The following is a 67,333-nucleotide window of genomic DNA, read 5'->3' as shown; positions in this document are numbered from 1 at the left end:
CCGAGAAGGGGCCACCGGCCTTGACCCCTCGACCCGCCCCGAGCCCCGGGTCCCCACATCGGCTCAGGCACCCCGCGCAGAGCGGCCTCCGCGGACTGGGGTGTCCGGGCCCGGGGCGGGGGCCCCGCGGGGCTGCCCGTGAGGTGGGCGCGTGGCCGGGCGGCCTCGGGGCGGCTCCTCTGCCCTCCAGCCCCGCCTGCAGCGGGTGCGCGGCCTCCGACCCGCGCCCCGGCCGAGCGCAGCGGCCGCCGCGGGGTCACAGCACCCGGCTGGGGGGGACCGCGGGGCAGACCCCCCTCCACGGCCCCGGCCGGCCCCGGGCCCCTGCGCGCTCTTCGTGTCAACCTTTTATAGCGAGAGTTGAATGTGCTGAATCATGAAGTCTTACTGGAAGGGAAAAGTTATTTTTGGCCATTTATTTAGTAAAAAGCACTCTGGAGAACGCAGCCAGAAATGTACTTTATTATGATAGCTTAATGTAAGAAAAGGACTAAATAACCAAGATTTCCCCTTTGTCATCTTCACTTGGGAATCATTTTTAATGCGAGCCAGCGTGAAACCATTTAAGCAATACACAATATTTTAGGATATGAAATTACCCATGTTTTTAGGAGCAGCTCACATGTGTGACGCCGTGTGCTGGCACCCGGGCGGGCCGCACGCAGAAGTCACCAGACACCACCCCGGGGCCGAGAAACCCGGGCTCCCCGTGCTGGACTCCGCGGCTCTGGTCACGGCAGGGTTCCGCCACGTGTGGCCTCGGAAGCTGGGGCGAAGGGCCGCCTGTGGCACCCCAGGGCCCCTTCAGGGGCCTTCGCTCAGTCCGATGGGATGTGCAGGGACAGGTCCAGTGTGACCCCTTTAGGGACGGGTTAGGTGACATGAGCCCCAGCTTCCGGCCGCTCACCCCACCCACCCCCTGCACCGCCTCTGTGCAGCCTCCAAAGGCTGCAGCTGCTGGTGCCCCCCACCCTGGTCCCGCTTCTCCCTGAGCCAGCCCGGGGGGCTCCTACTCTGGCTTAGCTCTCGGGGAAGGCCCGTGCGCGAGCCTGCGGGTGCGGAGGGGGGAGACACCTGGCCGTGCGGGTAGTGATTCCTGAGCCTGGGCCCTGGGAGCAGAATGGTCCCTTGGGTGCTTGAGGTGAACCGCATGAGACCGGAGGGTTTTAAGGAAACACTGACGGCCGCGGGAAAGACAGAGTCCAGCCCGGCCCGCGGACAGGGGCCCGTGTCCACATGGCGCTCGCCACAACGGCCTCTGCTTCCGCGGCAGGACTCCACTGCCCGCGCGCTTGCTGGGGGCCTCGGCTCCTGCCCTGCCTCCCAGGAGCCTTCAGAGGGGGGCCGTGAGCTTGGAAGGGGGAGACCCCCATGCTTGTGCGGGACTGGCTTGCACACGCCTGGCGTGAGCCCCCTGCTCTCGGGCACGGGGAGGCCAGCGCCCCGCCTCTGCCATCGCCCACACACTCCATTACTGACCCTCGAAGGGAGACTCACAAACCTCCACGTCCACCTGCTTCGGAGTGCGCCTGGCCTCTCTGTCTGTAACAAGCGGTGCACCTTGTGGCCACAACCGTCTTCAGTAGGAGGCAGGCGGGAGCTGGCCTGCCTCACACACGCATGTGCAAGGGTGGGCCGGGGCACGGGGCCCTGCAGGGAGCTCAGCACAGGGAAACCCTGCCAGCTGACCCCGGAGCCAGGGCGCAGCCCTAGCACTTTTCTAAGGTGTGTGGTTCGGTGATTGTTTCCTTCACAAGTGTGGGGTCCTGGTGTCGGGGTGCCACAGGCGGGTTCCCCCTGCTGGAAGTTCCTGGAGTCGGGTTCCCCCCCCCACCCCCGCTCTCCTCGGTGTATTTCTACTTAGTGGAATGGAGTGTGGGGCGGGGCATGCAGCAGGCACTGGTTGCGTGACTACGTGAGACTCAGACGTGTATCGTGGAAAGTCTCACACACAGACGGTTGGTGGCAGTTGTGACAAGACTCCAGCCACCCCCCTTGGCCGTTCTGGATTCTGCCCCTCTGACCCCACTGCTCCCGCTGCGCCCTGGGCTTGCCTGGTGGCGGGGTGTGTGCAGCCCCGAGCTGCGGGTCCAAGTGCACCTCCCCACTTCCAGCCCCGAGCTCACGGGGGCGTCTGCCTGGTCCCGGCCTTGACCCGCCCCCTCCTGGCACAGGCACTGGGCTCCCCGGCTGCACCACAGGGCTTCTGGGCATCCAGCCTGGGCCCTTCACGCCATCATGGGGCGGCCATCCCAGCTGCTCCCGGTTCCCTCCAGCCCCAGTCAGGACAGCCCGGGCCTCGCAGCTGGGGGCGCTGAGGTGGTCCAGCTCAGATTGGGTGAGGACCCCACGCCGCAGATGCGGACACGACTGGCCAACAGTGGACTCGAGGCCACGGGGCCCAGGCCGGGACCCAGCACCCTACCGGGACTGGAGATGGGTGTGGCTTTAATACGCTTGGAGCCTGGGGCAGCGCTCCTCACTCCCACTGTGAGTCAGTCAGTGGTTGCCAAGGCAACGCGGCCACATTGCCCCCAGGGTCTTGAGGGTCAGCTGAGGGGCAGCTTGGGCTCTGCCAGCTGTGGATGAGCTGGGAGGTCCACTCGGCCTCCTCCACACGCCTCCCCCCTTCTGGGCCCAGCACCAGGCGAGGGCTTCTCAGCGGCGGCAGCAGGAGCTGGGAGGCCAAGTCCAGCCACCAGCGCACTCCGACTCCGCTGCCTCCCCGTTGACTCGGCCCCACCCCGGGGTGGATGCAGGAGGGGCGGGCTGGGATGGCAACTGCCCGGCAGCGCCACCGTCCAGGAGAGCAAGGGATCTAGCCCGCAGGGGGGTCTGGACGTGGTCCCGGCGGTGAGACAAGGTTGGGAGTTCCCGTGGGACAGGAGCCCTCCCACCACTTTAGGTGTGTGCCGATGAGATGCTCCTGAGAGCCCGAGACTCAGTTCAATCACATGGGCCAGTCAATCATTCCGTCCTGCCTCACAGCGCAGCCCAAAAAGTAACTGGACACTGGGCCCAGGGTGGGATTCCCTGGCCGGTGACACTCAGCCTGGAGCCTGCCTTGCATGGACCTCATGCACCTGGTTTTATCTAATTTGATGTAATACATGCAGAAGTGATGGGAATCTCTCCTGGGCTCCATGAGTCCTCCTGGGGGGTCTCACCTGAGGACGGCTGGGGCGCTCCCCCAAAGGAGCACTGGTGTGCGGGGCTTTGGGCAGCAGGGGGGAGCAGAGACCACGCCCTTAGCCCCAGTTCTGGTGAACTTGCTAAATGCGGGTCCTGCCCGTCCACTCTGCCCCTGAAAGTTGGCCCCGGGGCATGTGCAGCCGCTGAGAAGCAGCCTCACTTCCTGAAGCAAACTTCAGAAGACAGATGGAGAAAATTTAGGCCGTAACTGCTTGTGCCAACCAAGTCCCACAGAAAACCGGCCCGTCCCCCTCACACCATCAATGGCCCCGCTAGGAACTACTGTCCCAACCTGCAGAGGCTGTGGGGGAAGCACCCCAACTAGGGGGCCTGGCAGGGAGTCGCTGCTGTCACCACCACGGGCAAGAGCAGGGCCGAGGCGCCCCCAGGGGCAGAGCGGCCCTGAGGGAGAGTGATAAGGCCTGTAAACAAACCCCCCATGGAAATTTTAGAAAAGAAAAATATAAACACTGAAATAAAACCTCAATGACTGGGCTCTGCGGGAGAATGAAGGATCAGTGACCTTGCTTAGAAAAGGATAAAAGTTTTTCTGTCTGAACAATGGGAAAAGTAGAACCTTAAAAAATGAACAGAGCCAGGCCTCCCTGGTGGCACGAGGGGTCAAGCACCACACTGTGAAGCTGTCTGCAGCCTCTGCAGCACTAGTTCTATTCCCAGCCGGCCAGGGAGCTGCCCACGGGGCGCAGCAGACCTCTCCTGTCTCCCCGCTGCTCCACTCAGCAGTGGATTTCAGTCGATCTGCCTGTTCTGTTCCCTGCTCTGTCTCTGGGGAGTCCTCTCACCCCCTGCTTCTCTAGCCTGTGCCCCAGCTCTTGTATGCATAAATCAATCAATCTTCAAAAATAAATAAAAGAAAATTATCAAAAATATTTTTTTTTAAAAAATGTATAGAGCCTCAGAATATGAGGAATCACAACGAAAGTTCTGATACTCAGTTCTTTTAGCTCCAGGAGGAAGATAATGAGAACAGAGTTGAGAAGGATCTCAGAAAACAATGAGTGAAAACGGGCCCCGTTTGGCATAAGGTATGAACTCCAGATTCCACAGACTGCGTGAACTGCAATAGGACAAACACCAAGAAACCCACGCCGCAGCGCACCAGCCAGCCCTGTGAAAAGTAGAGACAGAGAAAAACATGTAGCGCATGCAAAACAGTTTTATCTCAATAAACACAATTTTTTTTAAAGAAGAAAAAAATGAAGCCAGTGAGGGGCAGCGAAGAATCACCTCACCTGTGGGGAAAAGTAATTTTGATGACGGTGAATTTCTCTCCAAAAATCAGAGACGTCAGAAATGCTGAACTTACCTCAAGTGCTGAAAGAAAAGAGCTGTTAACCCAGAACACGATTCAGCAAAAATGTCTTTCAGGAACAAAAGGAAAACCAAGATATTCTTAGAGGAAAGACAACGAAGAGAATGTGTTCCCTGCACACTTACCCCAAAAGAAAGTCTGAAGGAAGTTCCCCAAGAAGAAGAATGAAAGAAGGATCTTGGCAGACGCTAAGTGACACACACAGGAGCACAACAGTGAACTCAAAATGGGATTCTGAAAAGCGTTCCAGGAACCCCCAGGAAGAACAAAAGAGAACAGCAGAGAGAATAAACTGAAAGCAAAAAGTAAAATGGCAGAAAACGAAGGGATTGTATAAGCCACATCAACTGTAAATGGCCTGAATACGCCAGGAAAGCAGATTCGCAGCGCGGGCCTTAAACGCATCACGCGACAACACGTCGTCTGCAAGAAGCTAACTCGCCTCTAACTAGATGAGCAGGTGAAAGCAAAAGGATGGAGAAGACACAGCGTGTAAACATTGATCACATGTTCATGAGCATGTTAACCGATGTTAGTATCTGCTATGCTGGTATCAGATAAAGCAGCCTCCAACGAGAGGACGGCCCGGGAGGGGGAGAGCTTCCGCAGTGACGCAAGAGGACAGAGACATGTGCATTGTGTTTTCACAAAACAAAAAAACCCTGCCAAATCTGTGCGGCAAAGACAGATGGAGCTGAATCCGCCGTCAGAGTTGCTCCACACTCGACAGACCATGAGGAAACGAGCGCAGGCTTCGCGGAACCCAAGCCCCCCGCGGCCCCGGGGCTGTCACTGGCGCCGCAGCTCCCTCAGCTCCGCGGGGACGCAGCCTGCCCGGGCCTCTGGGAACTGTGTCCGCACGGACCCTGCAGTCGGGCCCAGAGGACACAGTCGACCCGCTGCAGGGAATCGAGATCGGAGAGTGTGTCGTCTCCCCGCGGGGACGCTGCAGCAGCCGAGCGACTTGACCGGCGGCCCCGCCCGCAGCCTCCCGAGGCCCCCCCAGGCCCCTCCGCCTGTGGCCGCAGCAAAACCGGGAGCAGTTTCAGTCGCTCGGGTACTTGCAGAGCCCCGAACTTTTCCCCTCTGGGGTTGGCTGCTGGAGCCTCTCCAGGCCTCAGAGCCGCGCCGGCCTCCGGGAGGTGGACGCGATGGGGCAGAAACCGCTGACCCCGGAATCACTGAAGATCCGAAATCACTGGAACCGCGAAGGCTGAATCCCAAACACACCGAGTGCGGGGCCGATACTCTCACCAGTCTCCCCCCACGGACACTTCGTTCGGCTTCCCTGGGGTTCCGGCCTCACCAGCAGCCCCTCCAGGGGGCGCCGCCGCTGACAATCGTTGGCCTCAGCCTCTGGTTCCACCCCGGGGGGATACCTGTCCCCATTAAGCCGTCGCTCCGCAGACCCTGTCCAGGTCACTCAAAGGCGAGGGGCCGCGGGGCTGGAGGCGCCCACACCCAAGCAAAACCGGAGGAGCCGTCGCCACAGCCATCAGGAACAGCCGCGAGTCCTTCCCGAGCCAGGCACCTCCTAGGCCAGGGCCGTGCTGCCCCGCTGTGCCCACCCTGCCCCTGCCAGGCAGGCCTTTCCCAGCTGTTTCAGGGGCCACTTCCCGCTCGGGGCGGCCAGCCCAGCCCGCATGTGCTCAGAGCAACTGGAAATGTTCGTGTGCCTCAGTTTACCTTTTCGCACCAGCTCCACCCAGCTCCAGCCCGTGTTCTACCTCTGGGTTTGCCACACTGGGCGCTCCTGCTTGTGTGCTCACATGCGAGGCTGGAGGGTCTGGTTCTGTCCTTGTGTCGATTCTTGGGGCGGGGGCTCATCCATGTTGTAGGATGTGTGGGTGCTTCCGCATTTTGAGGGACGAGGCCTATCCCAGGGTGTGCACTGAGACCCGCGACCCTCGCCCCAGTCCTGAGCAGTCCTCAGCTCAGGAGCCTCAGCTCGGGCCGCTTGGCCTCCCACAGGCACCATCCCTGCATCCCCCCCACCCCCCCACCCCCGGCCAGTGGACCTCGGCCTCGGGAAGACGCGTCTCATTCAGAACGCACGCCTGGCGGGACAGGAGGCCCCAGCACACACGTGCCCTGTCCTGGGGGTGCGAGGGTGACACCTCACTCCTAGAAGCCAGGAGCCTGCTGGTTTGTCCCCAGCCCGAGGACCCTGAGCTGAGAGCACCTTCACCAGGCAGAGGGGAGAGGACGGCCTTTCCTGTCCAAAGGTGGCAGCCACTGGTCTGCAGCCCAGGGCGTCAGTCTGCCCAGCAGCCCCACTGCTGGCTGCCCTCCGTGGTGGAGAGGCGGCTGTCCAGGCCACTCGCTGGGCATGCTGGGCACTGCCAGCACCTGGCTCCGGCTTTCTTGCTCAGGCTGGATTCCCGGGCCGGGCTGGCCTCCAGACACCTGCGGTGGCAGCCACAGCCTTCAGGCAGGGCAGGCGTGTCCTCCGCTCAGGCGAGGGATTCCCTCTGGCTGCCCTCCAACCAGGTGGGGGTTCCCCGCGAGGTGAGGTGTCCAGTCCGCACTCAGCTTCCCCACCCCCAGGGCCTCTCCGCCAGGCCCTGCACTGACCCCCAGGCAAGGGCATCACAGAAGACAGAGGAGAGTGAAAATAGCACCAGCTGGCCTGGTGGCAGGGTCAGCGTAGGCATCTGAGCTCTGCTGGGGGTCTGCTGGGGGCCAGTGCCCGCCATCCCTCCACAGTGACACTGGCAGAGACACCGGAGGCCGCCCAGAGTGGGAGGTCAGGGGCCGCTGTCCCAAGGTCGAGTCTGAACCCAGCTCACCAGGGCAGGGACCTGCCATAGAGGCTCAAGCCCTTCATACTCTCCCCTCTTGTCCCTCGGTCTCCCCCTCTCTCTCTTGATCCCCCGGGTCTCCAAGCCACCAGATGGCTGGAACCTGGCAAAAGGGGCAAAAACTAGAGTCATCAGCAATGTGAGACTTGAGTCTTGTTCTAAGTGTGGCTTCATACAAAGTGGGCCGTCCCCCCGCAATGCCCAAAGTTTCAATGATGCGTGAGTGTGCTGGGGGCTGGGCAGGGCGCAGGATTTGTAGGCACCGGAGAAAGGAAGGGCTCCCTGCCAACATCTCCATACAGACCCACAAAAAACAGAGTTTCCCGGGTCTTACAACTCCTCTCGCTTCATCTCTGCAGAGCAGTCAGCCTGTCAGTCACTCTCACTTTAGTATGAATTTACTTGCCCTGCACCATGCAGCTCACAGCGTGGCAGCCATAGCAGCCTGCACCTGCTTCGAGCCTACCCTGCCCTTTTGGTCCTAGAGATCCCAATTCCTCCACCTGCGAGAGGAGACTCAGAGTCAACACTGGTCTCGTGGGGATCCAGACAGCAGGATTAAGGGGAGATCTCGGGGGCATTTAGAAGGAAAAGGCAGGTTAACCTGGGGATGTAATGGGCAGCAGGTCTCTTATCAGGCACACTGAGGGCCAGAAAACAGTGGGCCTGACCTTCAGAGTCTTGAGAAGAGTATTTTCAATCCAGATCCTATACTCAGCAAGCCGTCAACTGTTCAGGGATGAATTTCCAGATGCGCAAGTTTGGGGCAAGTTTACTTTTGCTTTTCTCCTTGACGTTCTTTCTGAGAAAAGTGTGCTTGAAGACGTACGGCAATGAACTGACAGCAGCAACAGCAACAAAAGGAATTCAAGAGAAAGAAGCAAAAGGGATCCAAAAAGCAGCTGCAGCAACCCAAGGGTGCCCTCGGAAAAGGAATTCTAGTCCGAGCGCAGCCAGTGCACACTCGCCCTCAGAAGAGCGCAGGGAAGAGCTGCACCATCTTCAGTGCTTGGCCCACCAATAGGGGAAAACGAAGGCACTTGCAATCCCAGGGCAACCAATGTAGAAGCGTGTCAAGAGTCCAGATGAAAAGTTGTGACATTTTACCGTGCGCTTCTGGGTCAGCGCCTGCCAGCACCCGCGTTACTGGGAGATCCATCCCATTTCCTGCTCGGGTCCAGGAGGAGCAGCACTTGCAAGCCCGCAGCATGTGCTCACCACCCCAGCATCGGGGCATGCCGGCCACGGCGGGGGAGACCGGGTCACAGACGAAGCCCAGAGGGTGAACGTGGCGAACCCTTCCCTGGCGGTCGCCCTCCCGCGGCTCCTCCCTCGTCCCCGCGTGGCCTGCCTCGTGGCCTCGCTGTTCCCGTCACTGTCGGATGCGTCGAAGGCTTCACTTGTCGATCTTGTTTATGGTTCGTCTCCCCTAAACCAGACAGCCTGGCGGTGGGGCGGTGTCTGCTGCCCACACGTGCCCGGCTTTTGGCGGAGGCTCGCCACGCGCAAACTCCCTCCGTGCAGGGCAGTCCTCGCCGCGGGAGGGCACGGCGGGCGGGGGACACCGGGCAGGGGCACCGCGGCTGCTCCCCGACGTGATGCTGGGGCCAAGGCTGATCCCAGGGAAAGGCAGACGGAGGCGCTGGCTCCCAGCTGCCGGAGGAAGCCCGGGGGGCCTGGAGTGTCACAAGGAGACGAGACGAGGGCGCGGAGGGAGTGGCATGGTGTGAACTTCTCCTTCATCTCCAGAGTCAGGCAGAAGTGGCCTAAAATTGACAAATGCAGAAGCAGGAGCGGAAGCATTGTATTTAGCAGCGCGGCGCTGACAGCGAGGTCTGGACACGTACACCTGTAAACGCTGCTCTCCGGGGGGTGCAAACGGCTGGGAAACTTTTCTTTTTCATTTACTATCAGCCCACCGGGCCTCCGTACTTCTGCTTTGTGTGCATTACTTTTATAACTTTAAAGCATGTGAGGAAAAAGCCACCCACGCGAGCCAATGTCCTTGTTTCCTGTGACAACGTCTCCACTTCTCTGTGATTCAGCCCCAGGCCCCGGCCGCGCTGGGGGCAACAGAACCGCGGGCGGAGCACGGCGGCAGCGCTCGGGAAGCGCGGTAAAAGGCATCCACATCCGTGACGTCACCTACTGCCCCTGCTCTGACGATTCATGCCATAAACTTCCAGAATTTCACTGCTGAAATTTTCTCAGCTGGGAAAAACAGCTACAATAGCTCTGAAGGGTGCGGGGCTGAGCCCTCATGGAGAGAAAAGGACAAAAGATACAAAGTCTCTCTCCAAAGAAGAAATTTACAACAGTCAAATAAAAGGGCGAGCTGGCATTTTTACCTCTCCGCCGGGCCAGGCTGGGGCGCGCAGGGCGGCGCCGGCAGGAGCCTGGCAGGAGCCTGGCACGCGGCCGAGCCCGAGAGGCCCCTCTCCGCGGGGGCGCCGGCGGGGGTGCGCGGGGGTGCGGGCCCCAACGCCCTGACAGGCGGCCTCAGAGGAGAGCAGCCAGGGACTCGCGCGCACCGGCGTCCCCGAGCCGTCCATGCATGGGTGTGGACGCCCGTCCTGAAGGGTGGGGACAGGCGGCGCCGCAGCTGGGTGACGCCCTAACATGAAGTTCATTCAACGCACAGCCCCAGACCGTCTCACCCCAAAGCGGCGCGATCCACGCCTGGCAGCGCCCGGCAGAGCTGCGGCCCGGGGTGCACAGGGGTGGAGGTGGGGCTTGCCACGTCTGTGCGTCCCGAGAGACGGCTCCTCCCGTCCACAGAACTCTGGGGCTTCACCACGGAGTGCTAGTGTAGTCGGGCGATCGTGCAACAGACCTCCACAGCTTTGTCATCTTGCAGAACTGAAATTTTGGCCCCAGTAAACAAGTCCCCATTTCTGACCCCCCCACCCCTTCATTTCTAGAAATCCGACTGCTCTGCCGCCTCTTGCTGGTGGAGTCATCTAGCGTCTGCCCTTCTGTGGGTGGCTGATTTCGCGAAGCAGTTTCTCCAGGGTTCACCTGTGTTGTCGCGTGCGCCAGATGCCCTTCCTTTTCCAGGCTGAGTACTATTCCATGGACTGTACATGCCACATCGTGTTTTCCCTTCATCCGTCTGTGGACACGGGCTTGTGCGTGTGTGACTGTCTGAACAGGGCCGCTGTGGACACCGGGCACACACGTTTGTCAGTGTCCTGGCTTCTGGTTCTGGGTATTTGCTCAGAAGCAGAACTGCTGGATCCTATGGTCTATTTTTAATTTTTGACACACCGCTGTGCTGATTCACATGGCGGCTGCACCACGTCCACCCCCTCCGGCACTGCAGAGGGCCCCCCTCCTCCCCACCACCCGCAGCACCCATCACATCTGCTGCTTTGATCTCCGTCATTGCGCAGATGAGGTGTGGGTCTTGTTCCCGAAAGTCACCCTGACGAGCTTTGTCTCTTTCCTGGCAGGCTCAGTGCACTGCCCGGAGCGGGTCATGGCATGGCTGGAGGCACGGCTGCTAATTGATTGCTTGTGTTTGCACCCTCTGTTTCACTGTCTTCAGTCTTCATTTTCATTATTTGGATACTTGTTTAAATTTCACCTTAGGGCCTCCCTGGTGGCGCAAGGGGTTAAGAAGCAACCTATGAGGCTATCTGCAGCCTCTGCAGCATGAGTTTGATCCCCGGCCGGCCAGGGAGCAACCCACATGGCGCAGCAGACCTCTCCTGGCTCCCTGCTGCTCCCCTCAGCAGTGTGTTTCAGTTAATCAGCCTGTTCTGCTCCCCACTTTGTCTCTGGGTGATCCTCTCTCTCTCTCTCTCTCTCTCTCTCTCTCACACACACACACACACACACACACACACACACCCCCTCTGGCCTACTCCCCAGCTCTTGTATGCATAATTAAATGAAATAAATCTTTTTTAAAATTCCATTTTAATCCATCGATTGTGGCTTAATTATATCTCTTTACACTATTTGCAGATACTTAGGCATTAAAATGCACATAACAGTCATCCTTAACTTTTCAGTCTAGTTACTACTGCACTAGGATGTGTAAAACAGAATACTCACACTCATGTGTGTCCACACACACCCCACCCTTTATGCTAAAGTTGTCAGAGACGTTATATCCACATACACAAAATCCTAGGAAACAGCGTTGCCTCTTTTTGCCTAAACAGTATACTTTAAAGAAATTAAGATTTTTATGTCTTCTATATTTAAACCCAGCATTTCCCAGTTTTATACATTGTATAATTTCCCTAAAATCTGGATCCTTCAAAGGCCCTCCTTTAACATTTCTCATAAATGGTTAGATGTTTCCACATTCTCTTTACTCAGAAAATATCTTCACTTTTGAAGGACACTGTCCCTGATTACAAACCTTTAGGTTGATGGGTTTTCTTTTGTAAAAACCTGCACTGTCAGCACTTTAAAGTCAGCACCCCACTGCCTGCTGGGTCCCCCAGCTCCTGAGGCGACATCTGCAGTCGTTCAAATCACAATTTCCATGGACACTGAGTGTAGTTTTTCTCTGGTGCTTTACATTTCTCTTTTCATTGATTTTCAGTAATTTAGTTGCAGTGTTTACATGTGTTTTTATTTCTACTTATCCTTTATGAGGTTCACCAAGCTTTTTGAAACTCAAATTTATTTGCTTCAGCCAGTTTAGGACATTTTTTGGTTACTGTATTTTTTTTAAAGATTTATTTTTATTTTATTTATTTATTTATTTATGTATTTGTACATGCACTGGGCACAGTCAGAAGCACGGGAGGGTGAGAGGATTCACCAGAGCCAGAGCGGGGAGCAGAGCAGGCAGAAGGACCGAAGTACACTGCTGAGGGGAGCAGCGGGCGGCAGGAGAGGTCTGCGCGCCATGTGGGACCCTCCTCCGGTGGCCGGGGAGCAGCCGGGGATAGAACCGGCGCTGCCGAGGCTGCGGGCAGCTTCGCAGCCCAGCGCTCAACCGCTGCGCCACCGGGGAGGCCGGTTACTGTATTTTTTCTGCTTCATTCTCTGTTTCTTCTCCTCCCAGGACTGCAGTTGTGTATGTGCTGGGCCTTCTGATGCTGTCCCACGGCTTCCAAGGCTGCGTTCACGCTTCTCAGTCTTCAAGACTGGATCGCTGACAGTCACCTGCTGGAAGTTCTCTGCCGTCCACCTGTTACTTCCATCCTGCTAGGAAATCCATCCACTCTTTTTCATTTTGAGATGCTGTTTTTTTTTGTTTTTTTTTTTCAGTTCTAGAATTTGCGCTCCTATTTTTATAATTTCTATTTCTCGGCTGAGATTTCTTTTCTTTTCATTCACTGTTATCATTTTTTCATCTTCTTTGCTGAGCGTAGGCATAATTTGTCCTCTAAAATCCTTGCTTCTGACTCTAGCATCTCAGGGTCACCTCAGCACTGTCCTCAGTTGACTGACTTCTCGAAACTGTGCCACGCTTTCTAGACTTCTCCTGCGGGGTCCTGGGATGTCATGGATGAGGGTCTTAGGTTGTGGGGATTCTGGGCTGGTTCTAATTGCCCAGAGAATGTTGACATTTTTGTCAGGAGGCAATTAACGTGACTAGACTTAAACTGCAAACTGTCTTCGCAGTATCAGCTCAAGTCACAATTCAGATGGAATCTTAGCTGACCTGCCTTGAGTCTGCCTGAGGTTCGGGAGTCAGCAGAGTTTATAGCCTTTATTTTCGAGAGGGCAGGTCCCGGAGGCGTTTACTCAGCCATTTCTCACACACGGGTGTTTTGTTTCCCTGTCACAGAGCTGAGGCACCTGCGGGCAGGTGCCTGAGTGACAGAAAGGCCTTCAGCGGAGGGCGAGGTGTAAAGGAGTAACCCTCTCGAGGCAGGGCCTGAGGCAGTTGTGGGAAAACCTGCCTGTCTTTGTTTCCTCGGGCTGCCACACCCAGAACTGTGTCTTCTCACAGTGCTGGAGGCTGGAGCCCAGAATCCGGGTGTCAGCACATGAGGTCTCTTCTGAGACCCCGCCTGTGGCTTTCAGATGGCCGCCCGCGCTCTGCCCGTGTCCTAAGCCCCCTCCCTGTAAGGACAGCAGTGCTGCTGCACCGGGGCCCAGTGCGATGGCCCCACTCATCCTTACTGACCGTCACAGACGCCGCCTCCACGTGCAGTGACGTCCGAGGCTCTGGCGGTTTGGGCTTCCACACGCGGGGGGACGGGGGTCACCCCCCAGTGAGGTTCCTCAAGGCCAGGACGGCTGTGAAGGGCAAAGGGCTGCCCTGCGGGCCTGTCGGGCTGGAAGGCAGAGAGGACGGAGTCACGCGGGAAGGTCACCGCCGGCCCCTGGCAGGGCTCGCGCACGCTGCGCCTCCCTCTGCTCCGGCCCTGGGTGCTCAGCACCCTGACCTCAGGAGCACCGGGCCACACGGCGGGGGAGTGAGGACGCCAGCACACGCCACGCTGGTCTGTGCTCCCCAAGCTAATGCCACCCCCGGGGCATCCCCACATTCTGCAGGGCAATTGGAGGCCTGGAGAGATGCGGCCCTGGAGCAAGTGCTTGGAATGTCGGTGCCCACCTCCCTCCCACTCCTGTCTCACCAGGTGCCCATGCTGAGTCCCTGGCCTCCCAAACCCACAGACCCCAGGCCCTCCCGTCCGAGGACGACAAGCACCAGCTGGGGTAGTTCCCACGTTGGTGCAGGGATCCAGATGGTTCTGTGGACCCTGCCTAGAGCCTCCACGCGTAGTGGCTCCATTCTCTGCAGCGGCCTCACGGCCGGCGGCTCTTGTGAGCAGCCCCGTCTCCACGGCCTGCAGCGACACCCGAAGGGAGAAGCCCAATGGCCCCACGACCCCCGCGGAGTGGCGTGGCAGTGAGAGGCCTGAGCCCACCTAGCACGCGTGTCCTGTGTTGCCCCCGACCCAGCGGACGGGGCTGGGAGGGATCCCAGGTGGCCGCTCAGGGCCCCCAGCCTCCCGTACGCGGTCTCCCCTCGAGGGGGCCCCGGCAATGAGCCCGCAGAGACGGCCTGGATGGAAGGGGGCAGGCACGTCCGGGGCCCGCTGGAGGGTGGAGTCCCCGGGAGTGAGCAGAGCTGACAGTTGGGGAACCGTGGCTGCGGCGGCACTTTCAAGCGCAACGATACAGAAGGGCGGCCGGCAAGGCCGGGTCCCGGGCAGCCCCGGTGCCGCCAGCGGCCTGGGCAGGAGCGTGAGGCGCGTGGCGGGGCCCGGCCTCGTGGCGCGCGGGGAAGGGCCTGCGGGCAGGCTGCTGGCCGCTGCGATCCTCACCGCTCGCACTTTGCCATCAACGAACATTTCTGACCGAGCCCCGGGCCTCCGACCAGCACCCCCACCCGGGGCAGCGTCCCGGCAGCAGGCACCGCCGCTGGCCTCGGCGACCTCGCTGGGGACCGGCCGGCGCCCGGGCAGGTGTGTGACCGGCACCCACCCCAGGGTGATGCTCGCGACGCCGACTCCCAGCAACCGCCCTTGAGAGACACGGGTGCTGGCCCGGGGGAGGGCGGGGGCGGCGGGCTGTGTCCGGCGTCCTAGGAGCCTGCCCTCCCCGCTGAGCAGCTGCCAGGCCGGTGGGCACGCCCGGCAGGGAGGAGGCCCTCGCGCAGCGCCATCAGGTAACTGTAACCGAGGTGGCGCCCCGAGTAGGGTCACGACACGAAGATGTGCAATTACAGGGACAAAAATGCCCCAAGGAAATCCGCGGGACTTATTAATACCAGACCCACAGTGACAACTGTCAGACGATCGGTCAACAAGGGGCGTCGAGTCTGCGTGATCCTGGCTAACCCGTTCTGATCTTTATGAAGTGTCCTTCTGGGGGGTCCGGATCTTCAAATACGAGGGGAAGCCCCTTCCCTTTTATTAGCAGCTAAGCCCTTTATACTCGGACCATATTGCGGCAGGTTAGAGGCCTGAGCTTTATTGTCTCATGTTATTGAAAGCCCGGCTCTGGCAGGCGTCTACCTCGGGTCACGCTCCGTCTGCGGATACGTTCTCATTTTTCCACGCGCAGAGACCGTCTGGAGAGAGGCAGAAAGAGATTATGACTGTAATATACTTAAATCCAATTTATTTGCCTGGCCAGAAACTTCCACCCTCCACAATTGCTTCCCACCTAAGATGTAGTCTTTAATTCCTTCCTGACGGGGAGGCGCGGGCGGCCGAGTGGAGAGGGTGTGGGTCCCGGGCGAGCAGGCCGCGGGGACAGCAGCCCCAGGGCCCCCCTGCCGGGAGCGCCGGCTCAGGCTTGCCCTGGCCCGGAGGAACCCAGCCCTGCCGTGGCCCTTTCGGGAAGACGGGCCGCCCTCGGGTAGAGGGGCACGGAAGCTCCCTGGCCCTGCGGCTGCGGCGGGGCCCTTGCTTCCGCGTGACCCCCCAGGGGAAACTGCTGTCCCGTCCTGGGTGCTGGCTCCTGCCAAGGGGTGGCCCCCATCAGGGCGCCGGGAGTCACGGCCAAGGCCTGCCCAGCTGTGTTAGCCTTCCCAGGACCGGCCTCCCAGCAGCAGGGCGCTACGCGGGGGCACTTGTTCAGCAGTGCTTCCTCGACGGGACAGAACGGCCCGCCAGGGCAGAAGGGGTGTGTGGGCCAGGCCTGGCTGCCTGGAGGGTGCCCTGCTGCTGCTGCCCAAGCCCATCCCCTCTGCTGAGCCAGGTGCCCACCTTGGCTTGGCTCTTGCAGCTCATACACTCGGACCAGGCTGCCACCGATCATGCGCCAGGCCCGGCCTGCCGCCAGCCAGAGAGGCGGAGCCCCCTGGGGCCCGCTCTTCGCTCCCTCACCCCAGGCTAAGCGCGCAGCCCAGGGGGAAGCGATGAGCTACAGACGGGTCTCTGCGCTCAGGGCCAGAGCCTGGGGCTCCCTGCTGGCCAGCAGGACCCGGGAGGAGCCTGGGGGATGCCGCAGAGAGCGGCCAACTCATCCCAGCCTGCCGGAGAGCCCCAATTTCCCGGTGAAGACCACGCTTTCCGGGAGGCCCTCAGCTGCACACAGGCCAGGGAGCCGCCACCCCAGCCTGTATGGCTCCGGCCCCTGGGGCCCAGCAGCCACTTGCCCGGCTGCTCCTGGCCTGCGTCAGGATGAGGGTGCCTTCACCACGGGGATCGCAGGGCCTCCCGGGCGCTTGCGTGGGCCCCAGGGAGACCCTCAGAGAGCACAGCGGGGATGCCTGCTGGCCCCAGAGCCCCTGGGCGCCCTCAGCGCAGTAGGGACAGCTGGCTCTCCCAGGGAGTCGGCTCCCAAGTCAGCAGTAGGAGGGCTGGAGGCTCCCATCTCTTGGCATCTTGGACAGTGAGAGGCTTCGGAAGGGCCCCCACCCCTGCCTCTCCTTCTCACGGGCGAGCAGGGCCCTGGGGCCACGCAGTCTGCACGGGGGTGGGGGTGGGGGGGTGGCTGGGATACTTGGCAGCCGCAGCATCCTCAGGCCGGGTCCGCGGCCCAGTGTCCGGGCGCCGGCGCAGCCCCATGGCCACCGTCACCTCATTTACCCCCTGCCCCGTGACGCCCGCGGGCCCTCGGGTCTCCCCAGATGCTGTGTGCGGAGCAGCGGGACAGGAAGTGGGTCGTGTGGCTCGCGGGCACATCACATCCTCCCCGCAGCAGGGTCAGCATCCCCCACCCCACCAGGCCCCGGCTCTGCGTGCCCCTGCGGGGAAGCATCACACTGAGAGGAAGCGGTGCAGTGGGGCCGAGGCCCACGGCAGGGGTGGCGAGGCCACAGGCGTGGGAGACTGCCGCCCGGCTGGCACCTGTACCCGTCGAGCCAGGTGGGTCCCTCAGCCATGCTGACCCCACTGGCGGTGCTGGGCGCGGGGGCAGAACAGCCCGCAGCTTCCAGTCCGCGGCGTTTTATTTAGAGCAGGGGGCTTGTGGGTGGATGCAGACGAGGTGGGCGAGGCCACCACACACGGCCACGCATGCCCAGCGGGTGGGGCAGGTGGCGGCAGCCCATGGCCCTGGGCACAGCCCTCTGCGGTGGGCCTGGGAGGCGCCACCTGACCCAGCAGACGCGCTTCCGGGTCTCCAAGGCGGGCGCTGCAGCCTGTGAGGCAAGGCAGGGCCGGCTAGCGCTGGGCAGCGCTTTCCCAGGAGCCCAGCTGCGCCCGCCAGGCCCGGGCCTCCTCTGCGCCTGGCAGGGGCCGCCCCTCGGCCAGTGACTCCGCAGGCACCTGCTCGGGGTGCAGCCCCCGCCGTCCACACGCGGGAAGCCAGGCACTCGGTGCTGCCCCCCAAGACTCGCTTTAATTAGGTGGGACATGCAAGGACCCCCGCAGAGGCGCCAGCCCGGGAACAGTCTCAAGGTGACTGCAGGGAATCTCCGTAACCCGAGTGTGTTCTCCCCGAGGACTTCGACTACCATTTGATTTAATTTTTAATTTTTACGTTTTAATCAAAAATAGATCAAACAGCGGTGGTCTCACGGGGAAGCCTCCCTCCGATGGGAGCCCGGGCAGGCTCCGATTAAATAAGCAAAGCTGCCCCTGCAAGTCGCCACGCGCCGCCAGCCCCGGACACCAGGGCCACTTCCACTGGCCCCGGGCGCCTCGAGGGGCCGCAGCACCCCCAGAGCCTAGTCTCGGGCCCCTGTGCTTTTCCACGGCGGGGGGGGGGGCAGTGACTGCCCTGCCAGGTGCGTGCATCTGCGTGTGCACCTGTGTCCATGGCTGTGTCCCTGCGCGTGCCCCTGCGCCTGCCCGGTGTCCTGCCCCCCCCAGGCGCGCAGCCTCCCCTGCGGCCGGCGGGCGCGGCCGTTTCTCACTGGGATGGCAAGAGCTGAGGGGCTGTGCTGTGACGGGGCTGGACTGTTTGTGTCATTGTGAGGTGCATCCTAGACCAGGCGCCATTTCAAGGCTTTCCGGGGCGCGGGTCAGGGCACCGAGCCCGTCCGTGCTGCCGTCACCTCCGTCCACGCCGGGACGCTGCTCCCCGAGTGAGCCCGGGACGGCAGCACGAAAGGCGCGTTTGTGACGGAGAAAACAACAGAAATGACTCTTAGGCCCTGAGAAGAAACTGGTGGTGCCGGGGGGGGGCGGGGGGGGCAGCAGAGGGCCGGGGTGGGCAGACAGGGCTGGGCGGAGGTCGGTGGAAAGGCCCGTGAAGATGGTCCCGCGGGCTCGCGCGGCTGCCGCTCACAATGTCGGCTTCGGTCGCCTCCGAGTGGCGGGCGGCAGAGACCGTGTTTCATTTTCACTCGCCCACTTTGCTTTAGTCCGTGTGGCTCTAGGGCCAAGCCAACGTGGACGGGAGGGTGCTGGGAAGGGGCGGCCATTCCATGGCGCTGGCTGCCTCCCGAAGCTGCCCGGATCGGGCTTTCTGGAAAGAGGGTTCTGATTTGTCAGTCTCGAAACCGCACAAACGTTGGAAAATGACTACGGCACGTGTTGGCATTTTTGCCCCCGCCCTGAGGACGGACGAGGGCACACGGGGACCGAGAGGAGCCGGGCTGAGGGCAGAGCCGCCGCCCCGCACCAGGACCTTCTCCTCCTCTTCTGACGGGAAAACAAAGCCCGCGGCCTAGAGCCATGATCCCATTTTGGGCTCTCGGCCCGCCCAGCAGCGCACAGCCCCCCGCCGACCACCTGGCCCAGCCGGCGCCCACGCCCAGGACGCCCGACGACTTGGAGGCTGCCCGTGGGGAGCGGAGGCCCCGCCGGGAGGCCTGGCCAGCACCACGGGGCTCTGCCCCACAGGCAAGCTCCCGAGCGGCGGGCAGCAGCTGGGCCCGCAGCGAGACCCGGCGACAGAACACCTGCCCCCCGCGTGGACGGGGGAGAGAGCACAGACTCGTGGGGTGAGGAATTTTCATTTCTTGGGAAAATGAAGGTGCGCACCCCATCTCGGAGAAAGCAAGCACTAGCCGCTGCACACCCTCGACGCCCCCCGCGCTGACGGACCTGAACGCCGGCTCCCAGGACGCCGAGCACGGCGGCGGTCAGGGGACCCAGCCCGGGGGGCCCTGAGCAAAGCTCCGTGGGCGACGGGTCGGGCTTGCCCACGAGGTGCCCGGGCGTGGCAGCAGCGCTCAGAGCCGGCCACAGGCAGATGCACAGCGACCACACAGAGTGAGAATTTCCATTTTAACAGAAAAGGGTCCGTACAGGCCCGGGACAGACTGAACACGGCACTTAGCAAAATTCAGCGTAAGATGATAGAGCATTTTCAATATAAAAATATTCTTTTGATTGAAAAGAGGATGCAGGCAGCCCTGGCTCACCCCGGAGCAGCTGCGCGGGGTCTGGAGTGGACCGAGGGACAGGCGGGCGCGGCCCGGGCGTCCTCCTCAGGGCACGCGCTGACCGCCCCGAGCGAGCCGCTGCGCAGGTGGCGAGGGCAGCGGCGGCGTCCCAAAGCGCCAGGCTCCCGCTGGGTCTGGCCGAGGACGGGACGACCTGCGCGCTGGTTGCCGCCACCGGACAGCTGGGCAGCGGCCGCCGTCAGGAGCCACTGTCGTCGCCGGGAGGGTTCCAGACCACAGCTGCGGCTTCGTTTCCCAGCACGCGGCTTCTAGAGAGCCTCGGTGTGGCTGAAGTGTCCCTAGAGGAGAAAGCAGCAGAGAATGGGAATGGACCCTCCCGGTGGGGAGCACACCGGGCCGCCCCGCACGTCGGGCCTGGGCAGCACCTGCGGGCGAGGCTCGCTCCCGCGTGAGCACGGGGCCGGCAGGGGCGCGCGCGTCACACCTGCCCGCGTCACCTCCTGACGCGCCCCGGGTGGCCCCGTCTTGTAATTCACGGATCCTGTCTTTCCCCGCGTCCAGCCTGGGGTTTCCTCTCTCCTTACCTCCAGTGACCCGTCCCTTCTGGACGTTTCCTTTTTCAATCCTCCAAGTCTTTTTTCACCCTGTCTGCTTCCTCCGTGCGTCCCATCCCAACACATTAAATGCTTGTCTGCACAGTGAGCTTCTGGCTCTTTCACGATTTCAGATAATGGAGGGTTGCACGCTCCTGTCTGCTGTCCTTACACACACACGCGCACACGCGCACACACACCGTCGGGGCGCCGAGGGGCCGGGGACGTCCCTGCTCCCGAGCCTCGCGGGCAGGCGCTGCCCTAGTCCGGGGCAGGCCGGGGTGGCGCCCGCCCTGATGAAGTCTTCTCAAATTGGACGAGCTGCCGCCAGAGGCCCGCGGCGCAGCGCCCCTCCCCGGGATCTCCTGCTTCTAAAAATACTGTTTGCTTTTTATTTAACACTGAACCTTCTGATGTTCTAGAATACAAAAATAGCGTCTCCTGATTTTAAAAGCTTAGGGGAGGAACTGGCCATATTATTAGAGAAAGAAGATATATATGCAGCCGGGCTGTTCAAATACCAGGAGGCGCGACTCCGCACGCCGCATTTCAATCTCTCTTTACATAAGACTTCCAGAAACAGTGGGTGCAAATATTAAATCACCCCAGCCTGGGTGAAATTTTATTGAGAGTAACTACAAATAAAGGGAAACTGCCTTTTAAAGTCAGTCTCTGAAATTTAGATGGAAGGCGCATCGCGTCGAGGAAGAAGCGAGGCGTTTACGTGTCAATACAGGTTTTCTGCTCTCGGATCCATTTCCCGCGACAGGAGGCGGAGGCGAGCCGGGCCGCCAGGGGGGCCCTGGCCCAGCAGGCGCGTGTGAACAGAGCACGAGCCAAGACGACCCCGTCAGCTGCTTAGGCCAAATCCTTTCCCTTGGGGCCATTTCACGCCAGAACCAGCCTCTGGGCACCCAGAGACCCCAGCACCGCCGCGCCCCGCGGCCGGGCGCAGGACAGCAGGCGCGGTCGCTCCACTCGCCACGCGGCCAGCCCCACTGCAGCACCCAGGCAGCACCCAAGCAGCACCCAGGCAGCACCCAAGCAGCACCCAGGGAGCACCCAGGCACGCGGGTGGAGGCCCTGGCAGTCAGGGTGCAGCGTGCAGACCCTACCACAGAGGCACAGAACCCGGGGCGCTCCAGCTTTCCCCGAGGGAGTCTGACCCTAAGCTTTGTTCTCGCACCACAGGCGTTCATCGGAGGCTCTCCCTGCGACTGCCACCCCGCTCAGGTCTGGGATGAAAACAAGTCACCGCCTACCACCGCGGCGCCCACCACACAGTGGACTCAACCTTCTGTTTATCAAAACCAGCAACACCTTTCTCTAAAACCCCCAGGGGCAATCTCACCCCTGGTTTCTACGCGGAAAGTGAACACAATTCTATTTTTTATTGCGATATTAGGATTCCAAATTTAAAACTGAAAACCCACAAGAATTAGAGGTTATCAAAAAGGCGTCTCCCCTGGTTCTCAGGACAATCTCCATGCGAGAGCTGTGAGCTGTGCTGCGCACGACTACCCACCCGCGGCGTCACCCTGTGGCCGGCGCAGAAGGCCCCGGCCCTGACGACGCCCACCCCTGGACTGGGGCCGGTGGCGCAGCCGCGGCTCGCGGGACGTTCAGGGTAGCATGCAGGCAAGCTGGGACAGCAAGGTGGCTCCCAAGTGGACGGTCAGCAAAGGTCAGGTGCTTCGCCAAGGTGCCCTCGTGACGCCAGCCACCCTTGCGGGGGCGCCCCCACCCTGCACCCAGCCTCAGGTCCCAAGACTTTCTGCTTCCAAGTGGAGCCAGGAGCAAGGCGTCTGCACCCCGGCAGACACGAGCAAGCGGGACCCCCCCCAGGCCTACTCCTCCCCGCCCGGACCCTTGGAGACACAACGGCGTGTCCCGGCCTCGCGCCACGGACTACGTTTCACGTGAGGAGAAGAAGCCGAGGTACTTACAGACTCCCCCGCAGCGCACCTCGGGCAGGGCTGGGCCGAGCTCCGTCCGCCGGGCTGAGGGGCCTGAGAACGAACCACAGGGCAGATGCTCAGGGCGAGGCCGCGACACCGCCCGTATGACCCCTGCGCGCGGTCCCGGCTGGTCGGGGCAGGCACCTACCGCAGCGCTGAGTCGGCCCTGGCCGCCCTCCGGCCTCGGGGCAGGGGGGCCGCGCTCCTCAGGGCTCCAGGATGCCAGGACGCCCGCCTTCCCCGGGGGGCCGGCCCGCTCAGGTGTGGCTGGCTCCACCCGCCGGCAGGCCCGCTTCTGGAAGAGACAGAGCCTCACCTGAGACCGTGTGACGCGCCCGCAGGCTGATCGCGTTTCCTCCCGAAAACTTCAGCTGCCAACACAGACCCCGTGGGGCCGGGAGCTCGTGGGGCGTCGAGGAGGCGACGCCACGCTTGTCGTGCAGGGGTAACCGCCATCGGCTGCACTCAGCCTCACCACTGCTGGCGCTGACTTACTTGTTTTGAAAGCTGCACACATGGCCCGTAGCAGATAACCTCTGGGAGAGTTCGCACCGTGGTCTGCCTCCCCACACACTCAGGAGGGGAAACCACAGAGCCATCCTCCATGCCGACGAGGGCCCGCTCGCGAGCCCCGGCTTCCGCGGCCCCAGCCCCCGGCGAAGCCGCCTTCCCTCACGGTCAGCACCGTGTCCTGGGTGCTGACCACGCTGGCTTTTTCACGGAATGGATTTATTTACTGAAGGAAGCTTCTACCATGGGTGTAGCGGGCTAGTCTACTGTTCTCGAAGATTAAAATGGAAACTGCTGAACGCTAAGGCCCTGAAGCCTCCCAGAATGATCCGAGGGCCCGCTGCTGACCTCGGGGTGGCTGAGGACGAAGGTGGCTATGTCCTGACCACCCCCTGCAGTTCTCGCCCAGCGATGCCAAACTGCAGGAAGGAAGAGACTATAATAAAGGTGGGATCAGGCAGAGAGACTGAGGTGGGAATGTGCCGTACTGGGACCAAGCAGAAATGATTCAACCAAAACAGGGAGACGGAGGAGGAAGGATTGGAAAACTGAGATGAATACACAGGTCGTTCTTGCCTAAGCCATGCGCGAGTATTAATGGATACCAGAAAGAACTGATGAATCAGAGAGTAAAGAGTTTAAAAAGCAAGTTATTTAAGGACATTTTGAAAAGCTTAAATACAAATGCAATCGCTAGAAAATAAAATCTTTCTAAATTCAGAATAAAATATCTCAATCAAAGGGGGAAAATATGGGTCTCGTAGAGAAAGGAACAACCAATACAAAACATACATAATTACGAAATATCATGACAGGCTTGCCAGCAAACCAACCCGTCATGTCGGTAAGTATTAACGGACTTAACTCACCTACTAAGAGAAAAAGGGTTTTCATTTCACTCACAGCACGAGACCCAACTACATGCTGTTGACAAGAGAAACGCCCACAAGTAACACTGAAAGGCTGAAAACAAAACAAAAAATGGACAAAGGCCTCAAAAACAGGACTAACAGAGAACAGGAGCGGACCAAGCAGAATTCAAGTCCCACAGCATCAAACGCGACAGCGGGCCTTTCGCGACTCCGGAGGCACAGCCCCGACGGGACCCGGCTCCTGACCGTCTCGGCACCGGGAGCACAGCCCCCACCCAGGGAGCGCCGCCCGCAGCACACACCGAGAGAGACCATCGTGGGAGACTTCATGAATGCACAGAGCAAATGCAGAGAACCCAAACACAGGGAGGGAGAGCTGATCGCTGCCCGCCCAGTGGACGTGACGGGGTGGACCCCACACCCGTGCACAGTCACATCTGCTCGTACATCAGGTCACAAAGGCGACGTCGGCAACTTCCGCGAGGCCGAAGCCAAGAGCAGAAAGGCAGCTCCATGGCTGACTCCGGTGAAAGGGGAAAACCAAACTGAAATCACAGGATTTTTAAAAACAATGACGGAAAAAGCTCTGCGTAGCACGATCTACAGAGTATTTAGAGCAGCAATCAGAAAAATTCACCGCCCTAACGCTTTTATCAGTAAAAATTAAATGAAAGTTAATGACTTCATAGTTCTTGGTTCATAAAGAAAAAAAGAACATAGCCACCCAAGAGGAAACACAAGGAAGGAGCACATAATGGTGGGAAAAGTCACTAGAATGGTAACAGGTCCCTGCACTGAAACACAGAAGTTCTCGTGCCTAAACCGACTTCCTGTTTTGGGGATGAGTAACACAGACAGACAGACCAACCTCTGATCAGGAGCAACGGGGAGAAGAGCGAAACGGAAGGAAGCTGAGAGACGCTGGAGACCCCCGTGCACTCGTGCAGACGCGGCTGCAAGGGCAGCTCCTTACGGAATCCAAACCACCAAGGCCGAGAGGCACGAACCACTGACCAGAAAAGTCGTAAAAATGGCCCAGAACGTGTGAAAAAGTCTCACGCTCACGCATGTCTAAGCAGCGCGGATGGGAGACCCAGACACCGACCCGTCACGCTCCAGCCGGCGGAGGTGGCGAAGGCGCACCCCTTCCCTGCAGCAAATTCCACGGGGGGCGGGGGCTGGGCATCACCTAACAAAGCCACACACGCAGCTTAACCCCGAAGTCGCAGCTCTGGGAACCCCCAGCGGGTCACCAGGCTGAGGTGGAAGGAGCCGCACACGGGCCTCGGGCCTCGGCACAGCCCCGGACCACCCAGCATGGAGCACAGCTCAGTGTGGAGCACGGCTCAGCGTGGAGCACCGCCCAGTGTGGAGCACGGCTCAGCGTGGAGCGCCGCCCAGTGTGGAGCACGGCGCAGCGTGGAGCGCCGCCCAGCTTGGAGCACAGTGCAGCGTGGAGCGCCGCCCAGCGTGGAGCGCCGCCCAGCGTGGAGCACGGCGCAGCGTGGAGCACCGCCCAGCGTGGAGCACGGCGCATGGCCCCGGGAGGAGGGGGCGCTGTGGGCTGGGGAGCCGTGACTTCCAGGAAACACAGATGAGATTTAAGGGGAAAAGCGCAAAGGAACAGGACGTGCCGCTCCGCACGCAGGGCCGAGGCCAGGCAAGCACACACACGGTCTCTGAGCTGTGTGCAGACGGGATGCGAGCAGGTTGGCCCAAGGCTGCCTAAGGGGTCGACGCCAGGGGGCCACCTCCCGGCCCTCTCCGTGGCTCAGCACCGTTTGGTAACGGTCACGCGCCCAAATGCGCGCACAACTTAGTCGGGACGTGGGAGGAGGGCGCCCTGCAGGACGCGATGGCAACGCATGAGCCGGGGCCACCCCGGGGAGCCACAGGCAGGTAGCACCGCGCGATCCACAGACCCGGCCCAGGCCGGAGGCCTCGCGTCCCAGGTGGGTCCTGCACGGGCTCCCGGGACTGCGCGGGCACGCGGGGAATGAGCGCAGGGTTCCCGCTTGCACGGAGTGGGAGATGGAGGCACCTGGGGGGCCCCATGCCCACGGGGCATGGCGCGCCGTCCTGAGGGGGTCTGGGCCGAGGGGATCGCCCCGCACCACGCTTGGGGGAGGAGCCAAGAGAACAGAAGCGGGCGGGCATGCCGGTGCCACACGTGGCGCCACACACCGTGGCCTGAGAGGACCCGGCGCCCCAGGCTCCGGCGGCTGCCGGCCCTTGGCGAGGCCCTGAGCAGAGGGCGCCTGGCCAGGGCAGGGGCGGCGGCACCGTGAAGTCCACGATAGACGTACGAGGACCCAGAGAAGCCCCACAGCGCCCTCCAGGCACCCCACCGGGACCTGCGGCCGCCCCATGGCGCTCGGGGAGGGGCCATACCCCCGCGGCGCTCCCCTGTCCCAGGTCTACTCCCGGAGCGCGGCCCTGGGGCTGTGCCCCCACTCGGGGGACAGCCCTGCAAGAGGCCAGAGAGGGGCATGGGGGCTGGCCGTGGGGGGCTGGGGGCCTCTGTCCACGCTAGACTGCGTGAAGGGGGCCGGGAACTCTGTTACTTCTTTGCGACCTTTAAGGCTAAACCTTTTCGAATACTTTTTTTAAACAGAGACGACCTCGGCGCCCACTAGAAACACCGAGGAGGCCAACGCCCGCCCCCCGCGGCTCTGCCCAGAGGGCGCCTCTCTCTGGAGCTGCCCGGGCCTGCTTTCCGCGCAGGGGCGGTCCGGCCAGGTCAGCCGGCAGGGAGTCGGGCCTCCAGCCTCACTCGGGGCCTCGAGCCAGAGCATCCGGCGTGGTGATGCAGGTTCGAGCCAGCCCCGACCCCGAGAAGGCCCCCGCTGCCCGGGGCCGGCGGCCACGCTGGGGACCGCGCGGGGCCTGGGCCTGGCAGACGGGGCCGCGACGGGGGCGGGCAGGAGCCGGCGCCGAAGTCAGAGCCGCCCGGGTTCCGTGAGTGCGCCAGGGACGGCGGCAGAAGGGAGTCGCTTCCAGCGAAACTAAGAACAGGCCGCCAAGGGCTGGTTTTTGCCCGGGAGCCGCTGGGCCAAAGCCGAAGCCACCCCCACCGAGGGAGGGTCCGGGCCAGGAAAGCCGGCGCAGCGCTCGCGGCAACAGGCGGGCCCGGCACGCGGGCCACCCTCAGAAACCAGCTCCCGACCGGCCCAGCCTCCTCCCGACCTCTCTGTCACGCGTGGCGCGGTGTGCGGGGGGAGCGGGCAGCTCTGGGGAGCGGGCAGGGACAGCCCTGCACCGAGTGAGAACAGGAGCAGGAGACGCGGCTCCAGGCAGCGGCGCTCCTCGTCCAGCCGGGCTGCGCCCGAGGGCGGAGCAGGGCCCAAAGGGCCCCGCAGGTCACTTGGAAGCTAAAAGCGGTGACAGCGCCCACCTGCGCCTGGAGGGGGCGCCGCAGCCACCTGGCGGGAGAAGGGCTGGCCTAGCACAGGCCTGGCCGGGCGCCCTCGCCGGCGAGGCTCCGTGAGGCCTGCACGGTGGGGCCCGCGCTCGGCAGATGAGCTACGACCCCTGCGTCCTACGGGTGAGACAAGCAAATTTCCCTCTGCATTTCCTCGCCTTCTGAGCTGGGCCCCGGGGGGTGACTGACTGGAGTTTACGCCATCACTGCATTTAAGTGGTTTTGCTGACAAGGACCAGCAGCTTTACTGGGTAATTTTTCGAGTGTTGGCAAAGGTAGGCCGGGAGGACCCGCAGGGAGCGCACAGAAGACACGGCAGCCCCGAACCCGGGCCGTTACTCGCAAGACCAGGGATGGGTGCAGGCGGGGACTGGCCTTCACGGCTCACCTCTAGATGCCCAGAGAGCATCGAGACGCCTCAGGTTACAGCTCAGAACGACGTGGCCTTTGGAAAGCCGGGGCTGCCCTCTGGGCGAGGCGCACCTGTGCGCAGGAGCGGGCAAGAGGACCGCGGGGGCGCCAGGCGGAACCGGCCTGCACGACGCAGTCAGACACTCAGCGACAAGTTGAACCGCACAGAGAATGTCCTCGAAGCCGGAGGCTGCCGCTCACAGCGCCGCCGCCGCAGGACGCAGCCCGGGCACTCAGGAACCCCCGGTCAAAGCCACCTCGGGGGCACCTGCGGCCGGGTCCTCACGGGTGCTCAGAAGCCCGCTCTTAGGCACAGCCTACCCCGCCCCCCCAAGAATGTCCTGTTTGGGGTGACCGGGCAGGTTCTTCCCCGAGTCAGGGGACATTCAGAAACACTCTGCACGTGGCCGGCGGCGGGTCCCCGGAAGGACCGACCAACGCAGACCAAACAGCGACGCCCGCCCGTGGGTGGCAGGGCCCGCGCGCCTCCAGGGTCCTTGGACTTGGAGCCAATAAGCCGCATGGCTCTCCGGGCCGGGGTGCGGCGGTGGGGACCACCGTCCCGCACGAGCCGCCAAGCCAGACTCAATGGCTGACCCAAGAGATTTCGAGACCCTGACCCCAAGTGACACGGGACCACGACCCCTGTGCACAGGACACGAAGAGGCCCCCTCAGGCGTGTGTCCAGGCTGCGGCAGGGAGGGGCGGAGGCAGCGCCCGGCGGGGCACAGGGTCAAGGACACCAAGCGGAGCGTGGGGAGGTCACAGGGCAGGGCCCTGCAAAGAGAGAACAGAGAGGCAGGGCCCGGCGCCCTGGGCGCAGCTGGCTGGGCTGCGCTTCTGCAGGCGGCGGCGGCCTCCAGAGGAAGGTTCGTGGGCCCTGCAGGCAGTGCGGCCGCGTGGCCATTCCCAACAGGGCGTGCTCACCAGCAGTCCCGTCGCGCTTCATCAAGACACGTTTCTTCCGACGCCACGCCCTGAGCACGGGCCAGATTACAGCGCAGCGTCGTTGCAGCTGCTATAAGCACCGGGAAACAGAAATATTCCCGGGACTCGCTGTATCGCGCTACTAGCTGTACGGGGTGGCCTGGGGCCGGAGCACAGCCCCTCAGAGGTGTCGGCCCGAAGCGCAGCCCGGGCAGGGAGGACCCACCCGACAGCCTCAGAAACGGGGACGGTGGTGCCAGGTATGGCTTGGAACACTGCCTGTTCCTATTAGTAAAACTGGAAAAGCCTCATAAAGCCTACGAAGACACGAAGAAGATAAAAAATATCCCATGAAGCCAAAAAAAAAAAAAAAAAAAAAAAGGAGAGAGAGTAAAGAATAGGACAAATACAAAACAAGATGAATTTTAGTCTATCAGTAAGTCAGCCTGGTGTGATGAAGTAGCCCACCGGAAACCCCAGACTCCATCACAGGCCACCTGCAAGAAGCTCCCTTCGAAGAAAAACACAGAGAGATGAAGAACAAACCACATGCAATGTTACCATTAGGCAAAAGAAAGCTGGAGCTGCCGGGTAGTGTCAGACCATGGAGCCCAGAGCAGAGGCCCACCCGGGATGAAAAGGGACTTCGCTCTCAGAAGGTCCCTTCCCGGGGGCACACGACGCGCACACGCGCACGCACCCAACAACAGAGCTTCCAAGCACAGGCAGCAAAACCCGGCAGAACTGCAGGAAGAGGAACCTACAAGCGTAGGAGCAGCCAGCGGCGGCCGCGACGGCGCGGCGGGGGGGGGGCCGCGGCGCGGGCTCCGCTGAGGGACGGGCCGCCGGCCCCGGCTCCACCCGCGCGGGGGGCCGCGCGCCTCCGAGGACTCGGCCCGGCCGGGAGCTCGCGGGGGGGCGCCCCGGGGGGGGGCGGGGCGGAGCCGCAGCAGGGACGGGCCCGCTCGGCCTGGACGGACGCCCGCGCCGGGACGCGCCGGAAGCTGCCGGGGCCCCGAGCCCGCCCCGCCCCCGCCCCCCGCCCCGCCCCCGGAGGCGCCCCGGGCCCGAGCGGCGCCTGAGGCGCGCGGCGCGGCGGGCGGGGGGCAGGGCTCGGGGCCCCGCCGCGGTCCCGCCGGCCGAGGAGCGCGCCCCGCCCCCCCGCCCCGCAGGGAGCCTCGGGCAGCGGCGCGGGGGTCCGGGCCGGCGGGGATTCCCGCGCTCGCGGCGGGCGGTCGGGGCTGGACGCGCCGTCGCGGGCGGCGCAGGGGAGCCGCTCAGCTCTGCGCAGGCGCAGCCGAGGGAGCGCGGGGAGCCCCGCCCCCAGGCCCCGCCCCCGGGCGCGCTCCCGCCAGCCCCGCCCCCGGGCGCGCTCCCGCCGGGTCTCCACACGGGCAGGCGCGAGGCCCGGAGGCCGCTCAGGGGGGCGCCTCCGCAGGCCTGACGCCAAGGCCCCGGGGGACTCACCGCGTCCCCCGGAACCTGCAGCTCCTCCGGCCTCCGCCGCCGCCTCCAGCCCAGCGCCAGGGCGTCCATGCGGCCGAAGGTCCAAGTCCGCGGGCCCTCATCCCCGCCCGAGGCGCCGCCGCGCCCCGCGCCCCGCCCCGCCCCGCGCCCCGCCCCGCCCCGCGCCCCGCCCCGCGCCCCGCCCCGCCCGCGCCCCGCCCGCGCCCCGCGCCCCGCCCCGCGCCCCGCGGGAGCCAATGAGCGGCGGGGGCGGGGCGCGCGAGCTGCGGCGCGCGGGCCGCAGGCAGGAGCAGCGGAGACCAGAGTCCAGTGCGGAGAGGTATCCCCGCCCCCTGCTCCCCGCGCCGGGGCAGCCCGTCCTGCCGCCGAGCACCGGGCCGGCCGCGGGCGCACAGCCCACTCCGCGCGCCGCCGCTCGGGGACGCCGACCCGGGGCGGCTGAAGGGGCGCCGCCTCCTCTCCGGCTGGCGGCCGAGCCGCCGCCGCGGCGCTTCCGGTGGCTGTTAGTGACGGACGGCGCGGCCGGCCAATCCGCTCGCGCGGGGCCGGGGGTCTCTGGGAGTTGTAGTCCGGCCAACGGCCTCGCTTCCCGCCGGCCTGAGACCGGCCGGGGCCGCTGGACCCGCGCGGGGTACCGCGGCCCGGCCGGGAGGAGGCGCGGGTGTGGGCCGGGGGCGCCGCGGCGACCGGGCCTCTCGGGGCGGGGCGGGCGGGCCCTGGGGCGGCGCAGCCGGGCTGGCCGGGAGCACCGCGGCGGGAGGACCGGGGCGGGAGGATCGGGGCGGACTGGATTTGGGGGCCGCGGCGGGGCGCCCGCTCTGGCCGCGCCCGGCCGCGCCCGCCCCCGCCCCCTCTGCCGGGTTCCCGCGAGGACCTGCCCTCGGCCGCCGCGCCGCGCTGCCCGCCCCCCCGCCCCGTGGGCTCGGCCCGGCCCCGTCCTGCTGCGGCCAGCGACGGGCAGTTGCGAGTCGGGCGCCCGGCGCGGGCGGGTGGACGGCGCGGGCGGGTGGACGGCGCGGGCGGGTGGACGGCGCGGGCGGGTGGACGGCGGGCCGGGCCGCCCCTGCTGGTGCGCCCAGGACGACGGTGCCGCGGCCGCCTCGGGCCCTGCTCCGGTGCGGGGCGATCAAACCGGAGCTGGCGTGGGCCGCGCGGGCCGCGGTGACCTGGACACTCCAGCGGCCGCAGAGCTCTCCCCGCAGCCTGCCGGGCCGGAGCGGAATTGCTGCTCTTGTGGCCATTTTGCAAAATGCACCTGTCGTGATGCTGAGCGCCCAGCGCTGACACCGTGATGCGGGTCACCTTGATCCCCAAGGAAGGGTGAGGTACTCACGGCTGACGGGTTTCAGGAATTCGGGATGGCTTGGGCGTTGGCGGAAAGGGTGGTGTGTTCTGTAGGGAACAGCGCCAGCAGGCCCAGGGTGCACCCCACCATCAGGCACAGCGTTTCAGCAGCAAGAATGAAGGCTCGCAAGCATCGCCTCCAAGTGGGGTGTGCAGTGGCTCCGTCAGTCTCCCATTTGTCCAGATGAGATTGCTCCAAAATTAGAGGGGCGCTTGTGATTCTTAGAACTTCTGGCGCTCCAGAATGAAGAACAAGGTATCGTGGGCCTGAGCCGCTGCTGCTCCTCAAAAACACTTGTTGATGGGCCTCCCTGGTGGTGCAGCGGTTGAGTGCTGGGCTGCCCAGCTGCCCGCAGCCTCTGCAGCGCCAGTTCGATCCCCGGGCGCTGGCGAGGGTCCCACATGGCGTGCAGACCTCTCCTGCCACCTGCTGCTCCCCTCAGCAGTGTATGTCATCAGTCTGCCTGCTCTGCTCCCCGCTCTGGCTCTGGTGAATTCTCTCACCCTCCCGCACTTCTGACTGTACCCAGTGCTTGTATAAATAAGTAAATTTTTTTTTTTTCTTAAAAAAGAAAACACTTGCTGCTGCGCAGCTGGGCGTCAGTGGCCCGCCCTGTCTCAGGCTCAGCGTCCTGTCCTCGGTGCTTAGGGCTGCTCAGCCGGCCGGGCAACAGGTGCCATCCGGTGGGGATGTCTGCGCCTAAGCTGGTCAGGTACATCGGCCAGACCCACTCAGGCCTTGCCGAACTCCCCCATGCTTCCACATTCAGCTCGCCACTGTCCGCTTTTAGCAAGAATTCTGGCAAGTGGGCTCAGCTGGAGTCCCGCAGCCTGGGTTTCTGTCCCCTCCACAGCTGACAGGGCTCCTGATCCACCCCATTCTGACCACCCTGCCTGCCTCCTGTCAGAATCCTGCTGGGCCTGTCAGCCAGAGTCTCCCTTACCAATGTCCATCCACTGAGCTCCCTGTTAACCCCTGCCCCCTGCTCCTTGCCTATCACCCCTGTTTTCCCTTCTACTCAGAGCTGAGCCAGTCTCTTCCTACTTCAGTGCCCCATTGCGGTGGCCCCAACCTATCACGCTTGTCCCTCACTGGAGCCTGCCTTCCTTTTAACAAGCGTCCCTTTCATCAGTGACTGCGCAGAGCAGCAGGTATGCGGCGCATCAGCGACGGGACTGAGCAGGCTGAGCGTGCAGGATGCTCCCAGAGAGCAGATCCTGGCCTTTTTAGTGACAGAACACAGAGAAAAGGGTGGGACAAACTGGAAATAGGATTATTATTTAGAACTTTAGGGAGGGTGAGCCCTCTAGCCAGGTTAATCATACCCAGGGTTCCAATCTTAATAACAAGGCCCACTGATCAGTCTGTGGGACCCAAAGCACATCCGTGGACGCCTCCCGGGTGTTCCCGGCCTTGTATACACGCTGCCCTAGGGCGTGAAGTGTCCTGCCCTTGTCTGACTTGAAAGGAGCCTCGTCGGGGCTGGTGTGAACATGTAGCAGAGCCATGGGATGTTTCAGGATGCAGTTCAGCTTAGGGATCCGTTCCAGATGTCAGTCACTTGGTGCCAACCACAAGATAAACTCTAAATCTCTCAAGTCTTGCCTACTGTATTTAAACTTTAAATATCTTCAATATTAAAAATCTTTTAAAATAACATAAAACGTCCCAGAAATGATGGTTTAAAGTGCTCATTATTTCAATGCTAACGTAAACACCTTACCTGTTGGAAAGAAACACAGCAGAAGGCTTCACAACAGCGGATCATTGGGCAGGACGCCAGGAACATGAGCTTCAGCTTGAGTGCAGCGACGGACACCACAGGGGGAAGGCAGCCCACGAAACGGAGTAAATATTTGCAAGTCATAAATCTAATAAGAGATTACTATCCGGAATACAGGAAGACAACCTCCATCTCAACCATAGGAACCCGATGTAATGGACAAAGGACCGACTGACATCTTGCTTCTCCAAGATGATACACACGTGACTGACCAGCACATGAAAAGGTCCTGCGCATCACTAAGAGGGGAATGCAACTCTAAACCACAGAAAGTGCCGCTCCGGACCCCTTTGGAGAGCCATTAGTAAAACACAAACGACAAGTGTCGGCCAGGATATGGAGAAATTGGAACCCCGGCGCCCTGCTGGTGAGAATGTAAAACAATGTCTCCGTTTCCCAAAACAGTATGACATTTACTCAAAAATTAAAATTATGGGATCCCTCAATTCCACTTCTGGGTACACAAAATAATTAAAAACAGGTAGACACACCGTGGAATATTACTCAGCCTTGAAAAAGGAAGGATGCCCCACACCTGCCGAGCCATGGATGAGCCTGGAGGACGGAGCGCTCAGTGAGGTGAGCCAGTCACAAAAGCGCAACCCTACGGATGGCGTGTCTTCGAGGCTCCTAGAACAGCCTGGTTCATGGAGGGAGAGGTGGGGGCGGTGGCCAGGGGCGGAGGGCGGGCCGTGGGGAGTGAGCGCAGGCAAGAGCTTCCGTTCCCAAGATGGAGCGCGTTCCGGAGGGGGACGGTGAGGACAGCCACCCCACGGTGACGCACTGAATGCCGCTGAGCCGCACACCGCTACACCTTCCACCCGTCCCTGGGGGCTGTATGAAAAGCGGGTGTTAGTAGAGCACCCACACCCACAGGCCACAAGGTGCTGAGCCAGGTGGGCAGGATATCCTGGTAGCAGGTGCCACAGCTCTGGCCTTGCCCCACTGAGCACTGGGCCATTTAGAGCTTTCTGGAAAGGTTTCCTTTGCTTATCGCTGCAGCCCTAAACGCGTGCTGTGTGGGGGCTGAGTGTCCATTCTGAGGCTCTCCCCCGGCTGTGCAGTAGGCGTGGAGCCCCCTGCTGTGTCCCCGCTCCCAGGGAGTGGGGCTCGGGCCTGGCTCTGGGTTGCCCATGTTAGCACGTGGGGCGGGGGCAGGGTTGAGCCCATGGTGGCAAAGCCCTCCGGGTGTCCTTCCCCTGGCCTAACCGTCCTGCCCTCAGTCCCCAGGACCTCTTAAAAAAATCGCTGCTACGGCCTGTCTTGTTGGGTGTGAGAGAAACAACACAGACAGAGCCCCAGGCGGGCGCTGAACAGCCGCCTCCGCCGCACGTCTCCCGGCCCATCCCTGCACTCTGGCCCGAAGCTATTATTTTCTTTGAAATTTGCAGTTTCTTTCGGGACCGTGAACAATAGTAGCCGCATGGCCGCCGGGGGCCTGTCCCCTCCACAGGGAGGACGGGCCTCTGGCATCTGGGAGTCCAGGTAGTCCCTCCCGCCCCCGAGACGCTCCACCCCCACCCGGCTAAACTGCCAGGGCCCCGAGCCCGGCCCTGCCTCTGGCCTGCAGCTCCGTGCGGGCACGCGGCCGCTCACGCGGGACAGGCCGCTCTGTCCGAGGGTGGGATCGAAGGGGCGCCTCCCTGCAAGGGCAGCCGCAGCCGGCCTGCGAGCGCCACGGTTGTCCCAAGGTCATTCCAGCTCAGGCTGTATTTTCTTTGGCGGCAGGACTCACCAGGCGTTCGGGGTCCCCAAACACAAAGCCTTGTGGGGACCCAGCCGTCCTTCACTGAGGCCCCGGAGTCGCGTGCGCGCCCCTGCTCCCGACTTCCCGGATAAAATCTCTGCCCGGATACTTTTGCGGTATAAGCCGTTCCCTGAAGCGTGTCCTGCTGGGGCACGTGTGTCCCTCGGCGGGGCCGAGACGGTCCCCGAGGTCCCCGGGGGCTCGGGCCCGTGGCGCCCCGTTCCCGCATCGCCAGCTGCAGGCGCCGGGCCAGGGCTTCGGTCTGGCGTTTGCATTTTCTTCTCGGAGCTGCAGATAAAGACGTGAATAAGCCCCAGACGCGCCCTCGGAGTCTCCGCGCTGGGAGGCCTGCCTGGAGGGCGAGCGCCTCTCGCCAGGGTCCTGTGGGCGGCCTTGGCCGGAGGTGCTGGGCAGGGCCCTGCCTCGACGACGCCTGGACCGCGGCGCGGTGTTTGCCTTTCAGCCTAAGGCTGCCTCGGCCGCAGCGTCCTCAGCGTCGCCCCTGTGTTTGCCCATCCATCCCCCCGCCTTTCCACATAAATCACTGGGCCCGCCTGGCTCTCGGCTGAGGCGCGGCGTCGGAGAAGCCCCCGCCCGTGGAGAGATGACGGATGCGCGGCGCGGGGCTGGCGGTCGTCAGGATTATAAACGACTCGCGACGTATAGAAAATAAGGGGGAAGACTTATTGGGGAGAAGTAAAACAGCCCACGCTCCTCACGCGCGGCCGAAAGAAGGCCCCGAGAAAGATGTATGGCTCGTCCCCCTCTTTTTATTTCTAAGGGTTTTTTTATTTATCCCTTTTATCAATCAAAGTAAATTGATTGCCAGTGAGTGCAATATTTTCTGACTATTTGAAATTATAAAACAAAAGCAAAGGCACGCAAACTCGCTTTCTACATCTCCCGGTGCATAAAAGGCACCCCAGGCGCACCCCCGGCCCCCGAGGGATCTCTAAACACCGTTAAAGATGCCTCCAGAACACCGTGACCGGAGCAGGCCTGGGGACGCTTTAGGAGTTTGGTTTACTCGGGCGGCTCGGGGGCCGGCGCGCCGTAACCCGCGGTCTCTGCCCCAGCGTGGGGGGGCTTCGTCCTGAAGGGCCCGTGGAGACAGGGCCAGCGGACCCCCTGCTGGGTCAGGAACGATGTGCCGACGTGGTTCCAGGGGAAGAACTGGGCAGCCAGGGGTCCTGCGGGCGGGCAGATGTGCAGAAACCAGCAAAGATTTCCCGCCAGAGTGGGAGGCCGGGAGTTTGGCGTGAAGGGAGCTGAACTCCAGCCCAGCCGCGCAGAAGAGGGGGCCGCGCGGCTCCGGCCCAGGACAGGCGGCCAGAGGCTGGAAGCCCCGCCGCGTGGGCCACCCCTGCTGCTGGCTCGGGGCCGGGCAGATGGTCGGGACTCCGGGCGGCTCCCTCAGGCCCACGGCACCCGGGCTCCCTGCGCCAGGGACCCACACCCCGTCACCTCCAGGAGGGACTTTGCCCCGTACCCAGCTCAGTGGGACACAGTGCGCGTCCAGTGGGAAGGCTGAGGACACGCTGGCCTCCAGGGTTGTATTTTTAAAGGTTTATTTTATTGATTTATGCACAAGAGTTGGGGTGCAGGTCAGAGGGGCGGGGCGGGGAGGGGGGGTGAGTGGACGCCCCAGAGACAGAGGGGGAGCAGAGCAGGCGGATCCACTGAGACACGGCTGCGGGGGCAGCGGGAGGCGGGAGGGGGCTGCTCGCCCCGTGGGCAGCTCCTGGCCGGGCAGCTGATAGCGCGGGGGTGCTGGGACCTGACCGGGCGCCCCGGGAGGAAGGCCTGCGGCTCTTTAAGGGAGATGGTGCTTCTGGTTAAGATGGGGTGCTGCATGGGCATGAGCGAGGAGCAGACGCCAGCCCGCACCTGGGCAGAGACCCGGGCGCCGCGTCCTGTGGGTCAGAGTCCGGGCTTGGCTCCCGCCCCTGCTCTCTGGCCTTCGTCCAGGGAAGGGCGGGTCAGCGCGGCGGCTGCGGCGGGGCTGGCAGGGCCAGGTCGCTGTCGGCTCAGGCCCTTCTCCTCCTCCTGGAGGCCCGAGGGCCCCGCCAGGCCGGGCTCGCGGCACCGGGGCGCGGCTGTCCTGCTCGCGGGACCCAGGCGCGTCCACACAGCCATGGGTGCCGGGAGGCTGGAGAACACGGACCCCGGGCTGAGAACCCCACGGCCGTCCCTGCGGGGCGCGCGCTGTCGTGTCCACCGCGGGACACCGGCCACCCCGGCCCCTGGGGAGGGCAGGACCCGCCCTGCTGCGCGCCCGCGGGGCTCCCTCAGCGGGGGCGCGTGCGGCCGGGGCAGGGGCAGGAACCGGGTGGGGTGCGGGGTGCGCCCTCTGTGGGTGACCCCGGCACGGCTGGGGCCCTCGGGCTTGGCCCGGGAACCGCCGGGGCGGGAGACGCGCCCCCAGGGCCGAGGGGTGACCCCGCGCGTCCACCCGCGCCCCTGGGGGAGACGCCCGCGGACCCGCTGTTCTGGGGCGCCCGGGCCGAGTCCTGGGCCCTCCGGGCGGGGCCGTGCAGGGTTGGGGGGGGCGGGGGCGGGCGGGACACCCACCCGAGGAGGCCCGGGGACCCCGCACTTTATGGGCGCGCTTTACAGCCGCGGAGGTCAGGGCGCAGGGGGCCCGGGGTCGGCAGCCCCGGGGGGCGCGGGCAGCGGCTAAACCCGGCTCCCGCGTCGGAGACCCGGGGCGACAAAGGGCGCCCCGGGCTGGGGCGGGGGGCCGGTAGGGGGGAGGGGGGCTGCGGGCCCGGCGCGGGGTCGGGGTCGGGGTCCGGGTCGGAGTCATTGTCGGGGTCCGGGTCGGGGTCGGGGTCGGGGTCCGGCCTGCCCGGGCGCGGTGGGCTCGGTCGCGCGAGCTGCGTGCTCCCGGCTCTGTCTCTGGTGAGTCCTCTCGCCCGGCCCCCCACATCTGGCCTGTACCCCGGTTCTCATAGAAATAAATTGTACAGAAAAACTTAAAAAAATGGGTTTCTTCTGGGGGCAGCTGTTTATTCCCCTTCTAGCAACCCCGAAACGTCCAGCCCATCGCCCCACAGTCTCCTCTGCTCGGGAGGCTGGATGGCGCGGACCGCGGCTGGCACGCAGGCTGGCACACAGGCTGGCACGCAGGCTGGCACGCAGGCTGGCACGCAGGCTGGCACGGGACGCCGTGTGTTTCCGCTGGCAAAGCCGAGAGGCAGCGCGGCTCGAAATCTGTTTTACAAATAAACTTGCACATACATTGTCCATTCACGGCGGGGAAATCTCTCCCCACGTCGGAGGAGCTGTCAGAGGCCCCGATAAACACGGGCCTTGTTTAGTTCACTGGGTACGGAATTCTTCTTCCCTTCGAAAATAATTATTTTTCAAGCAAGTGCAGCAAAAATACAACCAATAAAAGTCCAGCTGTGACGGCATAAACAACCTTCACGGCGGCGCGTGGAGGCTCCGCCAAGAAAAGCAGCCCTGGCGGGAGGACGCGGGAGACCCGGTCAGCCAGTGCCCAGCCCCAGCCCCGGCTGCTGAGCCTGTGGGCCCCTCGGCCGCCCCCACTTCCCTGCCCCTCAGCCCGGCAGGGACACGGCTGGGAGCGCTGGCCCGGCGCCCCCCAGTGTCTGCTTCATCTCCACCCCGGCTCCCTGGGGGCAGCCGTCGGGGCGGGGGTGCCTGGAGCGGCAGGAGGCGCTGTCCCCCTCTCCCCCTCTCCCAGCCCAGGCCTGCGGCCCCTCGGGAGGGCGGTGCTGGGCGGGTGGCTGACGGGGTATGGGGAGGGGGCTTAGAGATCCCAGGCGGGAGCCCCGCTCTGAGCTTCGGTCACCCTGTCCCCCCGAGCGGAGACAGCAGTTTGGGGGCGGTGCTTCCCGCTGGGCGGGGCTCCTGGGGCCCAGTGTGAGCACGGCCTCAGCACCTTGGGGTGCGCGTTTTTGCTTTTTATAGCAGCTCCAGGTGTCCCCGCAGCTCGGGAGCAGAAAGTGAAGTCTGTCTCCCTCGGGTGCGCCCGCTGTCCCCCGCCCGCTCCTCAGGGGCGCCCCGCATCCCACGGGTGAGAGTCCTGAGGAAGCTGATTCCCTCCGGCTGGGGTTGTTCGCAACTGGGCTTCAGGGGCGGAGCGACCGCGATTCTGGAGTCTCTGGAGGAAAGGACATGTGGGCCATTCCCCTGAGATAAAACAGCACCTCCTGGCGCCACGCTCGGCCGTGGACACACGGCTCCTTCTTCCCCTCCCAGCACCTCCCGCCTGGCCTAGGGCATGGGGGGCCTCGTGGACAGCAGCGGCCCAGACCTGTCCTCCCCCGCCTACGAGCAGCAAAGCTTGGCTGTCGCCCCGGCCTGCCCAGCCCGCACGGTGAGGCTGCGCCCCTCGCTGCCCAGGAAGCCCCACAGCCCTAGCCGGGCTCCCCGGGGCCCACATCCCCCCTCCTGGTCCCCCGGAACCCAGAGAGGCCTCTGCCTGGAGGCCACTGAAGGCCAAGTGCGCCTGGGTTCCTGAGGGTGTTGGGCGTGGCTACGTGATGCTTACAAATACGGGGTTCAGAGAAAGGAGTCTGCGCAGCAGCACTGAAATCTCAGCGGTCTCTTGCCCCCTCGGCCCAGGTGGAGGGTGGGGAGGGGACAGAAGGCCGGGCACCAGGGCCGCAGGTGTCGCCTGGAGGCTGGCCTGAGGAATCTTTAGACTGGACCGGCTCCCTCCCCCACCTCCTCTCCCCGCCTGTAGCCTCAGGGCCCCCCTGATGGTGGGGACTGTTCCCTGCGGTCAAATGGCCTCTCGTGGCAGCCCAGGGTTGTTTCCACTACTGGGCTGTGCGCAGGAGTGGGTGGGCATCCGGTCTGCTGGAGGTGGCTGCACTTGGTCCTTGCCAGCGGCTCTCGGCTGCGGGAGCGAGCACCCCGCAATCTCTGCGGGAGGAGAGTGTGTCCTAAGTGGGGGTGACTTCTGCGCCCCGCTTGTGCTGCCTGGAGCAAATTCTGAAGGGAAAACCGGGACTTTTAAAGCGGCCACGTCAGGGGGTGGTGACCCTCTCCCAACACAGCGGCTAGCTCGGCTCGTGTGCGGTGACCTCGTTGCTCTCAAACTAGAGTCGGGCCATATTCTTTGAAAAAATGCAAACGACACAGAGGAGTGTGTCACGTGGAAGGTGAGGCCCTCCCTTCACGGCGCCTCTGGTTTCACTCTCAGGGAGCCGAGCGCTCCCAACACGGGGCGCACCCCTTGTGGGCCTTTCCCAAGGCCACGTCCTGCTGTCCCCACGGCACGTGTCACCCGCACAGTCCCGTCTACCAGCACAGCACCCCCCGCGGCACGGATGGTTGTGTTCAGGTTTTAGGAAAAAGAAAAGCCCACAGCAGTTTTGCAGACACGGGGTGGGGGGTGGGGACCTGACTGGTGGCCCGGCTCCAGCACCAGGCGGGGCAGCTTGGAGGCTCTACCTGGGTGGTTTTTTTAAGATTTATTTATTTCTACAAGAACTGGGGTACAGGCCAGAAGCACGGGAGGGTGAGCCGATTCACCAGAGACAGAGCAGGGAGCAGAACAGGCAGACTGACGAAACACACTGCTGAGGGGAGCAGCGGGGAGACAGGAGAGGTCTGCGCGCCATGTGGGGTTCTCCCTGGCCGGCTGGGATTGAACCTGCCGGGATCCAGGCTGTGGACAGCTTCCCAGCGAGGCGCTCACCCCGCTGCGCCACTGGGGAAGCCCCGGGTTTTGGTTTTGAAAGTGAGCAGGTCTGAGCTCCTGCTGGCACCAGTTGGGTTCAAGGTGGCATCAGCACCAACCAAGTCTTGGGAACTGCTGGTTTGGAAAATGGATCAAAGAGGTCAGACCGGCTAGGAAGGGGGTGTAGCAGGGGCTTAGGAAGGGCTTACTGTGGTTGGAGAGGAGCAGGCTGGCGAGATGCTGGCCGGGAGAGCTGCTGCCTTGGAGAGTCCTGGAGCCGGCTTGAGGGGACGGCTTGACTGGGGTTGGGGAGCATCGGTCAGTCTGAGAGGCTGCCCGGGGAGGCTTGACTCAGCTTGGAGGGAGCCGTGAGAGACCGACCTCGGCTCCAGGAGGGCTGCTGCTGCCATGCGGCCTCGGCGGCTCCTGCGCCCACCCCAGCGGCTGCAGTGAGCGGGCCCTGGTCCACCGCTTACCAGGGCGCCAGCAGCTCCAGGCTCTCGGCGGGGAGACGGCGCCATCTCGCCTGCGCAAGCTTTTGGTCTGGACTAGTGGACCCTGTGGACGCTCTGGGGTGGGACAGCCGGCCATGTGTGGCCTTGGGGACACCTTCCTTGTCCCAAACTCCTATTTGTCGATAATCCCTGTTGCGGCTCCCTGAGATTCGGCTGTGCCTTGCGACTGTGCGCACGCGGGTGGGGAGCCCACGCGCTGAGAGGCCCCCCGGCCCCTCAAGCTTTCAAGATGCTGTTCTTCTGCTGAGTTTTTCTCGTAGTAATTGCTCGGTTTCATTTGCTTTCCTAAAAAAAACAAGCTTTTTATTTGAAAATAATTGCAGCGGCCCGTGGAGCTGCTGGGAATGTCCTGGGCCTGGGCACCTCCCCGAGGCCAGGACGCGCCCTCCACGCCCGGCCCCCGCGGAGCCCAGCCCGGCCGGCCCCTGCGCGCTCTCCCGGGCGCGCTTCTCGGGCTCCTACTGCTTTAATCGGGGGTAGTTGCGGGGTTCCCGCAGGTACCCGCAGGGCGAGGCGTGGGCGCCGGGTCCACCCCGGCCGCTGCCCCGCAGAAAGCGGCAGCCTCGGCCCGCGGCGGCCCGAGGGCGGAGCTGGCCGGGCTGGAGCGAGGGTGGCGGCGGGGCTGTCGCGCACACGTGCGATCAATAATCACTGAATTGCCGCATTTGGGGGCCTTCCGGGAGCCCCACGCGCCCCTCGCCAGGCCGGGCTGGGGGCGCGCCCGGAGCCCCTGGAGGGCCCGCGGGTGCGGCGCGGACACCCCAGCGCCGGCGGCTTGGGGGCGGGGCGAGGACGCCCCCGGACACTCAGCTCTCGGGGTTGCCGAGGGGGCGCGGGGCGTGGGGGCGCGGGGCGCGGGGCGTGGGGGGGCGTGTCGCGGGGCGCCTGCTCCCCCCGCCGCCCCGCGCACGGTCATTCCAGGGGAAACGGCCCGTCAACCACAGCCCTGACGTCACGCGCGCACCCCGCCCCCCGGCCTGCCGGGAAGGGCCAGGCGGGGCGCCTCGCGGTCCGGAGCCCCGAGCGCCGGGGGCCCCGCCCGTCACGCGCCAGGCGCGCCCGTCAGTCAAGGGCCGGGGGCGGGGCCGCGCCGCGAGGGCCGCCGGGCCCGAAGCCCCGCCCCGGGGCGGAGTCAGGGGCGGGGCCTGCCCGCGCAGCCGCCCTCCCGCCCGCCCGCCCCGCGCCGCGCTCGATTGCTCTGGCCTGGCGGCGGCAGCATGGCGGCGGGGGCGGCCGAGGCGGCGGCCGTGGCGGACGTGGGCTCGGCCCGGCAGTTCGAGGAGCTGCTGCGCCTCCGGGCCAAGTAAGCGGGCGGCGGCGGCGGCGGCGGCCTCGGGGGCGGCCTGGGGGGCGGGGCGCGCCCCCTCCTCCCGCCCGGCCCCGGCCCGGCCCGGCCCGGCCCGGCGGGGTGCGCCCTCGGGGCCCGCGCCCGCGCCCGGGGGGCTGCGGGGGCCGTGGCGTCGGGGGTCCGGGGTCTTGGGGCCCGGGGCTGGGGAAGGCTTCGGGGGGCGCCAGGCGCGGGGGGCCTGGGGGCCCGCGTGGGCCGGGCTGGTCTCCCCGGGCCGGGCCCGGCCTGCGCGGAGAGGCGGCCCCGGGGCTTCGGCGCGGCCGGGCCGCGGGGTTCGGTGGCCGGCTCGGAGGGAGAGCGGGCGCGAGGGCCCCCTTCTGCCGGGCCGCGCCTTGTGCGGGGACGGGCTTAAGGGGGTCCCCCCAGCTCGGGGGCCTCCGGGTTTGCCTGGAAACGGCGCGGGGAGAACAGGGCGGGGGCCCGGAGGCGGCGGGGCAGGACCGGCCCCCCGGCCCCGAGGGCCCGCCCGGACGGCGGCTCTGCCTTCAGGCCGCTCGGGCCGTCCCGGGGCGCCGCGCGGCGGGGGGCGGGGGGCGGGGGTCCTCTCCGCGCGGTCCCCACGCCGGCTCCTGGGCGGCGGCGCCGGACCCCGCGGCCTCTGGCCCCAGGGAAGCGCCTGGGAGCGTCAGTCGCCCTCGTGAGCGGGGTCGCCTGGACCCGCTCTCGGACACGCGCGGCTCAGCGCGGAGCGGCACGCGCGGGGCAGCTTCGCCGGGGCGTCCGGTCGGACGGGCCAGCCCTTCGCCGCTCCGTGCGCGGCTGGCGGCGCCCGCGGCGGGCGGCCGGGTCCGCCTCGTGCCGGGCAGCGCGCGGTGCTGGCTGGCGCCGGTGGCCGCGGTCCGCAGGGCCTCCGGGAGCAGCGCCGGGGCCGTGGTGACCGGGGCGGCCGCTCCCCGCGCGCCCTTGGTTCTGGTGAAGGGCCCGGCCCCGGCGGCAGCAGCGCGGAGCCTGTGGCCGCCGGCCCGGCTGGAGAGAGGCGGCTCCGGGCAGGTGGGCGCCCGCCCCGGCGTCCCGCGGCGCTGCCGCGTCTTCACCGCGCTCTCGTGTCTTTGTTTCGTCTTCCCAGGGTCACCCGGTGGCAGTTAAGGGAGGTTAGATCCCTCGTCAGTCTCGTCGGCGGTGATGGCGTTGGGGTGTGCTTTGTTCCTCTCTCGCATGTGTGGGTGTGCGCTGTCAGTTCGGAACTTCCTTTAGTTTTTAACAGCATATGGTCCCATCATGAGCCTTTCCCCTTGTCATTTTCTATTTGAAAATGGGGTCTTTAACGGCTTTACAATTTTTTGTCTCATGGCCATAAAGATTACCTTGTTGAACGAGGGGTTTTTCTGGTTATTTGCTCTGTAAAACGACGGAAGGACGCGCGCTACGTCTTTGTGTCTGGAATTACTTCCTTAGGGCAGAAAGTTAGATTTCTGGAAGGTTTGATTTCATTCTTACCCCTGGGATGTGAGGTGCTCATCCCACTCTAGCCTTGTTATCAAGGGGCGTTATGATTTTAAAAGTTCTTCCAGTTTTGCAAAAAGTGGTATCCCAGCTGTTTAGAAGTCGGAGACGGTGCCCGCACGCCCTGATGAGTGCACGCGTTTTCACGTTAGGGGCGGCGAGCCGGGTCTGATGCCGGTGGGTGCACACCCAGGCAGCTGCCGCCCGGGCCGCTCTGCTCCGTGGTCACTGAGTCTTTCCCCCAAGGGGCTCGCACGGCTCCTGCCAGCCGCATCTGGCCTCTGCCAGGGGTGTCTTCAGATTCCTCCGAGTCGCTAGGCCCAGCTGTAGTTGGCTCCTCGCCATGGCTCAGCAGCTCCGTCATCGTGGACAGGACGGCACACAGCGACCTGCCTTGTGTGAGTGTCCTGTGACCGCACAGTCTGCGCGGGGCAGCCCCTGGGCCCTGCCCGCGCTCCCTCGGGGACTGAGCCGCCCGGTGACGGGGCTGTGTGCCGCGCTCTCCCCAGTTTGTGGACATTGGATTGTTGGGGTATTATTTCTGAGTGTCCATTCTTTTGGGGTCTTGTTTTCCTTCTCCCCATCCCTTAGGCCCTGGCTGCTCTGCGGAGGCTCACACCCAGGTTTAGAGGGGCTGCAGTTGCCGCCTGGCCTGGACCCCAGCAGACCCAGCCTCAGCGCCTGCCCCCGTGGGACTTTTTGCTGCCCAGTTAGTTCTCCCTTTTCCTGCCCGCCCCCGCCCCTGTGGCTCCTCTGTGCAGCAAGCTTTTAACATGTTTTCTTCCTGACTTTTCCAGATTTTTGTGATTGGGGAATGTATTTTGAACCTAGAATTTTATAAAGCTGTAGGGTTTTTAGTAGGCTGTGAAGATAGACCTAGAGGGCTCTTTGCCAAGATAATTTACATGAAAATAGGTGGTAAGTAGACCCTGGGAGTCCTAAGAACTTACTCAGTAGTTTATTCTTCCCCTTTTCTGTCTGCTCATGTTACCAATTTTTAGAATTCTTTTGGTAACAGAGTGTGTCTCTGAAGCCCCCCCCCCCCCCCTCCCCGGGTCGGGTTACCTGCTGCTGTCTCAGGGCGCATCCCTGGGGCGTGGTACCCTGCGCAGACGCCTGAGAAGACAGGCTGGCAGGGCAGCGCCCTCTGGAGCCTGTTCTGGAGGCTGGTCAGCAGGGGGTGGCGGGAGGGTGCAGTCTGCGTGGGGGGTGCCAGCAGCATGTCTGCAGGTGCTTCTCACGCGTGTCCTGCTCCCCTGCAGAGATCCGGGCTCCCCTTTCCTAAGCGTGAAAGTGCTGTTGGTCCATGGGCGGGCCTTCACAGCCACCCCGTGTGCATTACCCTGGACTGAGAGTCCAGCCACGCTTGCGTCCCCGGGCGCTTCGCCAGTGGATTCCCAGCAGGGTGACCACAATTCAGGCAGCTTTTTAAGGGTTTGTTTTTTTTTTTTTTTGGTAATAGAACGTCGTCTGTGTTTCATTTATTTATTTATTTATTTATTTATTTATTTATTATGCAAGAACCGGGGTATAGGCCAGATGTGTGAGAGGGTGAGAGGATTCCCCAGAGACAGAGCAGGGAACAGAACAGGCGGATCCACTGAAACCCACTGCTGAGGGGAGCAGCAGGGAGACAGGAGAGGTCTGCCGCGCCATGTGGGATCCTCGCCGGCTGGCCGGGATCAAACCCGCACTGCAGAGGCTGTGGACAGCTCCACGGCACTGCGCTCAACGGCCTGCGCCACCAGGGGAGGCCCTGTGTTTCTTTCTTTTAAAGGTAACCGTTAAAAACTGCGTTTTGCTCATCCACAGATCCCTCCTCGTGGTCCATTTCTGGGCGCCATGGGCCCCGCAGTGCGCGCAGATGAACGACGTGATGGCAGAGCTCGTCAGAGAACACCCCCAGGTCTCGTTCGTGAAGGTACTCCCCAGCGGCTGTGCACCCTCGAGGCGGGGAGGAGTGGTCGGAGCCGCGCCTGTTTGCGGCTGGTGCTGGGAGTTGGAGTTTTAATGCAGTGGATTAGCCTCAAGATCCCAACGGGCTCGTGCGTCTCCCAAGCCGCGGCGTCGGAAAGGTGGCAGACTCCCTGCCCCATGTCGTGGGCTGGTGCTGGCAGGGCTCAGGACGGGTGCGAGGGCAGCACCAAGCACCAGCCAGACTGTTCACTGGCCGGCAGTGGTCGTGACCTCAGGGCGAATGACCAGGTGTGATGTGGAAAGTGACTCGGGGGCGTAGGGCGGCGAGGCCAGGGAACGGGCCCAGTGGCGTGGGGCTGGGCCAGCACACCGCAGAGAAGCTGTGCGGTTCTGGGCTGTTCGGGAGCAGGAGGACAGAGCCTGACAGCGTCTCTGCCATCTCCGGGTGGCCCCCGCTCCCCCTGGGCCGGCAGGTCCGGGGCTGTGCGGGCGGCAGCCGTGAGGCAGCTCACTGGCTCAGCCTGCGCCGCTCGGGACCCGGTGCTGTTCGAGGCACTGGACCCGTCATCCAGGCCTGTTTCTTTTTTTTTTTCCTTCCTTTTTTTTTTTTTTTAAAGATTTATTTATTTATGCATACAAGAGCTGGGGTACAGGCCAGAGATACGGGGGGTGAGAGGATTTACCAGAGACAGAGTGGGGAGCAGAACAGGCAGATGGACCGAAAACACTGCTGAGGGGAGCAGTGGGCGAGGCAGGAGAGGTCTGCTGCACCATGTGGGTAGCTCCCTGGCCATGTGGGTTGCTCCCAGGGTTGCTCCCTGGCTGGATCGAACCGGTGCAGCAGAGGCTGCGAATTGCTTCATAGTGCGGTGCTTAACCCCTTGCGCCACCAGGAAGGCCCCCAGGCCTGTTTCTTTTTTTTTCTTTTTTAAGATTTATTTATGCAAGCACTGGGTACAGTCAGAAGCGCGGGAGGGTGAGAGAATTCACCAGAGCCAGAGCGGGGAGCAGAGCAGGCAGAAGGACCGAAGTACACTGCTGAGGGGAGCAGTGGGCGGCAGGAGAGGTCTGCGCGCCATGTGGGACCCTCACCCTGCGGCCGGAGATCAAACCAGCGCTGCAGAGGCTGTGGGCAGCTTCGCAGCCTAGCGCTCAACCCCTGCGCCACCGGGGAGGCCCAGGCCTGTTTCTTAAAACCAGGGTCTGCGTTGGGAGGACAGGCCGCGGCGCGGCACATGGCAGAGAGGGTGTCTGCTTTGGGACCGTGCTGCTTGTTGTGTAGCCGCGGCAGCTCTGGCAGGTGGTGCTTGTGCAGGTAATGGCGTCCCGGCGCTGTGGAATCCACGCTGAGACTGGGTGTCCGGGCATCTTCTTCGTGGGTCAGTAATCAAACCGAAGAGATGCGCAGGAGCTTTGCTTTGCCCGGGCACTGCGCCCCTGCCGTCAGCCGCTCGTGCCAGTCACGAGTGTCCGGTGCTGCGTGCCGCAGCCAGAGCCAGCGCAGTAGAGCCGTGCGCCTTTTAAAGTTGAAGGACTCATTTAAAATTCCAGTGAATCGTGTTGTGTAACCTGAGAGTGGAGGCCTCCGGTGTCGGCATCAATAATGGAAGGGGCCAGCAAAGCCGCCGTGTCGCCCGTGGTTGGAGGTGACAGTCACGGCCGGCTGTGATTGAAGGCGGGCTCGGGGCGGGGGGTGGGGGGTGTCTCTGCAGTCACTGCAGGTTACTGCCCGCTGCCGAGCCTGGCGCTGGGATTTCGAGCGGCTCAAGGGCATAAGTGCCTGAGCCAGCTGCGTGGGAGCCCTGCCTGCCTGGGCCACCTGGACCCAAGCCTGCCACTCGGGGCTGGTGACTGGGCGGGCTCTGCAGTCCTTGCTCCCCGGGACCCCCGGGTGGGGCTTTTCCGTGGCCGTGAGGACACCCAGCCATCGCTTAGGGCTGGAAGGAGGCCCGAGGGCGCTGGAGCAGCAGTGAGCGCAGGTGCGTGAGTCCTGCGACCCCCCCCCCGCCCCCCGCGGCTGTTCACGGCTCTTCTTCAACACGAGGGTTCGGAGGCTTCTTTTCTAACCACCCCGTGTCTTTTAACTTGATTTTTTAGTCTTTTTTATGGCGGCAGAGCTCGGTGTCCTGTAAGGAGTGGAGTCCTCCACGTGTGACTCAAATGTCCAGGGCGCGGCTGGTGACGGAGACGCACGCTTCAGAGGCCGCCCGCTGGGGTCGACGGCGGTGAGGGCGCCTCAGGGCGCGGTCCCGGCTGTTCCGCCAAGGCTTCTGCGGTCCCGGCCCCAGTCCCGGGATGACCGGGCTCTCAGTGGCGTCCCCTCAGCCGCCCTGGCTGCCCAGCCCAAGGCTTGCGCTCCTCAAGGGCTTGTGGGAAAATCACTGAAACAGTCGCCCAAAATGTTATGGAAACCCTAGATTTATCCAGAATAAGACTAAATGGCTAATTAGCGTGTCACGGGCCTTCGCTTCTGGCGCGCCGTGCGGTCAGCTCGCCAGCACTTCGCCCTGACGGGGGTCGTGTGCCGCAGCCCGGCCTGCGCGGAGGTGGTGGGAGGAGGGAGCACGCGCTTCTGGGCGACGAGCCGGGGCCTGCGGCCGTGTTCAAGGTCCAGGCCTGTCCTCGGTGCCCTGGGAGCGGGCGTTGGTCACGTCAGGCACATCACGTTGGATTTCGTTGGTTCGTGCACATCGGAGTTAGCCCCCGTGGTCCCGGCGGCTCTGGGCTGCCAGTGGCGGTTTCCTCTGTCCCCGGGCCGGGCTGTCCCGCAGCGAAGAGTTTCACCCGGGCGTCATGGCACCCCCTTTCTTGTTGGTTCCCTTACAGTGTGCGGCGCCCGCCGCTCAGCCTCTTGGGCGCCGGCACCCTGATCTCTGCGGGTGCTGGTCGGCGCCTGGGGGAGCTTGGCGCGCTGCCTGCGTGCGGCGGGCCTTGTTTGTGTGGTGGCCGCTGCGCTTGCGTTTATGCCCATTGTGACTTCGTGCAGGACACAGAAGGGGTTAAATTTGCATTCTCTTACCCCTTCAAGATGGGATCTTTGTAGTTTTGATTTTTTTTTTTATTTCAAAGATTTATTTTTATTTATCTGTGCATACAAGAGCCGGGGTGCAGGCCAGAGGTGCGGGGGTGAGAGGACTCACCAGAGGCAGAGTGGGGAGCAGAGGAGGCAGATTGCCTGAAACACACTGCTGAGGAGAGCAGCGGGCGAGTCAGGAGAGGTCTGTTGCGCCCTGCGGGTAGCTTCTGGCCGGGAGGAACTCAGGCCGCAGTGGCTGCCGATAGCTTGATGGCGCTGAGACTTAACCCCCGCCCCACCGGGGAGCCCCTGACTTATATGTGCAGCCATCGGACAGGTACGGCTCACACCACTTAACTTCTGCACGGCTGGAGGCTCTTGCTGCCGCTTCTCCTGTGCAGTCTCCAGCAGGGCTGTGTGCCGCACCATGCCGCCGGCCCCAGGAAGCCCCGCAGCCAGCCACGGGCTGAGCACCTGGATTTCTGGAGTTAGCAGCAGCCAGCAAGCTCACCCAGCAGCTTGTGTGTGCTTTTGGGAAGGCTGACGATCTGCTCAGATAATCATGGTGGAACTGCTGATCGTAAACTGCCTGTTTTTCATCTACAATGTCCTGATCATTAAAAAATAGCACAGTTGGGCCTCCCTGGTGGCGCAAGTGGTTAAGCACCGCACTGTGAAGCTGTCCGCAGCCACTGCAGCATGAGTTCGATCCCTGGCCGGCCAGGGAGCAGCCCACACGGCGCAGCAGACCTCTCCTGTCTCCCCGCTGCTCCCCTCAGCAGTGGATTTCAGTGGCTCTGCCTGTTCTGCTCCCCGCTCTGTCTCTGGTGGGTCCTCTCACTCCCCACAACTCTGGCCTGCACCCCTGCTCTTGTGTGCTTAAATAAATCTTTAACAACAACAACAAAAAGGCACAGTTATCGTGGCTTATCGGTTGTAAACTAATAAAGTTTGGTGGCCAATTGTGGCAGCTGTCTTACGAAAATATCTGTTTTGAAATTCTTATTTGGCTGTTTGACAAAGAAGAAACCTTGATTTTGGAGGTTTCCTTGGGGTGTCTGTGACAGAGCAGAAAGAAGCCTCTTTCTGAGGCATAGCAGGAGGTCCCTCTTGTCAGGTCTGGTCCCGTCTCCTGCTTCTTGGGCCTCAGCACCACCCTGGCCTGAGGTGGGGCCTCCAGCGTCCTGTCGGGGTCCATCCTGGGCCTTGCATGCCTGCAGCCTGAGGCATAGGCCAAGTGGGGACGCCAGTCCCAGCAGAGAAGTCGGGAGGCTGCGGGAAGGCGACGGAGGGGACGGGGTAGCTTCTGGGAAGGGGCCCGGGCAGCAGCATCTGATCGAAGCGTGGGGTGGGGACCTGAAGGGCCTTCCCGGGGCAGCCGGCCAGCTGGACGTGAGGCCTCTGGGCTTCCTCTCGGAGGGGCCCCGGAAGACCTGGTGGTGGATTGGGGTCGGGGTCGGGGTAAGGGAAGGTCCTGAACCCGGATTGTCACCTTGATTTGAGGGGCGCGGTGGGCAGGGGGTGGACGCTGGCCTAGAGAGGACCTGGGGGCTCGGGGAGGGGAAGGGAGTGGAGTGGGGGCGAGGCAGCAGGCCCAGGCAGGTCCTGGCACCTGCCAGTGGTGAAGGGGCCCACCTGAGGGCTGGGCAGGGGTGCTCAGAGGGTGCCCGGCCCAGTCCGTGGGGGGCTGCGCCCTGCCGTGCCTGCCCCGCCCGCTCTGCCCTGCCCGGCCCTCACCACAGCCTGCCCACTGTGGTTGGCATCCGCCTGGGCTTCCCCCCAGGGGCTGCCTGAGGGGCACGGCTGGAAACCTGCAGGGATGAGAGAGGAGAGCAGCTTCTGAAGCCCTGGGGGTCCTGGCTTGGCTGCTGCTGGCCCTGCTCGGGCCGACGGCCTCCGCGCGGTTTCTGCTCAGCCGTCCCTCTGGGAGCCTGGGGATGCCAGAGGTGGGGTCCGCACCCAGCCGGCCCGGCCTCTCCGCGCCCCTCTGCTCCGTCTCCTGGGACACGCGTGAGGAAAAGGCACAGAAGCTGCCGAGCCCCGAGGAGCCGGGCTCCGCCAGGTGCCTCCGGGGCTGTGCCCAGCTCGGTTTTCCGTGTCCTCGGACGGTGGGCGCCGTTGTCGCGTCAGCACAGCCGAGCAGCTAGAAGCAGCGCTGGGAAGTAGTTCTGAAGCAAGAGAAGGAGGCGGTGAGGGGCCGGGGCGGCACGGGCCAGCGAGTGGGAGCCCTGGAGCCGGCAGAGAAGCGGGGAGCCCCCAGGACCCCACTCTGGGAGGAATACAGCGTGTGTGTGTGTTTAAGCATTTGCAGCAATGTAATTTATCAATACATTTCATTTCCTAGAGGTGTAGTGTGAATACAGATCTTGATTGGTTTTTAAAGTTTAGAGTAAATGGACACTCCCGTGAGGGGGAGAGACAGTCCTGGCTTCCTCACGGCCGTGCTTTGTGAAGCCCCACGGAAGCCCCGAGCGGTGGTTGTTCCTTGTTATTTGGAAATTGTCAACAAATAGGTCTGCGGTCCGGGAGTCCGGGGCCGCGTGAGTCGCGGGGGCTCCAGGAGACGGTCGCGCAGGAAGCGGGCACCCAGCCTGGCGCTTGCGTGGGGTGGCCCGAAGCGCCGCCTGGCGGGTCTGCTCGGAGCCCAGCGGCCTGGCAGGAGTTAAAAGCAAAATCTATCAGCCATCAATAGTTTATTGAAGAAATACTCCTTTTTGCTTCATAATTTGCGGAGGGCCGGAGCTGTCACTCGTGATGTAGTGCCTCTTGAAATTAGTCAATAGAGCAAACAGCAAGAATTGCTGTGGGCAGAAAATAAGCACTGTAATCATGACATAACTGGGGTCAGTGATTTATGGATTTCAATATCGTAGTAGCTGCATAGGATTGAAAATTTACTAGGTCACTAGTGCACCAAAAATTTTATTCACAGCCTCCGGGCATCCTTTGAAATGTGCAACAAAATAAAAACCTCTGAACCTGTTTTGACACTGCAGATGCAGGGACTCCAGCGGCCCAGTGAGCCTCATTTAAATGTAAATGTGCCCGGGCCAGCCGCTCCTGAGCAAGGCCGGCCTTCCTGGGTGAGGCGGGGAGCTGATTTGCGAACTGAAGGGCCTGTTTATAATCCAGTTTAAATTATCTTATTTTCAAGTTGGAAGCCGAAGCCGTCCCTGAGGTGTCTGAAAAATATGAGATCAGTTCTGTCCCCACCTTTCTGTTTTTCAAGGTAAGGAGGAAGAGGGCCACCCGCCCGCTGCCCAGCCCCGGGTGCCCGCCGGCCGGCCTCTCCCTGCTCTCCTTTGTGCCCATGCTGAGCCGCTCTGTGTACCCCGGAAACTGGCCCGCTGTTTGTGGGGGGTAGCCCCGCACCAGACCTGGGGGCCTCTAGTGCAGACCCCGGACACTGCCATGCTGGGCACTCGCCGTCCGGCCCCGAGCCCGTGCGTGGTGATATGGGACTGGCTCTGGCTTGGTGAACGCCCCGCCGGGAAGATCTGTGCTCCCTTGTCGTCCCCTGAATGCCTCATTTGTACTTAACAATAGGTTGATTCCCCCCCCCCCACCCCATCAGGGTGGGAAGGCCGGATCGTTCGAGTTTGACATGGGCGTTTTCCTGGTACGTGCCCGAGAAGGAAAAGGAGGACCTGCGCCTGCGCTCGGGCTGGAGGCCTTGCGGGACGCTGCTCAGTGCACTTTGTGTTTCATTTTTCACGCGGAGCATTGACCCCTTCAGATAGGCGGAGCTGTGGGTGTGCCCGTCCTGGGTGGGCAGGGAACTCTAAGCGCCTCTCTCACTGCAGAATTCGCAGAAGGTCGACCGCCTGGACGGCGCCCACGCGCCCGAGCTCACCAAGAAGGTGCAGCGGCACGCGAGCAGTGGTGCCCTCCCGGCAGGCGGCGCCCCACACCCCGAGGAGGACCTCAGCCTGCGCCTGAAGAAGCTGACACACGCCGCCCCCTGCATGCTGTTCATGAAGGGGACCCCCCAGGAGCCGCGTTGCGGTGAGGAGCTGGCGGGCGGGCGCGGCCAGCGGCCCCTGGCTTGGGAGAGGTGCCTTCCCTGGGCATGGCAGTGCTGAGCGAGGGTGGTAGGCGTGTGGGCAGGCGGGGCCGGGCTGGAGGCACTTAGAAACTACCCCCTGAAGATTTTTCTCTGACATGGAGGGACCCTCCCCAGGGGGGCCTCGCTCAGGGTCCCCTTGGGCGGAGGTGGGAGGGGCTCCAGCGGCCCCTGGCTCCCTGGGTGGCTGGCTGGCTGCTCAGATCACGTGGCTGTGAGCGGTGGGCCAGTCTTGGCGCGTGGGGGGCACGGCCTGGTGGTGTCTCTGCCCGGGCTGGCTGCCACCGCTCTTGGCTGGGCCTGTGCCCCACCGATGGCGGCCACCACCATCCACGCGCGTGCTCGAGAGGCTGTCCTTGGGGGAGCTGGTGAGCGCGGCCCTCTGTGTTGGGGGCCTGGTGTCTCTTTCCTGTGCCGCTTGGAGTGCCTGCAGGTGGGCGGCACTGGGGACCCACAGGAAGCAGGGCAACCCTCCCCCTAGACCCAGCCCTCGGGTTCTCTAACCTCTTTTGAATGGCAGCGGATGGACGCAGAAGACCCTGGTGCCGAAATGCCAGTCCTGGTCCCCAGCCTGTCTGAGCAGGGTGGGGCTGGAGCCGGCTGTGGAGCATCTTTTAATTACCTTTTATCAGTTTTTCAAGTAAGTCAGAATTACAGTAGAAAAGACCGGTTTCCTGCCAACCTTGTGCCTCTTGGACTCGGCGAGTGGCGTCTCCCGCGTGTTGGTGCTGGCTGAGGGGCCTTCGGGAGCCCCAGCAGCGGGTCAGCAGCAGAGTGAAGCTCTCGGACACCTCGGGGGAGTGGAAAATGCGGGGCCTTCTAGACAGGTGACGAAAGGCATAGCTGGGGGAATTAAAGGTTTTCAGATATGACCAACAGTTTTCACTCCGCTCACACACTTGAAGTTCTTGTAGCTACGTGCTTAGTAGCTTCCCTGTCCCGACGTGTCTCCATCACATGCCGTTGACAGGGTCTTGCTGGACGGTTGGTGCTCTTTGATAGAACGTCTGCATCAGGATTAATTGGAGGATTTTTTATTGTGATTGGCCTGCCTTTCATGACCTTGCCGATTCCGTCTTCTTCTTTTTTTCATTAAAGATGTATTTATTTATGCACACGAGAACTGGGGTGCAGGCCAGAGGTGCGGGGGTGAGAGGATTCACCAGAGACAGAGTGGGGAGCAGAACAGTCAGCTCTACTGAAATCCGCTGCTGAGGGGAGCAGCGGGGAGACAGGAGAGGTCAGCTGCGCCATTTGGGTCGCTCCCTGGCCGGGGATCGGACTCGCGCTGCAGCGGCTGGCCACAGCTTCTGAGTGCTGAGACTTAACCCTTGTGCCTCCAGGGAGGTGCCCTGTCCCCTTCTTGCGTGCCTGGCGGCACTCTGCCCTCTGGTTCTTAGAGCAGCATTGGCGATTCTGCCTCTCGGGGCCTGGTTAGTGGAAAACGTGCTTCTCTGTTGCATGCCAGGGCCCTCTGAAGGCCGTGGCCCCGGAGCGCCTGACCAGGCCCCTCGCGTGATGGCTGCCTGAGTGCCTCTGACAGCTGCCCCCTGGCCAGGGCCTGTGCGCCCCAGGATGCTGGCCCCCAGGGAGCCGCATACCACAGCGCCCCTTGCTCTCAGCTCACGGGAAGGTAGGCGTGAGCGGCGTTTCAGTGGCCGACAAGGCGCCCTTGAGAGCTGATTCAGGGTCCGCGCTGGCGCCTTGCCCGGATGTTTTGCGCCTCTTGCCTTCCTCTCCTCGACTTTGGGGCTCCACCTGCAGCCCGGACACCGCTGCATGAGCCTGATGTGGGCGAGGGGGTGTCCGTGCTCACAGGGTTAGGTTGGCCTCCTCGGCGCTCTCGTGACCGGGAAGGTTTGCCAGAAGCAGCGAGGTGACGGCTTTGTGAACAGATGTTAAATCCTTGAACACGCAGGTTAATTTGTTTGGGAGACCGCGTGACTATCTCAGTCGGCGTTCAGCAGAGCAAAAGGTGTTTGCACACGGTCCAGGTTGTCCCCGCAGCGGGAGTCGCGTAACGGCCTTCAGGTCAGCCCTCGGGGCGCCGCCGGGTCCGTGACGCGCCGGGGCCTCCCTCACATGTCCCGTCTCGCGTCCAAGTGGCTGCAGACAGGAATGGCGACGAGGTTGCTGAAAACTTGGCTTTTTTTCACTTAAATATTTTTATCGTATGCGTGCATTGTTCTTGTAAAGAATGCGCGTGTGAGCGTTGTGTTCCTGGAGCGAGGCTTTCTCGCCGTGTTACCCCTCAGCATGGCATTCCCGGTCTGCCGCGTCAGCCCTGAAACAGGAAGCTCTCCCCATCGGTCTTTCTAGGGTGCATGTCATTGGCCAAAGCGGAAACAAAGCTGCTGCGTGGCCGGTTGCATGGAGATGAGGGAGTGTATCGGCGACAGACCCGCCGCCAGCCTCTCGCTGTTGCCCGTCGCCTCCCAGATGGACGGAGAACACTCGGAGTCGGTGCTTCACTCGGGCCGTGCCCGGACCCCGCTCTCCCGCTGCGGGGCTGCAAGGCGCCCGCGCGCGGACAGCCGTGCTCGTCGCGTCTGGAGTCGCTCGGGGCTCGGGGCGGATCAGGCCCCGCGGTGACCGTGCCTTTGCTGACCGTCAGGCCAGGCTGCTCTCGCCCGCGTCGTGTCGTGGATTCCGTGACGTGGCTTTATTTAGAAATAGCTGGCGCGGCCCAGTCTTACAGAAGCCTGAAGCTGGAGGGTGGGTGTCCTCAGGGACCCGCACCGGCTCCAGCAGGGACCCCAGCCATGGAGCCGCCTCGGGGAGACGCGGCCTGTGGGAGGAGCGGCGTGTGCTGGTGAAACGGGCGGAGAGTGGCCTCTTCCCACCGAAACGGGCAGAGTAGGCCACGAGAGGCCACAGGGTCTCTGAGACCAGAGCGCCACCCAGAAGCCCCGAAAGGCCGAAAGCCAGAGGACAGGCCCTGTAAGAGGACCGTCTCTGTCGGGGGTCTCACCCGCACGCACGGTGGCGGGAGACCTCAGCCTCCGGAACCACCACCCCGGGGTTTCTTCACAACCGGGAATAACGAGCTCGCTGCGCCCACACGTGGCGGCTGCTCACCCGGCACCAGGCCGGGGCCGTGGGCTCCTCTCAGGCGACGTCAGAGCCAGGCCCGAGGCCCGTCTGTGACCAAGTCCTCCGGCGCCTCCCCTCCTTGGGGGCGGCTGCTGGACGCTGCTTCTCCCTTTCTTCAGAGGCTGGAACCGTCTTCTTTCCTCCAGGGGCCGGCGTCGTCTCTCCTCCTTCGGGGGGCCCGGGTTGTCTCCTTTTTCTGGGGGCTCCTTGGCTCCCTCCAGCGCTGGCTTAGCTCCTCTTTCACCCACACGTCTGGTTGGACCACTCAGCCCCAGTCACCTCACAGCTCGCGCCTGCCTGTCACCAAGGGCAATTATGAGCTCTGAGCGGCAACTGCCACCACCGACTTCTGGTGGGCAGCAGGGGCGAAAGGCCATCACTGTCCTGCCGGCTCCCGCCGCTGAGATGGCGGGTCCCCAGCACTGGGGCTTGGCGTTGTGCGCACGTGGCCGAGGGCGAGAAGCTGAGCCCGTGTTTTCTCTTCCCTGCCTGCAGGTTTCAGCAAGCAGATGGTGGAAATCCTTAACAAGCATAACATTCAGTTTAGCAGCTTTGACATCTTCTCCGACGAGGAAGTTCGTCAGGGCCTCAAAACCTACTCCAACTGGCCCACCTACCCCCAGCTCTACGTTTCAGGGGAGCTCATCGGAGGGCTCGATATCGTTAAGGTTAGAGTCGGGACGGCTGTGCCTTGTGACGAATTGCCACCTGGACGCGCTCTGGAGCACGGGGGTGGGGGTGCCGGAGGGCGCCCGCCTGTGAGCCCGGGCGCGGCCTGCGGAGGCGCTGGCAGAGGCCGGTGTGCGGCGACTGCGTCCGTCTGGGGAGTGTTTCCTCACGTGCGCGTCTGTTTATTTCAGGAGTTAGAAGCGTCTGAAGAACTAGATACAATTTGCCCCAAAGCTCCCAAATTAGAAGAAAGGTAAGTGTTTAAACGATGGACTACTCGAAACTTTTGAAAAATATTTTTCAACCCTTAGCTCTTACATTGCTCCTTCCACTCCTCGGGCTGCTGCGCGTGGCAGGGCCGTCCCTGCGGCGTTTGCTCGTGGGTGCCCTTCCCGTCACGCCTGCCGGGGGGTCTCTGCTCTCACGGGGCGGTGGTGAGCCCCCGTGGCAGCCTCGGTCCCGTCTGGAGCGCCGCAGCCGCCCCAGGTGCCGGGGTTCCTGCTGGGCCCGGCCCGGCATGCCATGCCCTTCGATCAAAGCCTCTTCTGCGGCCACTCCCCACGGCCTCCCGGTAACGGTGTCCTGGGTGAGCAGACGCGTGTGTGACATGTCGGGGTTCTGTTGCTTTTCCCAGACCTGACAGTTGACGGTTCAAGGAAATGTTGAACTCATAAAATGTCTGTGACTTGAAAGGTCTCAATCAGCTTCTAGAGATTTGATCTGATAGGAATTTGGACTTTGGCCTGTGGGGAGACTTCTGGGGTCTCAGCTGATGTGTCTGAGATTGCCAAGCTATGACAGGAGTGTGTTTTGAGGGGCAGCAGCCTGCCGGCCCTGGGCGCATAGGGCTTGAGTCTGTAGTGTGAAAACTTCCCTTGAGGTTTTCCTACCATTTAACATTTTGGAAGTTTTATCTAAAACTGTTCAGTCAGTCCATACCCCCCGATCTGTCCTTGGTTACCAGGGTAACCCTGAGAGGCAGCTGCAGGCATCAGGCTGACCTTGCGGGCATGAAAGACATGCCCCCTCCCTGCCTTTTTGGTGAGAAGGCGAAGCTGCTGTTCCCTGGTGCCTCCAAGGCCTCGCCTAGGCTCCCCGGGACTTCGCCTGTGCTCCCTGGGGCCTTGCCTGTGCTCTCTGCAGCGCGCCGGGGGCTCTGGAGGCTGTGTGGATGTTGGCACCTGCCTGCGGCCTCTCAGGGCCCTCAGCTATTCACATCCCGCCCCTTCGAGCCTGGGGCTCGGCCTCAGCCTCTTTCCAGGGCGCTTGTGTGTCTCCGCTGTGGTCTGGCTGGACTCAGGCGGATGCACAGACAAGCCAGGGCGTCCTCAGGGATGGCCTCAGGGGCCCTGGTTAGCGGGGTGCGGAGCTGAGTTTCTGGACACAGCAGCGTCTGGGGGTCAGCTGGTCAGAGGCCCTGTCGTGGCTCGCTGGGTCACGAGGTGAGTGGCAGCAGCACCACGGTCTTGCTTCTTGCTCTCATTCTGAGAAGTGGCGATTGGCGCCCCCCTGGAGGGACACACACAGGGACGCACGCTGACCCCAGGCGAGCCTCTGCGCGGACAGTTATGTGGACAATGATGTGTGACAGAGGGTGGAGCCGTGAGTGGACAGTTGAGGTGGGAGTGTGGGACAGTTCAGCAGCTGGTGGTAGCGGTGCCCACCCTCCAGGGGGCCCGCGGGTGCTGCGCCCCGTGTCAGGAAGGGGGTGCAGTGTGCCCGCTGCCTTCCAGCGGCTGGGACGGCTCCCCAATGGCCCTCGCGGAGCCCGCGTGGCTGCGGCAGCCATCACCGTCGTCCTGGTACTGCGAGCGGATGGGCTTAGGTGCAGCTTGCAGGCGCCTGCGTTGCCAGGAGGCCTGTCACGTTTGGCGGCGGCTTAGGGGCTTGAGGGGGGCACGTGGCTAAGGAGGCGGCGGCGCCTGCCCGCTGGCCCCAGCCCTCCGGGGAGCGGAAGAGGCTCTTCATGGCCGAGCTGAGCCACTTTGTGTCTGTTTTCTCCCTCTAGGCTTAAAGTCCTCACAAACAAAGCTGCTGTGATGCTCTTCATGAAGGGGAACAAGCAGGTAAAGGGCTCACGGGAGGTTTTCTTGGCAGTTTCTCTGGAGGCGCGTGTGCCGGGGCCTCTCTGCCTTCCCGCTGCAGCGGGTGGAGCCGCGGGGGGGCCTGGGTGCGCCGGGCCCGGGGCCTGGGCTCAGGCTGCGCTTGCCTCACTCATTCAGCCGTGGCCCCGGGGGGCGCCTTCCTGCCGCAGACCTGCGGCTCGACCGAGGGCGGGCGGCTGTGCGCCGCGGGTTGGCCGCTGCAGGCCGCCCCAGGGCCTGGGGACGGGGGCTCCCGGGCGCTCTTTTGAGGAAGCACCTAATTGATGGTGCCGTCGTTCTGGGTGTGCAGTTTGAGGGGCCGCGCCCAGCTGAGCGCGCCCTCCGTGTGGTGCAGGCGCCGTCTCCACAGCCCGCCTGCGCCCGATCAGCCCGCACTGGCTGGGGGGGGGCCGGCAGGGCCCGGCTGTGTCAGGGAGACCCGTGCTCTGAGCAGAGGCCGGGGCCGGGGTCTCTGGTGAACTGTCGGGCCGGCCCCTCGGGGCTGCTCTGTGCTCCCGGTCCCTTCCAGGGGAGGATGCATGGCCGGGGAGGCTCACGTCCGGCCCCGGGGTGTGGCTGTCGGCGCCTGTGGGCTCCCCGTGTGCTTTGCTGCCCCTGTCACAGTGGCCCCGCGGGTGACGCGGCGTCGGTGTGTCCTCCTTGGTGACCAGTCAGAGCATGACTTTCAAAGGCATCCCTCTGGAAGCCGAGGACTGTTGTCCCGAGTTCTGATGACAGCCGTATTAACGCTGTGAGGCCTCTTGGCGCCAGGTCCTTTCTGCGGGATGGCTGGGCTTTGGGGTCCTGTGGCATGAAAAATGCCAAGATTCTGTCACCTCAGAGCTTGACGCTCTGTGATCGGGAAAGTAGATGTGGAAACGGGGAGGAGCCCAGCGGGAGCAGGGCCCGGGGCAGGAGGTTGAGCACGTCCGTGGGCGGAGGGCCCGGCCACGCGGGGGTGACTTGGAGGAACAGGATCACGGGCCGTGCCTGGAGCCTCTGCGAGGGGCAGTCCATGGAGGCGCAGGAACGGCTTGGCGGCCCGTGACGCTTCACCCGCCATGCGCCCCGCGTGAAGGGGCACGTTGCCCAGGTGAGGGCATTGCCCTGGGGTGCTGCCGGCCCACACCCCCGCGTGGAGGAGCAGGAGCGCTGGCGCAGCTGACAGGGCTCTGCTTTTTCTTTTTAAACTTAGGAAGCGAAGTGCGGATTCAGCAGGCAAATCCTGGAAATCCTGAATAGTACCGGGTACGCAAATCTCGTTTTCAAATGCAGGTGTAAGCCATCTCCCCGGAGTAGGAGAAACGCCCCCGCTGTGCGGCGTCCCCCCCGATTGCCCCCCGGGCGCTGGGGCAGAGCCTCGCAGGGTTTCCTGGCTGGGGTAACGTGAGGGGCCCTGGGGCGGCCGTGGATGTGCTGTGGCTCCGTCCCGAGGTGGCGGCGGCCTGGCTGGTCAAGTGCTGGGGACATTGGGGTGCAGGCCTTCGCTTTTCTTCTGGCAGGGGCCGTGGGCGGAGCTCAGCTCAGGTGCCTCCTCGCGCTGTCCCCAGCTCCACAGGGCGCTTTCCCAGAAACAAAATAGTTTTCTATTTAAAACACCAGGTAGGCCCCCCCCGGTGGCACAGCGGGTTGAGTGCAGTGCTGTGAAGCTGTCCGCAGCCTCCGCCGCACTGGTTCGATCCCTGGCCGGCCAGGGAGCTACCCACATGGCGCGGCAGACCTCTCCTGTCTCCCCGCTGCTCCCCTCAGCAGTGTGTTTCAGTCAGTCTGCCAGTTCTGTTCCCCGCTCTGTCTCTGGTGGATCCTCTCACCCCCCGCCCCTCTGGCGTGTACCCCAGCTCTTGTATAAATAAAATAAATCTTTAAAAATAAAACACCAGGTAGCTCTTCAACACTTGAGACTGAATTTCTCGTTAAATGTTTCTCCCTACTGCAGTGTCGAGTATGAGACCTTCGACATCCTGGAGGACGAGGAAGTAAGTGCTCTGAGTTGTCCCCACTCTCGGTCCGTGTCGCCCGGGCCCGCCGGGCAGCTCACTCAGGGCCGCGCTGTCCCCACAGGTCCGGCAGGGTCTGAAAGTCTATGCCAACTGGCCCACCTACCCGCAGCTGTATGCCCGAGGGGAGCTCATCGGAGGGCTGGACATCGTCAAGGTGAGATCAGGGTTCGCCTGGGGCCCGGGCGTGGCTCCACACTGGACAGAAACTCGGGCTGGGCCTTTTACTCCTGGTCTCAGGCTGGGCCCTCCTGACCCGGGCGGCCCTCGCCCTGCGCGGCTCCTGGGCCCTCCCACCGCCCAGCTGGCACCCTCACCTCGCACCTGAATCGGCACAGTTGCCTTCCCAGGGGGGTCGCTGTGGTGGGGGAAAGGGACGGGGGTGGGCAGCATCGCTCCCTCCTGTCACCTCGAGAACTAAAGCCTTTAACGCACTTCGTGAGGCCCTTCAGCCCCACAGCGCCTGGCAGCGTCCCCAGGCTGCCCCCACCCCGCCCTCCGGCCTCAGGCCCGCTGATCTCGGGGACACCGCCCCTCGCCCAGCCCTGGGTGAGCCTCAGCGGGCTGTCTCGGTGCCGGAGGACGCACGTGCAGCACATCACTCGTGGCGCCCCAGGGTCGGTCCGCTCTTGCTGTTCTGCAGGGTGTGGTCTGTGGGTGCGGTCTCCGCCTGGCACCTCGGGCCTTCCCTTGGGGGGCTCACAGCCGTGCAGCCACCGCCACGGGGCCCGTCACGGGCCTCATGCAGTTCTGAGGCTGAGCTGCGCCAGCCATTTCTCAGCACGTGACAGGTGTCGTGTGGCTTCACGCCCACCCGCTGAGCTCATGCACGTCTGGGAACCTGCGGTGCTGTCCGCATTTTCCTTGAGAAGCACCGGAGAGCAGCTCTCCCCGGCCACTGCAGTCTGTGTCCTCAGGCCTGGGGCGGGCGCTGGCCGCCCTGGGGGCTGCGAGGGCTGCTCTCTCCAGGCTGAGTCTTGTGTCCCAGGAACAGCCGCTGCTGAGAGGCACGTGCCAGGGGCCCCCGAGAAGCCCGGGCCCTGGCGGCAGGTGCTTGGGGTGCGGTGCCACTTGCTTGTGCACACAGCCGGCCCCCACCGCAGGCGACGGAGCCCCGGTGTCCCTGGAGACCTCCTCAGGTCGCCTCAGCAGCCCGAGGGCAGCCTTGGTGGGGAGAGGGTCTGCTGAGCTGCTGGCCTCTCGCCGCCCGGGGCGCCCGCCTGCTGCCTGCCCTCTGCCCTGGAGAGTCATGAGGAGAGCGAGTGGGCTGGGGGCTTGCTTGCCCTTCGTGCGACTTAGGGGACCTGGAATGTGGCTTCCTGTTAAGTCGGCCCAGGCCGGGGCCTACGCAGCTCTCGGGCCCGGGCGCTGACTCAAAGCCGTGTGGGCCAGCCGTCCAAGTCCCTTCCTGCCGCGCCTGTGTAAACCGATGCTGGCTCTGAGCCTTCGGGGGTGAGTGGGGCCTGGACACCACGCCCGCTCCTCCGCGCCCCCTGGGCCTGGCTGGCTGCCTGCCGGAGGCTGCTGTCTGCGCGGGAGGCCCTTGTTCTGTGCCCCTTGCTCCCCCTGGGCCGAGCAGCCGGGGCGCGAGAGCACTTCCCCTGGTCAGCTGCTCGCCTGGCCTGGGCGGCCGGGGGGGCCCAGCGAGGCTGCCATGGCTCTGGCGCTGGGGCCGGGCCGCCCAAGCGCGCTCACGGTTTGCTTATGCGCGTTGCTTTTTTCTTTTTCTTATTAGGAACTGAAAGAAAATGGCGAATTGCTGCCCATTCTGAGAGGAGAGAATTAGTGAATGCCAGACAGGCGCCCGCGAAGGCAGGACGCCGCGGCCGGTCACACTCCGTCCTCAAGGCGCGGGTGGGCGTGCTCGGGGCAGCCAGGCTCCGTGTGTCTCACCGGTTCCTGCCCCGTGGGTGTGTTTCCCACCAGACATGGGAGGCAATAAACCACTTCGGAGTCGGCCACGCGTGGTGGTGCAAAGCGTGTCTCTCTGCGCCAGTCAGATGTGCGGGCCCCGGCCTGCGGGCCCTGCGATGCGCTCGCGGCTCTTCGGCGCACTGGCCGCTGGCTGGCGCGGTGAGGAGCCCCCAGGAGCCGCTGTTGTCCCACAGCACTCAGCGGGCAGGCGCCGGGTTCCCTCACTGGCCAGGGAGCACGTCACTGCGCCCGAGAGTCCAGCTGATGGTCTCCGGGCACCGCGCCTGGCCCTGGGGAGCCGGCGGTGATGGGGCCACCTGCTGGCTCAGACTGCCTCGGCCGCTGCCATCGGGTGCCACCGGGACGCTCGCCCGGGAGGTGGCGGTGTGGTGCTGACGGGGAGCTGGGAGGCCTTGGCCGGGGCTGCTCTCGACAGCCCTCAGCGAGGGTCCCCCCACTGGCTCGGCCTCAGCCGTGGCCTCGCCGCCTCCTGGGGGGCTGGTCGCCTGGGAGATGGCGCTCGCACGCGCGTCCCCCCACCTCCTCTCCCCGTTTCAGACGTGACTCCCCAGAGAGAACCTGTACGGCAGGGCGTGGAGTCCTGCGAGCCGCTGGCCTGGGGCGCCCCCTCACGGGGCTGTGGCCTTGCTCCTGCCCGCGGCGTGTAGCGGCTCCCGGTCTGGCTTCCTGGGCCTATTTCGGGGGTGTAGTGGGTGATTCTTGAACCCCTCTGAAGCTCAGGCTCCATGGGCAGGGCCAGCTCAGGTTTTCCAGCAGTGGCGCTTGCCTCGGAGTGCCGTGCGTCAGGGCAGTGCGCCCTCGCCCCGCCGGCCCCCAGCACTGCCCGGCACCGGAGCAGGAGCAGCGGCGCCTGCGGGGTCCAGGCGGGGTTCTGCGGGGGTGGCCCCAGTCTGAGCACTGCTGGAGTTGGTGTGCAGCGGCTGGCTAGCCGTGCGTCCAGTGGGGGTCGTCATGAGTAGGGAGGGTGGGGTGCGTGGGCGGGGCTGCCGAGCCTGGCTGTGGGACCCAGGAGCACCGTGGCCTTGGGGGGCCGGGGCCTCGGTGCCATGCCCCGTTGGCAGTTGCTCCTGGTGCCAGGGCAGGGCAGGGGCTGGGCGGCGCCTGAGAGTTTCTGAGCCCGAGGGAGCCACACCCCGTCCTCGGGGGCCCCTTCCGGCGGGGCTGCTGCTGGGCCGTCCAGTGTGTTCGGCTGGGGGCACCTTCCTTATGGAGCCGGCGTCCACTTGGGGCGCAGCCTGTGGGGCTGGACTGTACAGGGAGGAAAGCCGATTCCGCTTTGTAACCAGAAATGGGGCCGACAACCCATTTGACCAAAGGCCTTCAAGGGGCGTCTGTGCAGGGGAGGGACCGTGGGGCTGGCCGGGCCGATGGGAGTGTGACGCCGAGCCCGCCGCGGTGGGGAGGGCAGCCGCCTGTACACCTGTGGCGGCGCAGGGAGTCAGGTCTCCAGGCTGCCCCCTCCCTCCCCCAGCCTGCAGGCGGCTCTTCACGGCTCTCTTGGCCCCACGCCCGAGTCAGCGCCGAGACGGGCGGTGGGCACGTCAGGGCCCCTCTGTGCGGAGACCAGAGGGAGCTGGGCTGGGACCGCCGGTGTCCTGTGGCTGCTGCGTGTGCTCGGTGCTTGGCCTCAGGAGCCCCAGGTCCTGCCCGCCTGGCTGGCCCTTTAGCTTCCTCAGGAAGGAAGAAAAAACTACACTCTGGAGAACTTTTCTGCTGCAGGGAGAGGGGAGGCAGCCGTTTCCACCAAGTGGGGGTGTTGGGGCGCACCGTGCAGGCGAACAGGTCAGGGCGAGAGCAGCCGAGTGGCATTTGCGTGGCAGACGGTGCCGTGACTGGGGCCCTGTAAGGACGGGCCAGTAGCACCCCGGGGCTCTGAGGCCAGGGTCCGGGCAGGGCGCAGGGAGGGCGGGGGGTTTAGGGCCTCGGCAAGCGGGAGGGAAAAGCCGAACCAAGGCGGGACAGCGCTGCGCCCCCGGGGCCGTGCCCAGCGCTCTGCCCGCCCGGAAGCCGCCCGGAAGGGCCCCCCGCAGCGTGATGTGCCGCCGTAGTGCTCCGAGGAGGCAGTGCCCAGGCCCGCGCGACAGGCCGCGGGTTAGCGGAAGGGAAGTGACCCCAGCCCGCAGGGAGTCAGCGTCCAGGCAGCTGTGGTGGCGTCCGCCAGGGGCCGTTGCTCCGGAGACTCCGCAGTGGCCGTGAGAAGCCGCGGCCCCACAGGCCCCGAAGAGGCCCGCTCCCGGATGGAGAAAGCCGTTCACTGGCCTGAAACTGCCCCGTGGAGTCGGCCGTGCCGGCAGGACCGCACCCTCCCAAGGGCTGACCGCGTCGCAGGGCCCTCCGTGAGCCCTCGGCGCCCTCCGGGGCTGCGGGCCGCAGCAGGGCCTCTGGCTGCGGCGGTGACCAAGGCCTGGGGGTCGGGCCCTGCGTGCGGCTGGTCCTGCGGGGCCGGCGGAGGCGGCCGGGTCCTGGCGGCAGGGGTGTGGCCACAGCGAGGCCTGCGGGCGGAGCGCTGAGCGGGCCGGCACCGTGTTGCTGAGACCCACGCAGCCGCTTCCAGACGCGCAGAGCACTGGCTTGGGTTTTCTTTAAAATCAGTTTTCCTAAGTCAGACAGTAGGAGCTGGCCACCGGCAGGACGCGAGCTGGCCACCGGCAGGACGCGAGTGGCCGCCTTCCCAACCTACGGCGCCAAGACGGGGCCTTCAGACCAGGCCTTGTGCCTGGAGGCCTCTGTGTCCCGGAATCCCGGTGTCTGCCCAGGTGCTCTGCTGGGGGTGCAGTGGGCTTCGGGGACAGTCAGGGCTGGGAGCAGCCGGCCCAGGCAGAGTCCAGAGCCACTGGAGGGCTCCAGGTCCATTGTCGGCGTCACCCTGGCCCCTGGCCCCAGGAGGCCCGCGCTTGGCCCTGGCAGCCTCGGGGGCTGCAGGTCTTGGTTGCTGCGGTGGAGAGGGACATGCGGGACCTGTCCAGTGGCTGGCTGGGCGCTGCGGGCCTCCCCTGCTGGGCATCATACATCGTGTCCTAAAGCATCCAGCTTCCCTCTCCCACAGAGCCCCTGAGGGAGAGCCTGGCTCGCTAGAGACCGCGGGCTCCAGTTCTGCCTGCAGTTCTGTGCAGCCACGAGGGGGGCTCCGCAGGGATGGGAGGGCGGGTTGCCCGGCCCAGTTCCCCCTTCCTCCGGCACATGCCAACCGGCGCCCTGCAGGCCCAGCGCGGGAGCTGGGGATGTGGCCAGCACTGGGGGCCCAGCGGATTCAGCAGTGGGTCAGTCCCCCAGGGGCTCAGCCCCGCCCTGACCCCGGCATCAGGGCCTGAGGCCGACCCGGCAGGGGCAGCGCAGGAGCGGCTGCAGCCCCGGGCTGGGGCCTTAGGTAAACTGGAGGCTCTGGCGAGCCGCCTGCCGCCCAGGCGCGCTGACCAATGTCACCTCGACTTGCGCTGTGCCAGAAGCCCACCCTTGCATCTGGAGTGGTGGGTCCTCTGGGGGCTGCGCTGGGGCGCCGCCAGGCCCGTCCCCTCCCGGGTGCCCTGGGCTGCAGCCGGCCCAGCACCCGCCTCCAGAGGGCTCATCCTGGAGGGCTCCGCCCAGCGCCACCCCTTCTGGAGGTGTCCTCAATTCCCGTGCACCCCCTATTGGGGAGGTGAGTCCCTCTGCACCCCCTTTCCTGAAGGGTCAGTGCACCTCCTCTGGGGGTCAGTTTGGTGACCACCACCACAAGGTCCTCCACCACCGTGCGGGGTGGAGGCAGGAGCGGAAACCCACCCCCGAGGGGAGCCGGAGGGCGCCCGCCCGTGGGCCCCGACAGGTGGGGAACCTCGCGCCCCTGCGTGGGCTCTTCTGGGCACCCTGCCCGGCCCACCCCTCTGCCGGGCACTGAGCCGGCCGCCAGCTGCTGACGCGGAGGGTCACTCAGACTCGCGGGCCTGGGGGTGGGCGCGGGCGGCGCGAGGCCGGCGCCTCGGAGGGCAGTGACCGCGCGTGTCCACGCGAGGGCGCTGCGCACCGCGGCCCGCCCGGCTGCAGGGGCGGCCTCGGACCGCCAGGGGGCGCGCGAGGACCGGGGCGCCCGCGGCCCCGCAGCTCCTCCGAGTCCGCCTTAGGGAATCGCCTTAGGGCATCTCCCCCAGGGCCGGCGCGTCCCCCCTCACCTCCAGGGGCTCCAGGGCACAGGCGCCCGCCCTGGAAGCTGCACCCCCCTGCTCCCGCCCGCCTCCCCTCCTGGCGTGCTGTCCCGTGTGCGTGTGCGCGTGTCTAGGCCCTCCACGCCCCCCGCGCCCACCCTGAGGCCCAGAGGCAGCCGCTCTCGGCCGCCCAGCCCTGGCCGGGCCCCAGCGTCCAGGTCCAGGGGGCCGGGCCCCAGCGTCCGGGTCCAGGGGGCCGGGCCCCAGCGTCCGGGTCCAGGGGCCGGGCCCCAGCGTCCGGGTCCAGGGGGCTTTCCGGGCCCTGCTCAGGGGCAGGGCCCTGTGCGCACCCCACGGCGGGCCTGGGCAGGTGGGGTCCTCGCGGCCGTGGCCCAGCCGGCGTCTGCAGCGCCCGGGTCCTCCCGCAGCCGCCCCGCGCCTGTGCCGCTGCCTCGGGCCTGGGGCGAGGCTGGAGCGCGGGGACACCGGGTCATCTGGCCCCCCCGGGGTCGTGCCAGCGCCGGCACCAGCGCGTCCTGGAGGGGCACCGGGCTGGGGAACCGTCCCAGGCGCCTGTGCCGGCCGATGGCCTCCGCGGCGGGGCTCGTCCTCGCTGGGCGGGGAGATCACCTCGCGCCCCGCGTCTCCCTGCGAGGTCCTGGGGCCCAGCGCGAGCGCCGCCTGGTTCCTGGGGTGAGAGGCCGGAGGAGAAGTCGCGCCAGCCAGTGGGTCCGCCCGGGCCCTCCCCCTGCTCGTCGGGGCGCGCTGGGGCGATGCATCGGGGCTGGCAGCTAAGACGCGTCCACCCGAGGGCGGCTCAGGCATCTCCGCTGTCCAGTGAGGGGACGTCGCGGCCCCGCTGGCCCAGGTCTGCCGCCCCATCCCGGCGTCCACCCGCCACCCCCGCCCCGCCCCCCCAGCCCCCTCGGGCGCGCCCGCCTGGGCCCCGTGGC

The 67,333-nt window shown here is 64.1% G+C and overlaps 2 protein-coding genes across 6 annotated transcripts; one reads left to right on the top strand and one right to left on the bottom strand.

Annotated features, from left to right (window-relative positions):
* Positions 1 to 18,984: 18,984 nt before the first annotated feature.
* Positions 18,985 to 29,744, bottom strand: CUNH10orf143 (chromosome unknown C10orf143 homolog). 5 transcript variants are annotated; one of them, XM_037496629.2, is made up of 5 exons: positions 29,652 to 29,687; positions 22,539 to 22,972; positions 22,192 to 22,338; positions 22,032 to 22,094; positions 18,985 to 19,830 (listed from the first exon to the last, which is right to left on the bottom strand). In XM_037496629.2, exons 2-5 carry the CDS (start codon positions 22,647 to 22,649, stop codon positions 19,801 to 19,803), a joined length of 351 nt encoding a protein of 116 aa, XP_037352526.1. In that variant the 5' UTR covers positions 22,650 to 22,972; positions 29,652 to 29,687; the 3' UTR covers positions 18,985 to 19,800. The 5 variants fall into 5 exon arrangements, with proteins under 5 accessions (XP_037352526.1, XP_037352524.1, XP_054546290.1 ...); XM_037496627.2 differs by lacking the exon at positions 29,652 to 29,687 and adding an exon at positions 28,949 to 28,987; XM_054690315.1 differs by lacking the exon at positions 29,652 to 29,687 and adding an exon at positions 28,746 to 28,942.
* A 12,170-nt stretch (positions 29,745 to 41,914) lies between these two features.
* GLRX3 (glutaredoxin 3) lies at positions 41,915 to 62,319 on the top strand. Its single transcript, XM_037496359.2, has 11 exons — positions 41,915 to 42,000; positions 45,301 to 45,409; positions 51,576 to 51,650; positions 52,225 to 52,426; positions 56,073 to 56,245; positions 56,438 to 56,499; positions 58,255 to 58,312; positions 59,526 to 59,578; positions 60,267 to 60,306; positions 60,392 to 60,484; positions 62,063 to 62,319. The coding sequence occupies exons 1-11, from the start codon at positions 41,915 to 41,917 to the stop codon at positions 62,111 to 62,113; spliced, it is 1,002 nt and encodes a 333-aa protein (XP_037352256.1). The 3' UTR covers positions 62,114 to 62,319.
* Positions 62,320 to 67,333: the final 5,014 nt, after the last annotated feature.

This window comes from Talpa occidentalis, unplaced genomic scaffold (genome assembly GCF_014898055.3).
Source record: "Talpa occidentalis isolate TD23 unplaced genomic scaffold, MPIMG_talOcc4v2.1 talOcc4.8, whole genome shotgun sequence".
NCBI classification, from domain to species: domain Eukaryota; kingdom Metazoa; phylum Chordata; class Mammalia; order Eulipotyphla; family Talpidae; genus Talpa; species Talpa occidentalis.
This window is presented reverse-complemented; position numbering and strand designations above follow the sequence as displayed.

Excerpts from the sequence above, each read along its gene's own strand:
- CUNH10orf143 (XM_037496629.2), bottom strand. The coding sequence starts at position 22,649 with ATGGAGGATGGCTCTGTGGTTTCCCCTCCTGAGTGTGTGGGGAGGCAG. Across the intron at positions 22,095-22,191 it reads AGGGCCGACTCAGCGCTGCG|GCCCCTCAGCCCGGCGGACG; the intron begins GTAGGTGCCTGC and ends GTTCGTTCTCAG. Across the intron at positions 19,831-22,031 it reads GGTGCGCTGCGGGGGAGTCT|GGACACTTCAGCCACACCGA; the intron begins GTAAGTACCTCG and ends TTTCTCCTCTAG.
- GLRX3 (XM_037496359.2), top strand. The coding sequence starts at position 41,915 with ATGGCGGCGGGGGCGGCCGAGGCGGCGGCCGTGGCGGACGTGGGCTCG. Across the intron at positions 56,246-56,437 it reads GAGGGCTCGATATCGTTAAG|GAGTTAGAAGCGTCTGAAGA; the intron begins GTTAGAGTCGGG and ends TGTTTATTTCAG. Across the intron at positions 60,485-62,062 it reads GAGGGCTGGACATCGTCAAG|GAACTGAAAGAAAATGGCGA; the intron begins GTGAGATCAGGG and ends TTTTCTTATTAG.